At 35.0% G+C, this 72,089-nt stretch overlaps 1 protein-coding gene across 1 annotated transcript; it reads right to left on the bottom strand.

The window, feature by feature from the left end:
- Positions 1-8,117: 8,117 nt before the first annotated feature.
- LOC131155554 (WAT1-related protein At2g39510-like) lies at positions 8,118-12,868 on the bottom strand. Its single transcript, XM_058108775.1, has 7 exons — positions 12,638-12,868; positions 11,010-11,072; positions 10,626-10,742; positions 10,087-10,315; positions 9,820-9,978; positions 9,130-9,281; positions 8,118-8,456 (listed from the first exon to the last, which is right to left on the bottom strand). The coding sequence occupies exons 1-7, from the start codon at positions 12,844-12,846 to the stop codon at positions 8,285-8,287; spliced, it is 1,101 nt and encodes a 366-aa protein (XP_057964758.1). The 5' UTR covers positions 12,847-12,868; the 3' UTR covers positions 8,118-8,284.
- Positions 12,869-72,089: the final 59,221 nt, after the last annotated feature.

Consider the following 72,089-nt stretch of genomic DNA (forward strand, 5'->3'; position numbering starts at 1 on the left):
GGAATTTTCCAATAAGTATTCAGGAAAGAGTGCTTTTAGTCGATCTTGTGGTCGTGGATATGCAGGGATTTGATGTGATACTGGGTATGGATTGGTTAACTATTTATCACGCTAGTATTGATTGCTATAAGAAAGAAGTAATTTTCAGACCCTCGGGTGAGCCAGAATTTAGATTTACGGGTTCACACATGCGTGCCTCGCCATAGCTGGTGTCGGCTATTCAGGTGAGGAGACTGCTATAGGATGGTTGTCAGGGGTATGTCGCATACATAAGAGAATTGTCAAAAGAAGCATTGGGACAAATTGACATACCAGTAGTGAGGGAATTCTCAGATGTATTTCCAGAAGAATTACCTAGTTTGCCACTAGATCATGAGATTGAGTTCACTATAGACTTGTTGCCGGGATTTGTACCAGTATCTAAAGTACCATATCGTATGGCTCCAGTTGAGTTGAAAGAACTGAAAGATCAGCTATAGGAGTTACTAGATAAGAGTTTTATTAGACCCTGTGTGTCGCCCTAGGGAGTGCCAGTGTTGTTCGTGAAACAGAAAGATGAAACCATCAGGTTGAGCATCGATTATAGGAAGATAAATAAATTGATAGTCAAGAATAAATATCTTCTCCCTATGATCGATGATTTATTTAATCAGCTCTGGGGGACCCAAGTTTACTCTAAAATTGATCTACGGTCAGGCTACCATCAGGTGAAAGTTAAAGCAGAAGATATTTCGAAGACTGCATTTTGTACCAGGTATGGGCATTACGAGTTCTTAGTGATGCCATTCGGGTTGACTAATGCACCAACAGTATTTATGGATCTGATGAATCGGGTGTTCCATCAGTATTTGAACTAGTTTGTGGTTGTGTTCATTGATGATATACTGGTATACTCGAGGAATTTTAAGGAGCACGAGCATCATTTGAGGTTGGTGTTGCAGATATTGAGAGAAAGGAAATTATATGTGAAATTTAAGAAGTGTGAGTTTTGGTTAAAACATGTCACATTTCTCGGCCATGTGATCTCACAAGCAGGTGTATCCGTTGATCCAAGTAAAATAGAGGTAGTGGTGAGTTGGGGAAGGCCAGGAAATGTTCAGGAAGTCAGGAGTTTTCTGAGATTAGCAGGCTATTTCTGACGCTTCGTAGAGGGATTTTCCAATTTATCGGGTTCGTTGACACCACTTACGAGGAAAAATGTAAGGTTTAAATAGATTGATGGCTGTGAGCGGAGCTTCTAGGAGTTGAACCAAAGGTTGGTTACAGCCCCAGTGTTGACTATTCTGTTAAGAGAGGATGGGTTTGTAATATATAGTGATGCATCCCTGAAAGGGCTTGGATGCGTATTGATGCAGCACGACAGGGTTATTGCATATGTGTCTAAGCAGCTTAAAGAATATGAGAAGAATTGTCCTGTCCATGACTTATAGCTTGCTACAGTGGTCTATGCTCTTAAGATTTGGAGGCATTACTTATATGGTGGGAAGTATGAGATTTTCACGAATAATAAAAGCCTGAAATATTTCTTTACCCAGAAAGAGCTAAATATGGGACAAAGAATATGGCTAGAACTCATTAAAGACTATGATTGTAAAATTAGTTTTCATCTAGGAAAAGCAAATGTAGTGGTAGATGCTTTGAGCAGGAAATCAGGGAGACCTGTACTAGCAGCTATGGAGATTCAACACTCAATTCTAATGAATTTGGAGAGGCTCATTATAAAATTGGTAGAGAAGAGTCCTCAGGCAGTTATTGCTAGTCTAGTGGTTCAGCCTACACTATACAAGAGGATTAAAGCAGCTTAGGGCGATGACGCAGAGTTGGCAGAGGTGATGGCTAGAGTGTAGGATGGTCGGGGAGAGGAGTTCAGCATATCAGATGACGGAGCTATGCGATTCCGTACTAGGCTATATATTCCTTCAGATACTGAGATGATGAGGACTATACTGGAGGAGGCTCACAGATCCCTATAGACGGTCCATCCTGGCAGTACTAAAATGTACAAGGACCTGCGAGAGTATTTTTGGTGGAGTGGAATAAAGAAGGAGATAGCCGAATATGTTCAGCAATGCTTGACATGTCAGTAGGTTAAAGCTAAGCACCAGAGACCAGAAGGATATTTGCAGCCACTGTTCATTCCAGAATGGAAATGGGACCACGTTTCGATGGACTTCGTTATGGGGTTACCACTAGTACGACAGGGATTGAATGCGATTTGGGTAGTTGTTGATCGTCTGACAAAAACCGCTCATTTCATCCCTATTAAAATTGATTATTCCATGGACAAATTGGCAGAAATATATGTTCAGGAGATAGTTCGTGTTCATGGAGTACCAGTATCCATAGTCTCAGACCGAGATCCTCGATTTACTTCACAATTCTGGAAAAGTTTTCAGGAGGCTATGGGTACGCAGTTAGCTTTTAGCACTACTTTTCATCCTTAGACAAATGGTCAGGCTGAGAGAACAATTCAGACACTAGAGGATATGCTTCGCACTTGTGTGCTTGATTTTGGAGGTAGTTGGATTCAGTTCATGCCGTTAGTTGAGTTTGCTTGCAACAATAGCTATCAGGCTAGCATCGACATCGCACCTTACGAGGCATTATATGGCAAGAGATGTCATTCTCCTATTTTCTAGGATGAAGTGGGTGAAAGGTGAGTTTTGGGTCCCGAGATAATACAACAGACATCCAACAAAGTCCGATTAATTAGAGAAAGAATCAGTACGACACAGAGTCGGCAGAAAAGCTATGCAAACACTCGCCGCTGAGAGTTAGAATTTGATGTGGGAGATCGAGTATTTTTGAAGATAGCTCCTCTAAAAGGAGTCATGAGATTTGGAAAAAAGGGCAAGTTGAGCCCTAGGTATATTGGCCCTTTTGAGATACTTGAGAGAATAGGGTCAGTTGCCTATAGGCTAGCGTTGCCACCATCTTTGACTAGAATTCATGACGTGTTTCATGTTGCTATGTTAAGGAAATACATCCTGGACCCGTCCCACATAATCAGTTATGCAGTGATAGAGCTGAAGGATTCATTAGTTTATGAAGAAACACTAGTACAGATTTTAGATCGAAAGACACAAGTACTACGCACCAAAGAAATTCAATTAGTAAAAGTTTTATGGAAGAATCACGCTATAGAGGAAGCTTCTTGGGAACTCAATGAGCAGATCAGACAGAGATACCAGCAGTTGTTCCAAGAGGTACAAAGGTAATTAGGTAAAGTATAGTGTCTAGATAGTGTTTCTTTTGCAGGTACATGTAGTAAATAGATAAAAGTAGTTATTAGTTTTATATATGTAATCTCCCAGAACATAGTATGTAACCACGGTATTCCTCCACCATAAGTGAGGGCAAGTAATAAGATAAGTAGACCTTTTTTCCTTCACAGAATGATGGAGTGTATAGATGGAAATACAGATAGTAAATTTCGAGGATGAAATTTTATAAGGAGGGGAGAATGTAATGACCCGAAAAATAATGATATTTAAATATTAAAGAGAGAGAGAAATGGAAACAGGAATGGAAGGAGGCAGTAGGCTCGCGTTCGTCAACGACACTGCATTTTGGATGGAATAACTCCGAAATTTTTCACAAGGCCGCATTGACGAGAAGATACCGAGAGAGGTTTTTGGATAGTTTGAAATTCGTCGACGAGGGAGGAAGTTCTTTAATGAAATTATTAAAGGACTCGTCGATGAGGTGACGTGTCTCGTCGACGAATCCAACCCTATAAATAGCTGAAACCTGGATTTTTATGAAATTTCAGCATAGGAAATCCCTTCCTCTCTCTCTCTCTCTCTCTCTCTCTCTCTCTCTCTACATCCCTCTCTCCTTCTCTTTTTGATTCCAGGCCCATTTCTCACTGGATCGAAGATCTGAGGCTACCACGACGCTCCTGGCGAAGTTCTCTACAAGTCTGCTGGAGCTGATCGTTGGAGAAGTTGGTTTGGATTTCGTCCCAATCTCAGGGTAAGACATTTTATTCAGTATTTGTCTTTTCCTCAGTTATAAGAAATACAATACACCAAGAAATACTGATGTTTTGTTCTGAGGGATGTGGTTTTCAGGATGTTGAGTGGAGAGCCCTGCGGGTATCGAGCTAGAGTACAGTAGGGGCTTTTCAAAGATAAGGTAAGGGAAATATGCTATGCTAAGAAATTTACTCATGTTACCAGAATTTTATATATGTATGCATATATACTAGATATTATATAGGATATGAATTTTTAAAGCATGTGTGGCCTGAGTATATGATATTAATATGGAATTTTTATGTAGTTTTTTAGTATTTCAAGTTATACAGACATAGTGAGATAATTGCAAATTTTATATAGACATAATTTCCATATATGTACAGTTCATTTCAGATGATTATATAGACAGTTATATATATATATATATATATATATATCAGTATACAGATCTTTATTTAAAACAGTATATACAATGTATATAGAAAGTTATGTTTTCCTAAATGCCATAACACTTAGATTATACAGAAAGGAAGTACAGACATATTATGCAGAAAGAAAGTATAGACAGATTACACAGTTATAGCATCAAGATGTTACAAATATTACAGTATTTACAGTACGACAATATAGTGTTATGGTTATTTTTGAAATATAATGAAAACATTATAAAGAGCATAGTATGTATATATATAGTATCAGATCCCTGTGGAAAGATTACAGACAGATACAGTACATATATAGAATACAGAGCACGGTACTATTGCTAGATATAGATAGAGTGCAACCACATATCTCCGATAGTATGTGGGTACCGTCAGCCGTGCTCGGAGAGTATGCAGCTCCCCAGTTCACTGGGTTGAGGGGGGCCGGTTTGACGAGGTAGCAGTCAATTCCATGCCTAGGAGAGTATGTAGTTTGGCCGGGATGAGGTAGCCAGTCCTGTGGATAGGAGAGTATGCAATTTGGCCGGGCTGAGGTAGTGTAGAGTATAGTGACTTACCTGAAGGGCCAACCAGATTAAGTCTCGCCTACGGGCTGCACAACCCTTTCATGAGGGGTCAAATCATGACATACAGAGTCCCAGGGAAAGAACACAATTATGTATATGTATACAGTTTTATAGTTTTTATTGTATGTAATACGTTATAGTAGTATGGATGATAGAAAGCTCAGATGATACAAATTTTTTAAGCTTTTATACATGTGTTTTATAGATATGCCAGATCATGCAGTTTTAAATACTATTATTATAATTTTATATAGCATATTTCCACTTTAATAGCATATTTCCACTTACTGAGCGTGGACTCACCCCATTAGTTTACCATTTTTCAAGTAAGACAGCTGGGCGAGCAGATCAGGCTCGCAAATAGAGAGTATATTGATTACCCTGGTTTAGAGGTTAAGTTTTGTGTAGGGTTTTGTATTTTTTTTGGGTAGTTGACACTGGAGAGAGAGATGTATTATGTAGCTATGGTTGGAAATATTGAATTCTAGTATTGTATATACATGCATATGTGGTTATGTGATTTATGTTTTTTCGTTGCATAAGGATGCCCATTACATGTAGGTATTGGAGTAATTTATTATTATAAAAAAAATGGCGAATCTTGAGGATTTTACAACCATTATGACTAATTTCATTACATGGACCCCATATAGCACAATTTATCAGTTCAAAACATTTCTTGGATTGATGTTGGCTAGTATGGAATGGTAGCTTGTGTTGTTTAGCTAAAGGACAAATGAGACAGGGGTGACCATCAGAGGGTTTTAATATATTGACTTTGGTATCTGTTTAAAATTGAGAGTAAGAAGAGTGGCCTAATCTATGATGCCAGAGGTCAAAAGATTCACTATTGTTGCTAACAGATGCTGAAAGGCTGGTTTTGAGGTTGTATTTGGATAAAACATCAGATAAAGCTGAAGGTAAACTTCCTTTTGTAGCATATGATAGAGTCCTTGCTTCACTTCACCCATGCCACTCATTGTCCAAGTCAAAAGGTCCTGAATATATCAGCAATCAAAAAAGAAAACAAGGCAACAATTTAGTTCTTGAGTCATTTTCTTTGCTAAAATTAGATTAAAAGAAAAATTCAGAACACAAAGGACATTGTGTAGTATGAGATTCTTGGTGACTTTTGCTATTCCTACATGAGTAACATGCACTATCTCAGCACTTGGTAAGGCTATAGAAGAGGAAATAGTATTTTGGATGGAATGAAATAAGGACTTGGAGCAGATCATATGGTCTATTCCTCCAGTGTCCAGAATCCAAGGTGCTGCTAAAATATTACTAGTTTCGGGAGTAGAGACAGAGAGACACAGTGATATACTCGAAATTTTGTGACTATTTGCATATGAGGGAGAAGGTGTAACCATGGTATGAACATGATTGGTCGAGGGAATGAAAGCTTGGTTGCTAGAGGTAGGTTTTAGGACAGCCAGAAGCTGAGTATACTGCTCCTGAGTTAGTGATGCTTGATGTTTGTCTTTCACAACCTCCTGGTTAGAACTTACTACTGAATTTGCATTCGCCAGATTCATAACAGATTTGTTCTTCCCTTCTCCCTTGTATCCTGCTGGGTATCCATGTAGTTTGAAGCATTTTTCAGCTGTGTGGCTTGACATTTGGCAATGAGTACATATGAGCTTATTTGGATTTGCTTTAAATCGTCTCTCCAGAGAGTGTCCTAGTATTTTATAGAAGGTACAATAGTACTTATCCCTTCTTTGTTGTCCAGTAGATGGCTTGCTAAAAACTCCTTTGCTCACCATAGCCATGAAAATCATTGCCCAAACTGTTAGAAGAAATTTCTCTCCTATTTTCTTCTTGTTGAATAATGGAATAAACCTCATTCAAACTGGGAAAAGGTTTGATTAGCAGTATCTGTGCCTTAACATCTTTATAAGTATCCTTGAGCCCCATTAAGAATTTCATCACACAATCCCTCTACTCGTTCTAAACTATAACCTTTGAACCTCCACAAGTACAGTTAGAAATTGATTCATAATTGAGTAATTCATCAAGCAAAGTTTTAATTTTAGAGAAATAAATGAATCTTGGTTTTGCTTTAGGTATGTAATACCTTGCTTCACCTCGAAAATTCTTAGAGCATTTTGTTGAGCTAAACGTTGTTTCAACTCCAACCAAAGCTGATATGTAGTCTCTGCATACGTAGTGTAGACTTGATATCAACTGCCATTGTACAATGTCATTGCACCTCAGCTAGTGTTCCATTAAGGGATTATTGGGTTCAAAGGGTTCACAGATGGTGCCATCAATGAACCCAAGCTTGTTCTTAATTCGCAAGGCCCTCTTCATGGATCTAGCCCAAGAATAGTAGTTTTTGGAGTCCAAGGTGTGAGTGACAAGCATGGCACCTAAACCATCACTGCTACTAATATAATAGGGACTGGTGGGCTGCTTTGGATCGTGAGGAACAAATTCTGACCAATTGGTATTGGTGTTTGATTGCATAGGAATGGTGTTTGGTGGTGGGTTTGGAGGAGTGGTTTAACTGGTATTGATGGATTCTTCCATCATGGCTCTGATACCATATAAGATTTTGCTTTTGCTTCACTATGAATGTAAAAGAAAAACAAAAACCTAAACTGAGAGAGATGGAATGCAGGGAAGAGATGGAGAGAATTTCTGTATTGCTTACTTTCCATGAATTCTGTATATGCAAAAAAACTATATAGGAATGGTATATATAGAATAATAATTAAAAAAAAAAAGAATCAAAGTATCAAACAATTTCTAACAACAGGAATAATATACAGTTATTCATAACCATCTTTTGCGACAGAGAATAAAAACTGAGCTGACGTGGGCTGCTGCTTGCAACCATTTTTATTCCCTTCAATTTTTAACACGAGGAGAGTTTATTACTCTCTTCCCTATTTAAATGTATGACTTGATAGACGATCATACTAAATTACGATGAGGACAAGACCTCTCCTTGTTGCTTAAATACTATCACAAGGAAACCTTATCCATCACATACTCTTTGTGTAAATAAGGTCAACACATATTAAAATTCCATGAATTGGTGCTTCAGGCCCATAACCATAATAATATGGTGATTACTTACCATAAGACTCATTAATTCCATGCTCCCAAAATGTTCAACATTCATTTAACCCAAATTTTATTAAAAAAGGTTATTTAAGTCCACAAAATTCTAACAATGGATTATATTAAACTTCAACGTAAAGTTAAGTAGTGCTCATTTGATCCATTTGATGTAATAATAGGTTGACGCATGCCAGAACTCCATTCATATATATAGTCCAAGTCTCTAGCGTTCTTCCGGCCTTTCTGTTGAAGTAAATATTTGCATATTGTGTTCTTGCGGCACAACGTTACACGAGCATAATTGCATTTTAGAATCGATATGGGCTTCTTGATTGTCTTCTTTCCCCCACAACAGCAAGTATAGGCCAATGATGACAATGACTCCTCCTAGAATGCTGTACCAAGCCAATTAAAATTTCAATACTTTTTATAAATGTACACACATAAAAGACCATATATTGCATTTGAGTGTAATGTTTCAATAATTAACCACGCTTGGTAGGAAAATAATGTGGATTCTTCTATCCTTTCCGTGGTAGAGTAGAAAAATGAGAGAAGAAGAAACTAAGAAGTAAAATAGAACCCTTTCTACATTACACTCCCTTGATTACAATGGATTTTTAAAACTAAGAGGAAAGCACAACTATTGAAAAAAATTAAGTCCTATATTTCTAGATTACGAATTTGTCATACCCATGCATGCCACATGGCAATGTGATGCCATGGGATAGGTAAAATTATGAGAAAATAGGTAAAATTGCATGCATCACCCTCGCTTCTTTAATTTTATCTTCTCAAACCCACCCAAGATGCAATGATTTAGGAATTATGTCATATTTGGTTTACAAAAAATTAAATGGGTTGGAAGTGGAAAGAAATAAAATAGAGAAATAGACTCACATATATATATATATATATATATATATATATATATATATATATGAGGCCATTCTATCTTTTCAATTTCATTCCATTCCTTGTGTCTATACCAAACGTGTAGTTAAATATATATTTTTTCACTTCCTTTCCTATCTTTCCTACTAGCCATGTAAGGAAAATAGATATTACCTGCCCACGTATAGTTTTTCGCCTAATACCATGTACGCTGCAATTGCTACCAATATTGTTGTAAGGGGATTAAACATGGTCACAAAAACTGGCCCTCTTTGTTCAATGCACCAGAGTTGAGCAAAGATTAGGAAACCACAACAAAACGCACCCTGCCATACATCGATCACCCATGTTATAAAATCAAAGAATAATTATAACCCTATGTCTCTAGCTTGATTTTTTGATCTTAAATTCGAGCAAAAGTAATATTAAATTACAAGGCAAAAGATACCCACCTCCTCTTAGATTTGACAAAAAGTAAGGAATCTCTTTTGAGATATCAAAAATTTCATTGACTTTCTTTGAGATTTAAAAAATGTGACGGACTCCTCTGAAGTTTGTTAAAAATACTTAACTATCTCAAAAAAGATCTTATGTTTTTGTAAAATATAGGAAAATGTTTCTATCTTTTTGACAAATCTCAAAGGAGGTCTTTGGAATTCTTAAAATCTTAAAGAAGATCTTAGAATTTTTTAAATCATAGGAGAGGTCAGTGTATTTTTACCAAACCTCAATGGAGTTAAGTATGTTTTACCCTAAATTATATTGTGCTGCGTCCAAATCAAAATAAGAAATTCATGTTCCAATGACCTAAACATGCTTTGAGAAAAATCTCAAACAACTCATCTCAGATTTCTAGCTACTTACTGCATACATTATAGACCAAAACTTGAGGGTGGATGTCATGGCCCATGCTTCTGGCTTACGTTGTACGAATACAGTGAAGACAGCAGATTGTGCTCCCCCGACAAGGTTCATCCATGCGGTGAGAGAGAGCTGTGCAGGATATCTCTTCAACGTCATTGCCTGCATGCATGGTCAAATTAAAGAAAAAGAAGTTTCATACACATAGCATCATACACACGCTACAAGATCTAGAAAGGCAGGCATTTTGTTGATTGAGGAGTAATTTACCTGCATAATGAACCAGATAGCCCATGAAACACAGCCTGCCACAGAAAGAATAGATCCCTTTATCCAATTTTCGTGTACAGTATTTTTCCCTATGTGCATTGGAGCTCTCCATAGGCTTTTTAATTCAGGTCCTTGATACAATGTTATAGTCATAACCCCAGCCAAGGATGCTATGGTTCCCAGGACTTTTGCTATCCCACGGGGATTTCTAATATCAACAATCTCCATCCTACATGGAATCAACAGGGGAAATCGATTTATGTTATCTTTTTCCTCTACTAATGCTTAAATCTTTTTTTTTTTTTTTTCAAGAAACAGAGTACACAGAGAAATTAATGGCATGTTTGTTTGTGAAAATAATTTTCTTTACTATTTTTTTTTTTTCAGTTTTTCATAATTACAAAAATATTTCTTAATTTTTAAATTTTTTCAACATTGGTATAAAAGAGTTGGAGAACAATAAATAAAAATTCAGATTGTATTTGGAAGCATGAATTTAATTTCCCATGTTTTCGTGGTGTTAAAGAAGTAGTCCTCACCTGAGTATGATTGCAATTACAAAAGTCAGGGATGCTATGGTGTTGAGCATTGATGTAACAAATGCTGGAGAGGTGTATGTCATGCCTATGAAGAACATGTTTACATTTAAGCTTACCCTGTTTTCATCACACAAATAGTCGTTAGTATTTTCTCTCTGCGCAGTATAAAAAAAAAAAAAATTCAGATTGTATTTGGAAGCATGAATTTCATGTGTTAGGATTTGATTTCTTGTTAATTTGAGCATAACTCAATACAATTTTATGTTTCATTTTTTTTTTTTTTCCAAATTTACTCAAATCCAAACCCGTGACCAAAATCCAAGCTCATGTAAACATAAGTTCAATCTATTGAATATAACAGTGAGCAATGATCAACAATCCTACCCAAAGGCAGAGAGAGCAAATATCTCCATAAATAAGTATAACGTAAGCTTTGGCCTCACTTTTCTGCAAACAAAACACGAGAATATCATAATTATAGTAAAACTGGGTTGGTTCGACAAAACCTAGCATTTATTTTAATTGAAGTGGTAAAATTGTGTTCTTGTTGCATGAGAGTATAGCTTCCAATAATTGTATGATACATGGCAAAGATTCACCTTTGAAAATTGTGTTCTTGTTGGATCACTATATGCATGAATCTTCTTCTATCATTTTGCATGATCTAGGACACCTTTGAAAATCTATAGTGCGTGACATCAAATTCTTCCTCATTTTTTGATTCAAGTCATTCTAGTTCTATGCACTCCTTATCCAATCTCTATGACAACAACCTACTTAATAAGGTGTTTTTTGGTTCGCAATGGAAGTGTCAAAACCATCCTCGTCATACTTTCTTAGTTCTCTTATCTTTTCAAGTTATTACAACTAATAACTAGGTAGGGAAATGCTCATCTCTTATTTTAATTTTTTAGGGATATGCCACACAATAATTGTAGCATACTCATTTTATGTTACCTTTACTTTTTAATGTGTAATTTCTTAGTTGCTCAGTGTTTTCATTTATATAGCATAACTAGTTTTATAGTTGTTTCATTGAACATATCTCTTAATTTCATACTTCTAACTGTAGTCTTTACCCAATTCTTATTTTTTCAATGTTTTTTTTTTTGACGATTCACATGTTTCATTGCATCATAGTTATTATAGTTTTAAATATTTCCTTTATTTTTTTTTTTCGCATTTGCTCCATTGGTTGGTTGTGATTTTCTTATTCTCGCGACAACTTTATTCTAAATAAACTAGCTAGTTAGCTATGTTGTTTTTATATCTTCTAAAATTTTCATGTTCTATGGACTTGTTTGGTTGCAGTAGATTTGTTTCCTTAGGAATATCACAGTAACTAATGTTTATGGTTTTCATATTTGAGGGAGAAAGATTTAGAAGGGACAATTCCTCCACGTAGGATTCAAAATCCATCAATCACAAATGTTATATTATTGTTTGGATCAATTAAAATGGTGTGAGACCCATGTCACTTGGAATCTACATTAGGTTACATTTCTCGCTTGCGTAGGCCAAGCATTGACATGAAATCTTGCAATTGGTGGGTTCCAATGCTACGTATAGGGACATTTTTTAAGTCTTCATTTGTTGGGCATCTTAGGTTTAAAAGGGATATGGAATAAAAAATCGATCACATTATTGAGACCCACATCAAGGTTTACATACTCTCCACTTGCGCAGGTCAGATGCTAACTTAACACCTTACAACTCCTGGGGTTTAATCCTACATGAAAATATATATATAAATTTTAATGTCGTATTTTATTGGAATTCTTAGGTTAAATAATAGAAAATGCGAGAAAAGGGTATGTAATGGAAAATGGACGGTCTCCCATTTTATATTCCAGAGCTAAACAAGTGATAATGTACCAAAAACAATTTTGCTATCGTAAAATTGGAATGCGTTTCTAAAGGCTATCTTACACACCATAACCTCACTTCCTAAAACCCACCCACACGCACGTCTATGTTCAATCACGCATGCATGTACAGGATATAGCATATACCTTTCTAGAACATAGGCAAATGGAAAGACAGCCAAACCGCCAACAGTATGTCGATACGTTACATAGACATGAGGATCCATTCCCTGATTGAAGCAAGCTTCTGTCACGAAATACTGAATTGAATAACCTATCTGTGCCACAAACATGATCAGGTGTGGCTTGAACTTGGAGCAGAATTCTCCAAATGATGAACATGCCCCAGCTGCCATCTCTATTGGTTTTCTGCGGATCATGGATGGCCTTTCTTCCCTCCCCACGCCCATATATGCACATTTAAGCACAGAATTCACCAGCTAGCTAGATACCCCTCCCCCCCCGGTGGATGTATTACTTCCAAAGCTGATTGTTCTTGCATATTGCGGGTATCATGTTCCTGTGAATCAAACTTTAAATAATGGCGAAGTGACAGTTCGCCGAGTATGCATGTGGGATTAATAGATATGCACATAACAAATGAAGGCAGATGGAAAAGCTAAATGGACTGGTATTCTCCGTGGTTTAAAATATACCACTCGCAGGCTTGCACTTTTAGGGACACGAAACCATGTCCACAGACAGACAGCTACTTGGGTGAAATTCTTATCAGTGGAGGGAACCACATCGCATATATCGGCTTATTGGCAAGCATTCGTTCATTCATTCATTCGATGGAGGCCTGGCGAGAACACCCTAGCATGTACATTTGGTGTGGTGCTCCCAAATAAGCAAAGCATGTGCACTTGGGTATGTCCAGGCCAGTGATCACGATCTGTCATATTTATTTGTGCGCATTCTCCCAAAATTAATTCACTCTTTCCAGACACCCTATTTTGTCCGGAGTCTAATGATAATTTAAAAAAAAAAAAAAAAAATTTCATACAAATGCAGCATAGAATATAAAAGAAAATACAAAAGAATACATTGAATACAACAAAAAATGCAAAAGAAAGACCAAAATACAACAAAAAATATAAAAATATGGGGAAATACAATGCTACAAAAAGAAAAAAATACACAGAGAATATGCAGGAATATTCAGTTGTCCCTGCTAGAACCTGCATACGCAAAAAGAAGAGGTTAGGAAAATATCAGCATTAAAAGAGAGGAGATTTCTTTCTTATAATCAATTGATCTGCAATAAAATGGGAAGATTTGTTTCTCGAAATTGAATGATTTACAATCCAAAAGGATGATTTGTTATCTAATTCGATTGATCTACTTGAAACCCTAATGGAAGGAAATCGACAAGAGAAATTCGGTTTCAATGAGCCTAAGCCTAGGATGGAAATTTTTTGTGAAAAGGCAAGCATATGCATGGCAAGGCAAGCAATAGAGAAATAGGCAATGGGAAAAGATTGATCTATTGCCTAAATGGTTTGCTTTTTCTTTTCTTTTTTTAATGCTACCCAAGACCCTAACCCTATAAATAAAGGCTTCCACATGAGGAAAAAGTAGAGAACGATTGAGAGGACATACACATAGACATTTGGTGCCTTTTAAGAGATACATATTGAAGAGAGTATAGTGAGGAATGTTGGGGAATTATGATCGAGAGAGGGGCAGACTGAGTCCTTCCTGAGCAAACCATGGGTTCGGATTGCTAAAGAATTGAAGAACAGAGGACCTACAATATAGAAGAAGAGACTAAGACCAAAGAGGAGCAAATTGAGGGCTGACTCTAGATAAGAAGATTGGTGTAGTTGAAGGCTAGAGGTTAGAATCAATTTCATATCCATGTGTTATCTTGTTTTTGTAGCATGTTGTCATTAATGTAAACAAATATTTGTTCTACAGTCGACTCAGCAAGCCTACTCGTTAACTCAAGGATCGGAGCCCATTCGTGACCCACGGACCTAGGTCTAATTTGGACATAGGTAAACTAACCATTGAGTTTAAAGCCTTGGTATAGAACTTGTTTTGAAAACCAAGCCCAAACCCATTTTTTAAAAGCCTCGGCCCATAACCTATTTTAAAAACCAAAGCCCAAACCCATTTTTTTTTAAAGCCTCGACCCAAGCCCTCTTTTAAAGACCAAGCCCAAAACCCACTTTTAAAAGCCTGGAACCTAGAGTCATTTTAAAAGCCCTAGCCCAAAGCCCATTTTCAAAAGCCCTATTTTAAAGGAGCCCAAAGTCATTTTAAAAAGCCCATTTTTAAAAGTCCAATACCCAAAAACTCATTTTCTAAAACCCTAGCCCACGTCTTGTTCCAAAAAGCCCAAAACCATTTTAAAAATGAGCCTTTGGGCCTGGCTTAGTTAATCGCCCAATTCCTAGAAACCAACTGGCCTTCGACCCCATCATGGGTCAAACCCACCCACTTGGGCTTAACCTCATCTAACCCAGTCCCAACTAGCCCCACCACAAGCTCATTTGGGCTTAACCTAACCTACTAGCCCAAGTCCCAGCCAGACCCAAACCTGACCCTAACCATGAACCTAAACCTACCTTGGTTTGAACCAACCCAGGTCAAGCCCGGGAAGCCTGTTTGGCTCCTAAGAAAATCACAATAAAACACCAAAAATATCTGGAGAAACAAAAGAAATAAAAATTAGTAAAAAAAACTCAAAGGAACCTAGGAGCATAATATGTGAAGATAACTAAAAAAGGCAACAAAATAGAACACTTGTCTCTTTGAAAGATCCTGGTCTGAGTTCTTTTGCACACCTTTCCTCGGATTAAACCTAAAAAAGCAAAAAAAACAAAAAAACAAAAAAACAAAAACAAAAAACAAAAAAACAAAAATTAAGAGCATAGATAACAGGGAATGGAGAGAATAACTGAGAGAAAAGAGAGAGTGCAGAGAGTAACCTAGAGAAAATAGAAGAGAGAGAGAGAGAGAGGAGAGAGAGAGAGAGAGAGAGAGAGAGAGAGAGAGAGAGAGAGAGAGAGAGAGAGAGTTCTGAGATCATAGATTGCAGAAAGAGAGAAAGAGAGAATGAAGAGAATAACCGAGAGAAAAAAAAAAAAAGAGAAGAGAGAAGAGAGAGAGAGTGATGTTGTAACACCCTAAATATTATTCCATATTATTTTTTTTATTTTGTTTATATAATTATAAATAACTCCAATATCTGTATGTAATGGGCACCCCTATGCAGCGAAAAAACATAAATCACATAACCCTTTATACATATATACAATACCAGAATTCAGTATTTTCCCATATTACATTTATACATATCAGTACCATTTTCCCAAAAACTCAACTACCCTATACCAAACTTACCCTATAAACAGGGCAACAAGAGTCTTTCTCTATCTGCGAGCATGATCTGCTTGCCTAATTGGCTCATCTGAAAATGTTAGAATAATGGGGTGAGTCGACGCTCAGTAAGTGAAAATATGTTATTACTAGTGTGTGACGACCAAGTTGCATAACTTTAATAATAACATTCAAAACTATATAAACTAAGAAATCAGTAAAAATATATTTTATGTATATCATTGCTTTAAATATAAATGTATCATCTGAGCTTTCTATCTTTTATACTGCTAATATCATACTATATTCATCAAATACTGTAAAACGGTATACATATACATAACTGTGGTTTTCCCTGGAACTCTGTATGTCATGATTTAACCCCTCATGATAGGGTTGTGCAGCTCGTAAGCGGGACTTAACTCTGGTTGGCCCACCAAGTAAGTCACTATACTCTACACTACCTCAGCCCGGCCAAACTGCATCCTCTCCTAGGCACGGGACTTGACTACTGCCTCATCAAACCGGCCCCCTCCACCCAGCGAACTGGGGAGTTGCATCCACTCCGAGCATGGTTTGACAGTACCCACACACTATCTGAGATATATGGTTGCATTCTATTTTGTATATAGCAACAAGTGCATGCTCTATAATCTGTATCTGTCTATAATCTTTTCACAGGGATCTGATATCATATATATAATACTATAATCTTTCTACTATTTTTATCATGTTCCCAAATAACCATAACACTGTAATTTCTATATTGTAAATACTGTAATATATGAATCATATAACTGTAGCATCTTGATGTTATAACTGTATAATTTGTCTGTGTAAACTGTCTGTATAATCTGCCTGTATAAACTGTCTGCATAAACTGAGTGTTACGACATTAGGAAAACATGATATTCTGCAAATACTACAATAAACTAAGCTGAATAAAAATCTGTTTATATCTATCTTATAAATATCTGTGAATATCTGTCCATGTACTATATAGTATGATATGTTGAAAACTGTATAAATTCTATATCAGATAAATATCTACTCAGGCCACACATTCATTAAAAATATTCATTCTATAAAAATTGAACAATAAACTAGCATACATAGATATGCATAAAATTTCTGATAATACAATTCAAAACTCCTAGCATAGCATATTTTCCTTACCTAAATTCTAAAAAACCCCTACTGTACTCTGGCTCTATACCCGCAGGGTTCCCCGATCAACATCTTGAAATCAACATCCCCCAGGACAAAATATCATTATTTCCTCGTGTATTACATTTCTTATAATTTTAGGGAAAGCAAATTCTGAATAAAATACCTTACCCTAAGATTGGGATGAAATTCAAACCACTCCCACCAACGATCCGCTCCAGTAGACTTATGGAGAACTTTCTCAAGAGCGTCGTGGTGGTCTTAGATTGTCGATCTGGCGAGAAACGGGGCCGGAATCAAAGAGAGAAGGAGAGGGAGACGTTTAGAGAGAGAAATGAGGTTTTCTGCGTCAACTTCGGCCAAAAATCTGGGTTTTAGCTATTTATAGCCCCAGATTCGTCGATGAGACACGTCATCTCGTCAACGAATCCTTGAAGAATTTCGTCGACAAACCTTCATTCCTCGTCGACGAATTTTAGACTGTTTTAAAACCTCTTTCGGTATCTTCTCGTCGACGAGATGTGACTTCGTTGACGAGATCATCATGTTCCTTCGTTGATGAAACCCCTGTTTTTGTCGACAAGGCCCTGATTAATTTGTTAGGTTAATACAGTCTCCCCTCCTTATAAAATTTAGTCATCGAAATTTACTATTCATGTTGAACATCATTCATATAATCTTTCATCCCAAGAGGTAAATGGTCTACTTATTTTATTACTTACCCTCACTTATGGCGGAGGAATACCGTGGTTACATTCTAAATTTTAGGAAATTACACTCATAAAACTAAAAACTACCTACTAACTAAATCAATACATGTACCTGTAAAAGAAACATTATCTAACTTGAAATTAGGATAGCTTCCCAAGAGGAGGGGGGGTGAATTGGTTTTTAAAAATTTATTTTATTTTTAATGTTTCTATGTTATAACAATAAACACACTTCAAACACAATCACAAAATTAAATCAAATCAACCACAACCAAAAAAAAAAAAATCTATATCTTGAATCGTGTATCAATAGCCCTATAGCAAAGTGTAAAGTTCGCTAGATTTATATAAACCTTGTGTTAATTCACAAGCACACAACTTCCTAGTATTCAGTTTTTAAATAAACTTTTAGTTTAATAAGTTTAGGATGATCCACCAACGTAGTCCCTTTCGGTTTCCGCAATCAATGCTGATCAAGTCAAAACAAATTATCTTCTAGTCTACTTAACAACCATACACTCAGAATTTATCAATTTTAAAGCATCCACACAAATGGTAAATTTTGCTGAAAAATAAAGAGTAAGGGCGAAAGAGAGAGAAACAAGGTTTTACGAGGTTCGAATTATACCCAGCCTACGTCCTCGCCTCTGGAACACCACCAAAGGATTCACTAGTTCAGTTCCGTTGACAGGTAGAACAATACCGTTTACAACCACTCCTTTGTTTAGGCTAGAGCCCACCTCTGCAAACGATATACCCTCGTTCGGTCCAACGATTCTACAGCCTTGAATCATCTATAAACAAGAAACAAAATAGAGAAGGATTTGTGTACAAGAGACACTCTCACAACAGAGTTGATTAGTACAATATTCAGCACAAATATACTTCAAAGTAAATCAATATAAAAATATTGAAGTTCAATTGAATTTAGATCACCAAATATATCTTCCACGTATTGAATCTTTCAATACTTTGAAGGCTCTACTTCGAAATTTGTATAAGCACCAATTCAGTAGTGGAAGTAGGATGAACACAAGAGAGATTGAGAGCTTTTAAAGAACTTTGATTGTTGGAAAATTTCTTAGGTATAAAAATATTTGAAGTTTGGGGCTATTTATAGATGTTTAAAAGATAATTCCTTGCCTCCCAAGTTTACTTGGAGTAATCCTCAAGTTTTCCAAAAGAGTAGTGCCCAAGAAATCTATTTAAAAAAATCTTCCCATTAAGTGTTTTAAAATCTGTTTCGAGTGGCAGTCGCCTGCCATAGAGAAAATTGAACAACCCAGAAGGTTGGTAGTCACCTGTTATAACACAAGCAGTTGCCTGGCTTGACCACCCAAGCGCCCGTCAGTGCTCAGGAAGTCGCTTGGCATCCTAGTGCCTCCCACGTTTATTTCTTTTAAAATTTGGCAGTCTACTGCCTATATAGGCAGTTGCATGGCTCTCAGTTTTCTCTTATTTTCATTTGAAAAACTTTTCTTCCTTTGAGACCTTTTTTTTTTTACTTTGATTTTAAAACATATTTTAAAGTTTTTCTAAAAATGTATTTCTTCATTTCTTTTGATTTATAAGAGCTTCAATTCAGTTTATATTGAAGTTTACATGAAGTACTTACATAGAGACATCCTTAATAATCTATTCTTTTGATCTTCAAGTAAGTCCTTGTTCTTCCATAATCATATATCATCTTTGAGATTTTGATCATATTTTTTTCTTGAACCATTTGTATAGTATATTCATCATGAGCTTTATCATCTTTTTGAACTTGGAATTTCTTTAAGCTTTGCCTTCTTCCTAAAAGAATTTCACTTGAAACAAACCATATCAAACTTATTGTGATTTGTTATCATCAAAATAAGAATTATAAGTCTTGTTAGGCCAGCAATCTCCCCCTTTTTGATGATAACAAATCTATAGCAAAATATAAGAAAATACTCCTTAAAGTACTCCACTGTTAATAAAAATTACGGCTCTTGGCTCCCTCTTTCAATAAGCATGAGGTTTTCAAACATATGCATCAAGTATGTGTCAAGTATCATCAAGTAGGCATCAAGTTATTATCAAGTACCAAGCATATCAAGTACAATGCATCAAGTTATTATCAAGTACCAAGCATATTAAGTACATTCATATTTTTTTTTTACTCTCTCAAACTCCCTCCCCCTTTGGACATCAATCAAAAAGGAAAAGAGGGTGATACAACAAAAAACATATTGAAGAACTGAAATACAAAGTACTTAAGTTCTTACAAACACAAAAGGAATGATGTTCGGTGAATTACATAGAAATACTAACACATAAGCAAAGATATTAAAACATCACAAGGATTAAGCATATCAATTTGAGTCTTCCTTAGATCCACTCTCATCTCTTTGTTCTTCTTGTTCATCAAAATTTTCAGCAGATTCATCATCACTAGATGGAACAGAGCTAATATCCATCGGAGTCGTGCCTTTGGAAGAACTAGCCAAGTGTTTCTCAATCTTATCAACACGTTGAACAAGGTTTGAACAATGAGTTTCCATAGTGGAAACCTTCTCCCGAAGAGTACTAAGATCAGATTGCATCCCATCGCTGAAGTTCATATTGTGATTGTAAAATGGTAGGAACCAAGAGGGAGTTTCTGGGTCTAGCTGTATAGAAGTGGCTGGCATGGAAGGTTGAGGAGGTGGTTCAGATGTGGTGTGACGATGACCCTTGCAAAACCATCCTTGACCAGTTTTCTTATATCCCATGTGCTTAAGAATTGTGTTAGAAAAGATGTCGTAATGGATTTTGCTAATGAAGTTAAACGATGGTGTGAGAACGTTACAATTTACAAATACCATATTCAATATCCCATCATATGGTAGAATGATACGAGGGGCATCATATTTATCCATTGATAAGTAAACTAGGAAGATCTAGTTTTTTCCCTTTAAGAATACACCACATAATAAAACAATCTAAAAAGGAAACATGGTCATGGGAACCGGATCAAGGTAGGATATTATACGTAATAAGTTTATGCAAGATTATAGCTTGGAGATTGAGCTGTTTGTAAATGGGTGGATGCCCAAAAGAGGTGGGTGTATCAGTTATGACAAGAGGTAAGAATTCCTCTGGAGTGAATCCTTGGGCCATTATCCATTTTTTTTCAACAATTTGTACTTCGAAATCTCCCGACTTAACACGAAGAATTTTTCCCAAAGATGTAGGAGTAAGATGGATACTCTGCCACCATTTTTCCTGGCTTAACAGAGGTCTTTGTTTGCCCTTTTTATGATAAAATCTATACACACACACACACACACACACACACACACACACACACACACACACATGCTTTGGGCATATTGAAAGATGAGGCAAAGCTTTTAATGCCTTTGGCATTCCACTTTTCTCTAGGCACCTTCCAACTCCACAGTCACGTAGCCCTCTGCACACACAACATAGGGGTCCCCCACGCCTTCAGCCTCTCTAACCTGCCCCTATGAAGCTTGATGAAGCCCAATTGAGGTGGGTTTCCCATTGGTTCTATTGGGCCAACTTGATTTCGACCCACTCATGCTTCATGGTCCAGGCCCAAATTCTCACTACCACTCCAAGAAATAACTTATAAAAATAATTAGTTCTTTAATAATGATTTAAGCTTTAAAAAATTAACCATTTATACAAGTCATTTTAAATGATTTTATAAAAACTATCTGAGATATGTGGTTGCACTCTATTTTGTATATAGCAACGGTACCGTGCTCTGTAATCTGTATTTGTCTATAATCATTTCACAGGGATCTAATATCATATATATATATATAATACTATAATCTTTCTACTATTTTCATCATGTTCCCAAGATAACCATAACATTATAACTTTTGTATTGTAAATACTGTAATATTTGAATCATATAATTGTAGCATCTTGATGCTATAATTGTATAATCTGTTTGTATAAACTGTTTGTATAATTTGCCTGTATAAACTGGGTGTTATGGCATTAGGAAAACATAATATTTACAAATACTGTAATAAACTAAACTGAATCAAAATATGTTTATATATGTCTGGTAAATATCTGTGAATATCTGTTCATGTACTGTATAGTATAATATGCTGAAAATTGTATAAATTCTATATCAGATAAATATCTACTCAGGCCACGCATTCATTAAAAATGTTCATTTTGTAAAAACTAAACAATAAACTAGAATACATAGATATACATAAAATTTCTGATAATACAATTCAAAACTCCTAGCATAGCATATTTCCCTTACCTAAATTCTGAAAAACCCCTACTGTACTCTAACTCTATACCCGCTGGGTTCTCTGCTCAACATCCTGAAATCAACATCCCCCAGAACAAATTATCATTTTTTCTTCGTTTATTATGTTTCTAATAACTACAGGGAAAGCAAATTTTGAATAAAATACCTTACCCCAAGATTGGGATAAAATTCAAACCACTCCCACCAACGATCCGCTCTGGCAGACATGTGGAGAACTTTCCTAGGAGAGTTGTGGTGGTCTCAGATCATTGATCCGGTGAGAAACGGGGCCAAAATCGAAGAGAGAATGAGAGGGATACATTTAGAGAGAGAAATGAGGTTCTGCACCAAATTTCTACCAAAAATTTGGGTTTTAACTATTTATAGCCTCTAATTCGTCGACCAGACACGTCATCTCGTCAACGAGTCCCTGAAGAATTTCATCAACGAACCTTCATTCCTCATCAACGAATTTCAAATTGCCTTAAAACCCCTCTCGGTATCTTCTCGTCGACGAGACGTGACTTCGTCGAAGAGATCCTCATGTTCCCTCGTCGACGAAACCCATGTGTTCATTGACGAGGCCCTAATAAATTTATTGGGTTATTACAGATGTGTTCCTAAAATGTTCTATTTTAGGCCCCCATTTATCTTTGTTTCGGTTTCATTTATCTTGTAAATACCTTTTCTTATCATAATTCGGAGTTATGTAAGGTTTGTTCATGTTTTAGGAAAAACAGGTTAAAACTAAGGAGTTAAGCAATATGAGAAACCAAGGGAGTATTTAGGAAGCACAAAGCTCAAATTATATGCTTAACCAAACCCCTATTGCCTCAAGCAATCAAAGGAAAAAAGACATGGTTTGACCATGTGGTGCGATCAGCAACATATGGGGGCTAGCAGGTCACAAGCTGTAGAGTCCAAGGTTTAGACTAAAAGAAGAATGATGCAGGTTCGACCAAGTGATCGACCAAGTAACCCTGTGGGATGACTAGGTCAAGAACCTAAAGCTTACTAAGTTAGAGATACTGAGAGTCTCGACCAAGTGTTCGACCAAGAGACCTTGCAAGGCGACCAGATCGAGATCTTGAAGCTGAACTAAAGCTGAGATCTTGCAAGTCTCGATCAGCAGCTCGACGAGCCCATTGGCACAACCAAGTCAAGAATGCTGAAGTTTGAATTCCTGATTTTGCACAAGCCTCGACCAGGGCATGACCAGGGGAAGAAAGGGGTGCAACCTGGTCGACAGTTATGATCTTTTATGCAATATTTTCTGCAAAACTTTCTTGTTTTGAATTTTAAACCTTGTAAGCCCTTTTGGGTATAAAAGATAGCTTCATCTATGTGTCTAGTGTTCCTCTTTAGCCACTCTTAGGTTAGTGACAGACCTAAAGAGCCATTGAGAGCCACTTAAAGTAGATTTATTGCTTTTGATTTCAAATCCTGTACAGGTTTGTGCATGGAATCATTGAAGGCCTATGACAACCTTCGTGTTCTTTGTGCTGTCGCTTAGAGTGGATATTTCTTGGTTGTATTCCCAATCGTTAGTGACTTTCTTTACTACATTCATTTAAATACATGCACTTTCAATACCTGTACTTTACTTTCTATGCAATTTTACACCTTTGACTGTGTTGAAACCCTAGGGTAAAGGATAGCCTAGCTAAGGATTCATTTACTTATACAGACTAGGCTATGATTCATGTACGAGTTGATCTTGTGATCATTGTGATAGCATATACCCTAGTTCCTCGATAGTGCTTTGGACAATTTGTGCACCTTCACTACTCTATGCCATCAAATGGTTCACTTTATCATTAGCATATGACAGATAGTTGATTGGACATACTTAGCACACATGATAGTCTAGGCTTGATTCATAATTCGAGTTTTGCTTTGTAGGAGTAGTGTTAACGTAAATTTACATGCTTTAAGCAGTTGTTAGAAAAACCTTTCAAAATCTCATTTTTTTACCTTTTACACAACATGTAGTAAATTAGGCTAGAAGTGGTAAAGAACTGTATACCAGTCCCTGCGGATCAACACTCGACTTACTCATTGTTATACTAAAATTGGGTTAGTTAGGTTTATAAATTTTATCTTTGGTAGTTAAGGACCCATGTCTTGATAAGCCTACCAAATTTTGGTGCCATTGTCGGGGACTGTGTACGGTAGTAAGCCAATTTCTAGTTTAGAATACTATACTTTGTTTTTCTTTGTTTCTTTTGTTTTTATTTTTGTTTGATACTCTGAAGTCTTAATTGTGTGCTACATTTGTATATGCTGGGTTTGCGTTCTTTGGATCTTAAGTTAGTGCCTATAGACCCTGAGATTGAGAAATCCCATAGGTCCATTAGGAAATAAACCTCTAGTCCCGAGTTAGCCAAGTCGTCTGAACCTAAATTCATGGCTAAACGAATATAGGGGATTCGTCGATGAAGTCTAAAGCCTCCTTCTGTTTCCGGTTTCCATTTCCCTTTCCTTATTATTTAAATTTCATTTTAAATTTGGGTCGTTACAATGAAGATGAAGTGCACTGGGATTTAAACAAGGTATCTCGTTGGATAAAACACATTGAGTACTATTTGGATAAAACAAAATATAGCATGTTAGAACATACTTTGTAGTTTGGCTTGCTATATAGAACTTATTGAGTACTATGGATAAAGTAGTAGCTTGGGGTGGACGTACTTATGTAGGTTGCAGATTATGTAGGAATTTTATAGTGTCGTGAACCACTTATTCTTTGACTGTTCTATTTTGTGCCAGGCTTATCGAAAGTCAATTCTAAGTTAAGGATGTAAGGAGCATTGATGAAATGAGAAGATAACTTGGAAAGGCTATCTACTTTGAGTAATTCTAAAAAAAGAAAATGAAATTTTCTATAAGTTGATATTGGCTACTACAGTCTGTTATTCCTAGAAAGCTAGGTGTTGCGGGATAAAAATGGTGATGACTTGTGGCGTTACTCTCTGACTCTCGATGGCTTGAAAAGGGTGAAAACAAAGCAGATTTGAAGGACTCGGGGTCTACTCTGGGGAATCACTATGATACCTAAGTAAGGGAACGCTTTAAAGAGGTTGAATGCAATAGAAAAATTAGGTTAAAAGTGAGTTACCTTGGTCTCTCGCCCGAGTCCCTGTTTATAGTGACAAAAGTTGACCTGAGGGTGTATGACTATTTATTGGCGAGTTATGGCGCGAACGTGAATTACTCTAGCTTTTAAGGAGCCATTAACAGCTGTCTATGGTGCGGGCATGGATCACTCTAGCCTGCATGGTTGACCCCTGCCTTGATTGTTGTTGCGCCTTAATACTCCTTTATGACAGATGGATTGTTTTGACCCTGATATATATATTTAGGGTATATCACTAGCAACTCCTCCATTTTTGATGACATTTCATCCAAACCAGATTGTTGGTCAAGTGGTGGATGAGGATGCAAGGATTTCATTTTTTGGGCATCCAGGCTTTGACTGCTTGATAGGAGAAGACTAATGTTCTTTAGTGTGCTGTTGTTTTCATCAAGGGAAATATGCTTTGAGCTTACTACGTGAGTTTTCAGTGAGGTTGCGTTACTGTATACTTAGATATGCTATTATATGGTTGTTTTGCCATTTTCCTGCATGCTCAAATCTCAATGTATGAGCTTAATTCTTCCATAAAAAAACACTTAGGTAGTCTTGGTTGTTTATTATTATCATTATTATTATTCTTATTATTCGTTATATTAAATGTGTAAAAACGAGAAAAAATGGAGCAAAAGAAAAATCATGAGTTAGGTTAAAATAAAAGCTCGTGGTTACAAAACCCAAAAGAAATACCAAATAAAATAAATTGCTTTTCGAATCTTTACTTTTTGGTAGTTTTTTACTTGAATTGTGAAAAATAAATAAATCATAAAATCAAGAGAAAATTTCCAAAAAAAATGGGAAATTCATAAAATTATAAAAATTCAAAAATTCAAATAAAATTGAAAAAATGTTTTGAAATTTGCATAGGTCTTAAAAGTTCGTACAAAATTCTTAAAATATCCTGAAATGATTTTTAAGATTCCAAAAATGTTAGGTAAGCTATTTAGTCTTATTTTTTGTACGCTTGTGTGAATTACATTCTACATTAATTTGCATGGACTACTAAATGTTTCATCATAATATAATGTATAGTGTGTGGGTGAGTATTTTAGGTCTCATGTAGTGTTTGATGCAAAGGCCACATTGTCTAGCAAATTAAATTCTCTCATCTAGGACCCTTTTGGTGATTCCCTTATGCAGGTAATTTGGGGACCTCCACTTTGCAATGGAATAAGGATGCTAACATTAGAACACCTTACGTGAATATGTACCATTCTTAGAAATGAAACCGTTAATCACGAACTAAACATGCAAATACCTAGATATCAAAAAGAATTTTCTGGAAAAGTTGGTTAATCCGCAAACCAAACACATTATAACCAGTAGAGATGATAATAATGATAATATTTTTTTTAACAAACCCCCAATTTTATTGATAGCCCTTACTTATGACGAAAGAATACTGCGACTACAAGCAGGATACATGAGATTTTCAAATAAACTATAAAAACCATCCCAAGCATCAAAACCAATAATACAAAAATCAATACCACAATCCAAACTAAAACAATCTAAACATGTCTATATGGAATCAAAAATAAGCATACATAAAAAAAAATTACCTGCAAAATGATGTCAATTATCTACAAACATAAATCAGAGGAAAACCAAATGATGTCAATTAAAGACGAAAGCTTGGAATACTCGTCTTATCCATATGAATGAGATCTTTTCATTTTACTTGACAACACATCACCTGCAAAATATCTCCTTGTGTTGCCTCCCTTGCCTTGACGAGTCAAGAAATTTGCCACCTGATTACCTTCTCTAAATTGGTGCTTTATAGGGAACCGAAGACCTTGTAACTCCTCTTCCAATTATTTCCAAAAGTCCCACAAACACCAAGAGGAACAAATTCCATATGTGAATCATTTCACCACCAATTCCAAGTCGCTTTTAATACAAATATTCTAATATCTCAACTCTTTATAGAGTCGAACACCACTAGTAAAAGCCCGCAACTCCGCTCCATTGTTTGTACCTGGTTCAAGATAATAATGATAATATTAATAGTAAATACATAATACTATTGTAACAATGTAAAAATATATACATAGAAAGTTATAATAATATAAATAATAAACAAATAATAATATTTTTATAATATATATATATATATATATATATATATATATATATAGAGAGAGAGAGAGAGAGAGAGAGAGAGAGAGGAGAGAGAGAGAGAGAGAGAGTTATGTGATTGATTATGATATTTTCATAAGAATATATTTTAGTGTGGCGAATTTTGTTTGCAGGGGTGTGGGATGACATTGACAATCTATCTAATGTCTAGGAAATATGTTTCACGTTTCCTCCCTTTATTCTCTTTTATTCTCGTGCCTGAACATATATGTTAACATCCAATCCTCAGTGGCTCGGTCCTCTATTCTTACTAGTGGACAATGGCACATTACTTCTTGTGCAATTTTCCTTTTGTGATATTTCCATGGAATTATTTATTTAACACTGATTGAAAAAAAAATTGTACATACGCATTTATGTATACAACATAAAAAATGAAATAAAAATAACATGCAAAATTTAGTTTTATGCAATAGTTAAAATGAACTTCTAAAATTCAAATTTTTGTGACTGCCAAAGATAAAATATTTTATTAAAAATTTTGAAGTCCCGATTTTACATGTCTTATTATGATTTATTGTGACGGCATTAAAGTGCATTTTCTAACTATTCGTTATTCTCCCCTCAACTATTCCTTTTTTTATCTATTAGCTTTGTCCTCTAGTTTGATTTTTGTTCACCTCTTTTCTCTCTCCGACCACTACAATTCTAACACAATCTGTATCATTAAAGAAAACTAATTGTTTTTTAAGAAATAATTATCAAGAAATGGGAGAAAAAAATTAACCAAACAAAGAACAAAAATTTATTATTTTTAATAATATTAGAACAAATTTTAATCTTTAATAATATTTCATATAGAGAAAAAATTTAATGGAAAGTGAATTTCCATTTTATTATCCTTTCCGTTCATTCCCCAAATAAAATCTTTGATCCAAATAAAGCCTTAGGTTATGCTTAGGAGTACAATTATAAACCTTTAATTTAAATTTATATAAAATAAAATAAAATTTTATTTTATATTTTATCAAAATATACATAGACATCAATTCAAAATGTGATCTCCAACTGCATTATAAGAGTATATTTTGTGAAGAGACCATTATACGCTGATCCATAGGTTTGGTGCCGCACTAGGGGATCCAAAGGGCTTGTTGGTGGCTGAAGTTCCTATATAGTCAAAAAAATAAAAATAAAAATAAAAAAATAAATAAAAAATAAAGTTTTATCTTTTATTTATGGTTTTTCAAAAGTTACAAAAATGTCTCATTATTTTTCAGTTTTTCAATATTTGCACAAGGAAAAAAATAATTTTTTATTGTTTTCAACATTCTATAAAAATACTAGAAAACTAAAAATAAAATGAATTTTTAAAGCTAAAATTGAAAAATAAAAATTATTTTTCATAATTAAAGTGGCCTTAAGTTGATTACTTTAGGGTAATAATTCTTTGATACTTTCTACGAAAATATGGTCATTGGCTAGTGATCATTTTTCTTGTTAGTAATATATATGGTCATTATTTGGTACTTTTTTCTTTCTTTTTATTTGGAATTACCAATAATTATTGGGATTTTTTGGCATCCCAATTTTGCAAAAGTTCATTGTTATAGACCATCCATTAAAAAATAATAATAACTAAAGACATCTCATTTTATCTAGGGCTTATATAACATGATTGTTAATTCAATAAAATGGGGAAATACAAGAAAAAAATGAAATTTTTACCTTGAAAATAAAAAATATATATATAGAAAAGGAAAAAATGAAATAAAATATTAGAGAAATGTGCCACTAATCCTAACACTACCCTGATGGAAGTGTGTCTGACCACAAGTGAGAAGATTTCATCATAATCAACTTCTTTCTTTTGCGAGCATTCTTTTGCTACTAACTATGCCTTAAACTTCTTTCATACTTTTTTTGAAATTGCTTTCTTCTTCCTATACACTCACTTGCAACCTATCGCCCTCTTCCAATATGCAAGCTCCACTAAATCTCATGTCTGGTTCTTATGCAACAACTCCGTTTCCTCCACAATGGTACTCATCCATCTACTTTTCTCCTGGCCATGCACTACCTTTTGAAAAGTAGTTGGATCCTTGCAACTGGTAGTGAGAGCATAAGACACTAGATCATCAAAACCATACATGGGTGGCGGTCAGATAGTGCTTCTGGATCCGCGTATAGGAACACTGTCAACTTGTTTGCTTTCCCAAGCTAAAACTTCCTGTATTTTGGGGACCATCATCATTGTCTTGAGTCTCTAAATCCACCTGCACGACATGCTCATCTCTGCTCTAGTTTTCTGACTTGTATTTCTCTTCATCATCTTCTTAAGTACGCTTCACCATGACTTGCTCATTGAAAACCACATTTCTACTGATCACCACCTTGTTTATCATTGGATCCCACAACTTGAACCCCATTACACCTTTCTGATATCCTAGAAAAATGTAGTGTCTATACTTTACGTCAAGTTTTGATCTCTCCTCACTAGAAATGCGCATATACGATGGACAACTCAAAACTCTCAAACCGGAGTAGTCTACCGCATTATCTGTCCAAACCTCCTATGCAACTTTCCCTTCTAGTGATGCCCTTGGTGGTCGATTAACTAAGAAACGCCATACACACTTCCTAGACCTAGAAGTTCTTCACTAACCCTGCATTTAATTTAAGACACCAAACTCTCTCAGCCAGAGTTCAGTTCATCCTTTCTACCACACCATTTTATTGTGGTGTCCGGTAAATTGTAAAATGTCTCCTTATGCCATGCTGCTCACAGAACTCCATGAACCTCAAATCAGCATACTCGGTCTCATTATCTTACCTGAGACATTTAATTCTCCTCTTGGTCTAGTTTTCCACATTAGCTTTCCACTATTTAAACATGACAAATGTATCTAACTTGTAACGCATGAAGTACACCCAGACCTTTTGTGAGTAATCATCAGTGAAACCCAAAAAATACATATGTACGTTCACCCCGTGATGCTACTTTAATCGGCCCCCAAACATCCGAATGAATATAGTCAAGAATACTTTCCGTTTTGTGTGTCGGTTGTTTTGAATTGCACCCTGTTCTACTTCCTAAGAACACAAAAGTTGCGAAAATTCAGCTTGCATGTTTTCATACCCTTCAAAATATTCCTCATATGAAGCACCTTAATCCCATGCTCACCTATATGCCCTAACCACATATGCCACAAAACGGTGTTATCAAACTTAGAATCTACGGTTGCATCTCCACCTACAACTATAGTGCCTAGCAGTGCATAGATGTTTCTCGCTAACGTTTACCCTTTCATCACCATTAGAATGCCTTTGCACACCTTCATAACCCCACTTTCAGACTTGTAACTAAATCTATTATAATCCAAAGTGCCCAATGAAATTAAACTCCTGTAGGTCCAGTATGTGTCTTACATCACATAGTGTTCTCACAACACCATCAAACATCTTAATTTTCATGCTTCATATTCCAATTATTTTGCATGAAACATCACTACCCATTAGAACAAAATCAGAATTAACCAACCTATAGGTGTTGTATGCTGAATCTAGGATCCAAAAGTTCGTGAGGCGATCTGACCCCAATGAAACTCCTACCATCATCTCACAAGTATGAACACTTAGTTATGACTCTAACATGGGGTAAAGAAACCTTAAATTTGGAAGAGGTAACAAGCGCATTTGTGGGCTTTTGTTGACTTTTTGAGTCCGATCTCTATTTTGATGCTAACAAAGCACTTGAAACTAATGTGTGTGCTTAGTAATTGAACATGTTAATATTTCAGAACACACACATGAAAAAGGATTGATGGAAGCTTGAGGAGCATAAAGATCGTACAGCCTGGCGTACTCTATGATCAAAGGAGCAAAAGAAGAAGAAGAAGACATTTATTTCTCTTTGTAATTGCATTTAGTCTTTCTATTTGGTGTGTAATAGTGCATGGCATGCATGGTATGAATGAAAGCTCTGTAATGACCGTAGAAGGACCATAGGAAAATCAAAAGACCTTAGATAAGACTTTGGTCGACCGCCTGATTTTTGGGCTCAATTAAGAAGCCTAGGCCATAAATTGACTTTAGGTCCCTAAACACCAGATGAAAAATCCCCTTTAAACTCACAAGTTATATCTATGCAAATAAGGGTGAATTTTAATAAAAAAATAGGACCTATGTTTAATTTTGAAAGGGCTTCGGCCGACCAAACTTAGGGCATTAAAAATGTATCAATCGACCGAATAGGTAAAAAGTCAATAAGTTGACTTGGCTTAGACGACCTGTAAGGACCCGTCCCGAGAAATGTGGATTAAACAAATAAGAAAAGGGGAAGGAATTTAAAAAGGTGAAAACAACAGGGTTCGTCGACGAGGCTCCTTCTATCGTCGATGAAGTCTCTTCTATGGCTCGTCGACGAGGTTCAAAGGATCGTCGACGAGTGGATGCCGAGAGCTTTCTGGAATTTTGGGAATCTCAGGCTTGTCAATGAGGCCAACTCTGTTGTCGACAAATGCCCTTCTTCTGCTAGTCGACGAGCGCACCACTTCGTCGACGAGTCTGGCCAAGTCAACTAAATTATAAATATCTATTCATTGCTTCATAGTTAAGAAAACTCAAAACTCTCTCTCTCTCTCTCTCTCTCTCTCTCTCTCTCTCTCTCTCTATCTCTCTCTCACTCTCTCTCTCTTCGATCCTTCACTGTTTGTCACCCAAATCTACGGTCCGACATTACTACGTGGATCAGGGGGAAAACCTTTACGGTTATAGTGGATCAGATCTTTGTTTTGAGGATTTTCGAGTTTCATCTTGAAATCGAGGTAAGGGTCTACATTCATTTTTGGTTTGATAGATCTGTAGTAAATAGGATTGTGTTGAAGTACTGTTGTTTGGCTTATAGGTTCTGAGAACTCGGTTCGCTGTTTTGGGAGCCATATATTTCATGTTTCGGAGTTCAAGAAAAGGTAAGGGGATTTATTTACATCAGTTATTTTAGAAAACTAATGTAAGAACCTGACCCAAGATAAGTGTATTAAATAAATGAGGAAAAGAGAAGGAAAGTTTTAAAGCCAAAAATCTATAGGACTCGTCGACGAGGCTTCTTTTCTCGTCGATGAAGCCTCTTGTTTGGCTCTGTGACGAGATTCAGTAGCTCATCAAAGGGAAGATGCCAAGAGATTTTGGGAAATCTTGAAATATCAAGCTCGTCGACGAGGCCACCTTGGCGTCGACGAACTTCCTTCCGCGGCCCATCGACAAGGACACTGTCTCGTCGATGAGTCGGGCTGGGTCAACTTGTTTATAAAATTATGCATATTGATTAATTGACATTGAGCTCAACGTGTCGAAGCTGATGGTGCCCAAAAATTCTATGCCAGTTGAAAATTATGCCCTTAAAGGCGAACATGGTAAACTTAGTTTAATTTAACCACCCAAGTGTCCAATTCGGGCATACGAGATCCAAACTGAGTTGGGTTAGTCTCAACACATTCGTCATATTGAACTAGATGTGCCGAATCTAATGGTTCCCAAAAACTCCTCCCTAGGAGCTTTTTTCCCCACTTAGAAGCAAAGTTAAAATACAAACAAACTTAGTAAACTTAGTTCATTTTAAACACCCAGGTATCAAATTCAGGCATACAAGGTCCAAACTGAATTACGTCAGTCCCGACACGTCCGTAACATTGAAATGGATGTGCCGGATTTGATGGTGCCAAAAATCTTTTTCCCGAGAGCTTTTTCCTCACCTAGAAGCAAAGTTAGAATGCAAACAAACGTAGTAAACTTTGTTCATTTTAAGAGCTCAGGTATACAAGGTCCAAACCAAGTGTGGTCAATCCCGACATGTTTGTGACATTAAGCTCGATGTGCCGCAAGTAATGGTGCTAAAAAATTCCATGCCAATTGAAAATTATGCACTTAATGAAAAACTTGGTAAACTTAGTTAAATTTAACCATCCAAGTGTCCAATTCGGGTTTACGAGGTCCAAACCGAGTTGAGTCAGTCCTGACATGTCTGTCACATCAACTGGATGTGCCGAATCTGATGGTGCCCAAAAACTACTCCTCGGGAGCTTTTTCCCTACTTAGAAGCAAAATTAGAATACACACAAACTTAGTAAACTTAGTTCATTTTAAGCACTCAAGTGTCCAAGTCAAACATAAGAGGTCCAAACTGAGTGCGGTCAGTATTGACACGTCCATCACATTAATCTCAACGTGTCGAAGCTAATGGTGCCCAAGAACTCCTCCTCGGGAGCTTATTCCCCTCTTAAAAGCGAAGTTAGAATACAAACATAGTAATTAAAGTTAGTTTATTTTAAGCACCCACGTGTCCATTTTAGGCATACAAGGTCCAAACTAAATTGTGCCAGTCCCGACATGTCTGTCACATCGAATTGGACGTTTCAAATCTAACAATGCCAAAAAATTCCTCCCCGAGACCTTTTTCCTCACTTAGAAGCAAAGTTAGAATGCAAACAAACATAGTAAACTTAGTTCATTTTAAGAACTCAGGTGTCCAAGTCGGGTATGCAAGGTCCAAACTGAGTGTGGTTAGTCCCAACACTTTTGTGACATTGAGCTTGACGCGTTGGAGGTGATGGTGCTAAAGAATTCCATGCCAATTAAAAATTATGCACTTAGAGGAGAACTTAGTAAACTTAGTTAAATTTAACCATCCAAGTGTCCAATTCAAGCATACGAGGTCCAAACTGAGTTGGGTCAGTCCCAACATGTCTGTCACATTGAACTGGATCTGCCAGATCTAATGGTTCCCAAAAACTACTCCCCGAGAGATTTTCCCCCACTTAAAAGCAAAATTAGAATACAAACAAACTTAGTAAACTTAGTTCATTTTAAGCACTCAGGTGTCCAAGTCAGACATACGAGGTCCAAAACGAGTGCAGTCAGTCCTAACACATCCATCACATTAATTTGGACGTGCCAGCAAAAACTCCTCCCTGAGAGCTTTTTCTCCGCTTAGAAGCAAAGTTAGAATACAAACATAGTAATTAAACTTAGTTCATTTTAAGCACCTAAGTTTTCAATTCAGCCATACAAGATCCAAACTAAATTGCATTACTTCCGACACATCCATCACATTGAACTGGACGTGCCGGATCTGACGGTGCTGAAAAATTGCTCCTCGGGAGCTTTTTCCCCACTTAGAAGCAAAGTTAGAATGCATGCAAACTTTGTAAACTTAGTTCATCCTCAGGTCTCCAAGTCAACCATACAAGGTCCAAATCGAGTGTGGCTAGTCTCAACACGTCTATGACATTAAGCTTGACGTGTTGGAGCTAACGGTATTCAAAAATTCCATGCCAATTGAATATTATGCACTTGGAGGCAAACTTAGTAAACTTAGTTGAATTTAACCATCCAAGTGTCCAATTCGGGCATACGAGGACCAAACTGAGTTGGGTCAGTCCCAACATGTCTGTCACATTGAATTGGACGTACCGGATCTAATGGTGCCAAAAAACTCCTCCCCGGGAGCTTTTTTCCCACTTAGAAGGAAAATTAGAATACAAACAAGCTTAGTAAACTTAGTTCATTTTGAGCACTTAGGTGTCTAAGTTAGGCATACGTGGTCCAAACTAAGTACGGTTAGTCCCAACACATCCATCACATTGACTTGGATGTGCTGGAGCTAATGGTGCCCAAAAACTCCTTCCCAAGAGCTTTTTCCCCACTTAGAAGTAAAGTTAGAATACAAACATAGTAATTAAACTTAGTTCATTTTAAGCACCCAAGTGTCCAATTTGGACATACGAGATCCAAACTGAACTGCGTCAGTCTCAAAACATCCGTCACATCGAACTGGACGTGTCGGATTTGACAGTACCCAAAAATTCCTCCTCGAGAGCTTTTTCGCCATTTAGAAGTAAAGTTCGAATACATACATAGTAAACTTAGTTCATTTTAAGCACTCAGGTATCTAAGTCCGGCATATGAAGTCCAAACCGAGTGGGGTTAATCCCAACACGTTCGTGACATTGATCTGGATGTGCTAGAGCTGACAGTCTCGAAAACTCCTCCTCGAGAGCTTTTGGTGCACTTAAAAGTAAAGTAAGAATACAAACAAACTTAGCAAACTTATTTAGTCGATTACAGCACTCACGTGTCCAAGTTAGACATACGAGGTTGAAACCGAGCGTGGTGAATTCCAACTGATTAAACTTAGCTATTTAAAATTGTATCATTTTTTTTAATTATGTCTGAATATTGTCCGATCTTTTTGCTATCAAATAATTTATACTTATAGTACGTATACATATATGTTCAAAAATCATATACTAATTTTTTTTTACAATTATTAATTTTTAAAGTTTGCGTCTGTCACAATATCAGGACAATGCTAGGCACTATAATCGAATGTAGGTTTTGACTTTTCTGCATTTTTTGTTATTTGAATAGAATGAATTTTTGTATTTTAATTTTAATTTGTATAATGTACTTGTATTTGTATTTGTATTTGAATTTTGAATAATTTATTATTTTTTTTAGTAATTCTAGTTTAATATTATGTATGGTAAAATGTAATTATAGGTTTTTACAGGAACTAACGAATGAAATAAAAAAAATTTATTAATTTTAAATTATTAGTGACAGTTTTAAAACCATCACTAATAGTCAATTATTAGTGACAGTTCTGAAACCATCACTAATAGTCAATATTTTAAAGTATTAGCGACGATTTTATTTCGTCACTAAAATCCTAAGACCGTCACTATAAATTCTACATTTTCTTGGTTCAAAATTGTCACTAATAGTTTATTATAAGTGGTGGTTAAAAAACTGTCACTAATAGCTGCTCTAGTGAGCATTAGTGACGATTTTAAAACTGTCACTAATAATGGACTATTAGTGACGATTTTGAGTCAGGAAAATGTAGAATTTTTAGTGACGGTCTTAGGATTTTAGTGATAGGATAAACCGTCACTAATACTCCATTATTAGTGACGGTTTTAAAATTCGTCACTAATAAGTAGTAGTAACCGCAGATATAGTGACAAATTTAAAACCGTCACTAATACTGATATAACCGTGACTAATACTATTAGTGACGTTTTTTTTATTATTAGTGACGGTTTTAAACCATCACTAATAACCCTATTTTTTTGTAGTGATTATGGTTTAAGTTTCAAGTTTGTTTCGACTGTATGTGATAGTACTATATGTTTATCCAAGAACCCTACTAATTATTCATGCACCAAAAATTTGGAAATTAGGCAACATTTCTTACTTGAACATGTGCTAATGGACTCACATGATGGTTGGGCACCTATGTGGACTAGCTTAGGAATTGAAAAATTGGTATAAAATATATTTTACTATATTTTTATATTATAATAACAATATAATGTGAATTAAGTGATATATTATATTATCTTAAGTTACATTATATTATATATACATTTTATGTTACAATGGTACGATAGTAGAGTGGTATATCATATTATGTATTATATTGTATTACATTATATTATTGTTATGCTATGTAAAACTGTTACACTCAAGTATCCCATGTTCAAAGTCACAAATAACTTCTTTAATTGAAAAAATAACACTTCATATGCATGCTTGCTATATCGTCCTCAAACTTGATATGACCTAAAAACCTTATGCACCGAATATTTATTGCATTTTTTATGTTGCAAATTACATTACATAATAAACTATATAGCATAATATAATTAATATAGATAAGGTAATGCAATATATAAATATCAATCTATATAATATTATATGAACAATATTATACATTATTTAAGATTTTACGGTCCTACATAACTTTATTAGTCAAACAAACATGGTCTTATAACCAATTGACTGCACTTAGGTAAAAGGGATGAAAAAGCAAAAAAATGAGAATAAAAATAAAGGCAACATTTCTTTGTTTAATAGAGATAGTGGACTCCATGAAAATAACATGTCCCAACTTAAATGGTTTATTTTTTGACAAGTGGACTCAATTGAATTTATTAATAACTTGTTGACTCAAATAGTTTTTGATGCTAATAATTAATTAATTGGTGGGTGGACTTGGTTATGTTATGACGGAATAAAATAACTGTTGTTGGCTCATCTTTTTCAATGATTATATTCAAAACTAATCTAATTTTTTGGCGCCAACACCTTTGAATAAGCTAACCATAACACTTATACATTTTATACGTAAGATTTTGACAAATAAAATTAAAAAAATATCATTTAAAATATTTCGATCTCATTCAATTTATAATACTTGAGCGATATTATATGTAAAAATTTTTAATCACATAAAATAGAAGCGTTGTGTATGAGTCTCTATGGTAATAATATATTTTCTTAACTAGAAGCTCAAAAAAATAAAAAATAAAAAAAATCAAGTGCAAGTTGCAATCACACTAAAAAGTTATTTATTTTTACCTTTTATTTTGTCTTGGGTTTCACCCTAAAAGCATATAGAGGCAAAGCAAATCTTAATTTTATTTGCTGACGCATCAATGTTGCTTTCTTTTTCTTAAATTGTTAATTACTACGTAACGATGTCGCAGGTGAAAGTTTAATTTAATCAAACCAATCATGAGTTCTGCATAAAAATGAATGTACTAACTTCTACTATTGTGTTTAGTGTTATGAGTTGTTTATCCGTGAAGTGCTCCTTCCATCATTGGATTCCCAACATTGTCGATCTTTTGCATCATCAACGAGTTATCACTTGCTGTCCATCGAGTTTGGTTGAGACAACTAGACTTCCAAAAAATGAAGTGCGGATCGAGTTGGATAATCATTAAAAATTAGGAGAATTATCGGGTGAGAAAATTATAATATATATTCAGCTCAATTAAGTAGTGGATTTATAATTGTTTAGATCGGATAATCTGTGGTGGATGATGAATAATCCATAATTCCCATTCCTATTATAATCTTGTTAACCATCCAAGGAACAATTTATTTCACATAAAAACAAGTTATTTTTAAAAATATAATTTAGTAAAATATTAAATTTTAATAACCAATCACAAAATTATAAATTACGAATTTAGGGCATTTGTTTAATCATTAGTGTAGTAACCCGAAAAAAAAATTATTATTATTATTAATAAACAAATTAATTAAACATTACTAAATTAAATAAATAAATAAAAGGAATAGTATGAAAAAAACTAATTGAAATAAATAATACTTTTAACTTATTTATATTATAATAACCTTATATATATATATATATATATATACATATATATATAACTTATATTATACTAATGTTATGTATATATATATATATATGTGTGTGTGTGTGTGTGTGTGTGTGTGCGCGCGCGCGCGCGCTTTTGGAAGAAGCTTTTCATTTCCATTTGAATTGGCAGATGACCTGCGTCTCTCTGTCTCTCTCACTTCTCGTCCCTCTCCTCATGTCATCTTCTCTCGCTCCTCATTTTCTCAGTAAATATTCGGTCGATCAGAAAATAGAAGATATCGCTGGGTTCCGATCTCCACCACCAACATTCCTACCAGAGTGGATTTGTCGTAGAAGTGACCTAGGCACCACTCTTGAGGTAAGGTACTGTTAGCTTTGGTGTATTCCCAAGAGGAGGGGGTGAATGGGAAATTTAAAAATTTATCTCCTAGGTTAAACTTTCCAACAATAGTATATACCCAACCTAAGGTCTGTCTATGTAATTTCCAAATGCGCAGATAAATATAATGTGAAAATTAAATCATACACATCATTCACACTATAACATACACGTGCAAGAATATAAATTATAGAAACATAAACAGTGCACACACGATATGTTATCAAGGTTCGGTCAATACTGCCTATGTCCCCGCCTTGGCTCACCAGCACAAGGATTCCACTAATGCTCACTTAACGGGTGGAGTGGCACCGGTTACAACCAGGTCAATTCACGGGACTGACCTTAACCTAGACCTTACTAGAATGGTGCACCTAACTTTCCTAACCGGGTCTAAGCCAATCCAGGACTATTCAACAGGGCTAGTCTCCCTCTTCAAGCCCACGCCCGGAATACAAACAATATAAAATTTACATACAAACAAATGCTTCTTACACAATATAATTAATGCTCCTCAATGATGTAAAAACTGTAAGCTCGGTGCTCTATGTGTGCAAACAACACTCATGGTTATGTCTATAAACAATCAAGCATAAGAGTGTATCAATAAGCTAATCTTTGAAACTTTGTATAAAATACTTCTCAATAACAAACTAGAGTTTCAAAGATTTTAGCAAGTATAATCAAACAATCTCAACCAATATTTTCTCAAGATGCTAGCACAAGAGATGTTTGAAAATAAGCTTGTGAAAATATTTTTACACACAAAAATATAAGCTCAATGAGTCTTACAATAACAATGTAAAGACTCACTTAACTATAAGATTTTCCCACACCCAGATTTATTAAATGAAATGGGGGGAAAAATCTTTACTTTACTCTCACTTTGAAATTCAAACAACAATGAATATGCTGAGAGTATCTAGCAATAACAAACAATAAATGAACACTCACAAAGTAAGATTTCTCAAAGGATTGAAAGTATTTGAGTGTTATGGGGTTGGAATGAACAAATAAGGTTTAGAAAATTTGAAAGAATTTTTTGCTAATCCTATTTGCTAATCACCACTAATTTTTACAAATGAGCCCCTATATATAGAGAATGGGTAAATTATGACCATTGGGGACACATAGGATATTATTAGATTTGTTTTAAAACCAATTAAGAGAATTAACCCAGTTTACTTAATTTTAACCCTTAAAAAAAAATAAGCAACCCGAAAGGTTTCGGGTGGCTGAACCTTAGTTTGGTCGCACGAATAGACTCAACTCAAAAATTTATTTTTAAATGTTCGGTAGCTCGAGTCTAGGTTCGGTTGGCTGAACCAAGGTGATTTACTCACTGTCCACACTTCGATCTCCCGATCTAAGATTTGGTTAACTGAACTTCAGTGTTCGGTTGCCCGAGGCCACTTAGAACGCAAAGGTTCGGTCGCCCAAGTTAGTGAAAATTACCCTGACACAGGTTCGGTCGCCCGAGGGCGATACATTCATTACAGGTTCGGTCTCCCGGAACCTGGTCAACCGACTGACTTCTCAGTGGTTCGAGCGCCCGGGGTGTTTTGAACACCAAGGGTTTGGTCGCCTAACTTCTCACTTATTTTTTTATTCTAAGTCCAATTTTGCCTTAGTTATTTCCCCTGATATGATAACTAATATTGGGGACTTTGTGCACTAAGTGTTGGTACCTAGGGTCTTTTCTAAAGTCTTTTTACCCTACCGAAAAAATTCAGCATCAGTCAAACGATCCCTAAGGTCTCTCTAAGGTCTTGAGCTTATAGTCCTACATGCGTGATATGCATTATTACAGACCTTTTCTTAATTAAAAATTATAGACCCAAATAGAAATTACAACAAATACATATGTCGGAGTCTTCCTTTTCTTCAAGATACTGCATGCCATCAATATGATCTTACTAATATGGTCCTGCACACAAACTTGACAAACGTTAAATACCAAGAGTCTTTGTCATTATCAAAATCGGGTATGACCCATAGGGTCAACAATCTCCCCCTTTTTGATGATGACAAATATTTTCCTACTTCTCCCCCTTTTGGCAATAGAAAAAGGGGTCTAAATAAATCATTTATGTATATATAGGAAAATAAAAGGAATGTGTCATTCATATACGAGATATGGTTTGGGAAAATTTTAAGAAAATTCGGCAGCATGCCGTTTGAAAGGAGAGCATTTCCTAAAAATCTTTGTATACAAGTGACCTGATTGAGTAATATATTGACAATATATCCACAACTACTTACTCAAATAGTCCAGTATTCTCAAAAAACATAAATATAATTATCAATATGCAAAAGATATGATAGCTGTGCATTTCATAGCACTAACAAATTCATAACATATATAGCAATGATAGGTTTAGCAATTAAGCACACAAACTATATATAGCTGGTTATTTAAAGATTTAAATGACATGAAAATAGAATTAGACCATAAATATGCACAAACCATTGCAATTGAAACATATCATAAGACCTGTGGAAGATATGAGTTTAAAACACACGACATATGATAGCATATAGTTGGTTTGAACACAAACACAGTCTAACTAGTTTGCATGCATTTTCATATGAAGTTACCAAACCAGTTATGCAATTTTAAAAAATATATATGTATATAATAATAATAAGGCAAGAGGAAAAGAATTTAGTTTTGAGATTAGTTCTTGCCAAAAAGTATATGTAAATATATATATATATATATATTTATATATATATCCCCCTTTGAAATGTTAAAAAAAAAAAAAAAACTGGGGGTCGCTTGCTGAAGAAGAAAATTTAATTTGAAGCACATGTAAGCAGAATTTTTCTAGTGAAAATTTAAGCATAAAACATCTAATGACCAGAAAAATACAACCATAATGATCCTAAAGATTTAACAATCACATACAAGATCATATGGTCAATCAGATGACTATAGAAAATTAACATATCTCAACTTAAGATTTTCAAAAAAGCATTTCATCCAAACACATGCTACACTTGATTCAATAACAGATCTAAACTGAATATATGGGTGAGCAAAACAGGGTAGTAATTTAATTCTAGATGCTCCCCCTATCAATTTGAATTATTGCTTATATGAGATAAACTGCTTATACCAGTTAAAGACTAATTTCATTTAATCATGTCATGCAGCAAAAGCCTTCATATTTAAGTCTTTTAAAATGAGTATACTGGATTAAGATTTATTCATTTTACTATGCGACCAATATAATCATCCCTATGGATTACACATGCATCAGAAAAGATATATTAAGGCATGATTTTGTGTTCACAACCAAGAACAATCCATATCAAAATATATAATTTTAAGAGCTCGATATGATGTTCATGTTTCTTAGAAAAGCCTCAATATTTGAGAAGCAAATTGATGTATATGAGTTCTTTGAGTCTTTTCTATAGGGATGGAGCTGAGCTCCTCTAAATGTCCGATGATTATGTCAGGATGAAGTTTAATTTTCATTGAGTTTTCACTCATCCTTTCAAAAAGATTTTAACATTTTTATCATCATAATCATCTTTGTACATGGATTTGTTTTGGGAAAATTCCACCGAAATTTCGGCAGCATGCCGACTGTAAATTGAACATTTCCCAAATTTTTATGCACCAAAACCTGATAAATTCAAGCAATCAATTCAAAATAATTCAATTTGAGCACGCGAGAACCTATTTCTACTACCAGCATGCAATACACAATATACTGCATTAGCCATGCAATTGGCGTTTCAAACAAGCATGCAAGTAAATAGGTTTCTGCAACAGCCTTGTAGATGGCGTTCCATGTAATCCACTATTATCAATCAGTATATTCAATGACAATTCACAATACTAGATAATAAAAAATCACTATCCACCAAGATATAATATAAACAATAAACAATAATGGATAGTTATGAGTTTAGTGCTGTGTTGTTTTTCATAAAGGCATATGGAAATATAATAATGAGAGCATTCAAAAGAGTCATGAAATTTTTAAAAGAAATGCTCCCCTAAGTTATGCACTTATTCATTTTATGCTTTTTTTCATCTTCAAATATTTTAGCCAAGGTTCCTAAGATTTTCAATGGATTTAGACTTGGCATGAATGCTTTAGGCTTATTGGACCAAAAAGTCACAATGAATATTCAATAAAATGATAAGCCAATGTCTGCCTCTTTTCTTATAAATCTCAATGCATGTGTGGGGCACATGAATAAATTCTCTCAAGGATTACAATTTCTGTTAAGTTCGAAGAGTATTCATTATGAGTGGACATGATTTACGAAATTCGCTTAGAATTGAATATGTCAAAGAGTTTAGGCAAAGAGCATTTATGAGTATATGAATTTTCTTAAACAATGCTCTTTAGAGAATGAAAAATATCCTATAGATATGATCATGATTTGCAGCAAGGACACAAACTGATGGATAGGTATAATCTCTACCAGATGTGATCGTGGTTTGGTAAAGAGTCCTATGGATGGAATGGTGAACCAAAATAGAAGATTTTTGTATTTTGAACTCAAAGGGAATATTTTGATTTAATCAATAAAACTTGAATGTCTTAGTGGTTGCCTTTAATATTGATTATAGCAAGATGATTTATGAAAAACACACTTAATATATATTAATCATTTATGATCAATAGTGCTTTAAGCCTAGAGTGATGACTTGATTTTGATTTAGACTTTTCATATTCAAAAGTGAGTTTAGGTTATAGTGATACATGATATAAGATGGCTCTCTAACACTCAATCTTGTGCAATGGCCAATAGTGGCTTAACTCAAAGATTTATATTTAAGCATGGGCTAAGCATTTGAAATTAATTACCTATTAAGAATGCCTTGTCCATTTGGAAGAGGATGTGTATACTGAGCTTCTACATTTTGAACCTAAACCACCTCCCAAGCCTTTTGGTCATCACTATCCCTAAAACCTAGGAACTAAGGATGGATTAAATGATTATATAATATCTATTGAAATCCAATCTTCCTTAGACCTACAGGGTTGGCCTTCATGATTAGCCATATCATTTTCTTTTCCAAGCCACAGGCATCTCCAGATGAACAATTATGTTTAGTGTGCCCCTTTCTTTTGCAGTGTAAGCAAGTTATGTATGTGCATGACAAAGTATGTTTTTTGATTTTATGTTTGCACGAAGAAGCATGATTGTGGGATTTATAATATGAACCCTTTTTGAAAAATTTCTTTCTTTTGAATCTTAAGGGTTTAGTATGATTATTCTTTCCATATTTTACTTTGGGAGAAGCTCTAGAATAATCACTTACTTCTTTCCTTAACTAGATAATTTTCAATATCTTTTTAATTTTTCTCTTATCAAGAATATCATGATAATCTTTTAATTCTCTCAATTGTATAGCAATCCTTTTGTTTTGATTTTTCAGAAAAGTTTTATAATATAACATTCTAACTAGAGACTTATGAATTTTAAATGAATCATTTTCTAGTTGTCAATTCAATGATATGTTTTCATCATAAAACTCACTGCATGATTCAATACAAGATTTATCTCTATAATTATCATATGAATCCATGCACACAGTATCATTATCAGAAAAAATTGATGATTCATCATAAGATATATCATAGTTATTACATGAACCATTGCATGCTATGTCAATAGTAATATCATAACATTCAACAAATGATTCATCAAGTAATGTATTGCAAGAATCAACAAATGAATCATCACATGCAGTATTAATTAAACCAGAAGGAGAAGCATATACCTCCTCGTTGGTTATTGCAGTATGCTCATGATCTACCACTACCTGATTAATAAGACTTGGAGCATTTGGAGTGACAATCTCCTTTTCCTAGGATTCTCTATATTCCTTTTCAAGTTCATCCTAGATTTCCTTTGCACTAGAACATGCCATAATCTCATGAAAAATATTAGTCTCTAAAGCACGATATAATAACTCCATGGCATATGAATTCGCATGCAATAAATTTATATCATTTTCATTACATGGCATACAAATTCCATTCACAATCACCTGTCAGGCCCTCCAGTTTATAGATTTTTATGAAAACACTCATTTTAATTTTCCATTGGGTGAAATTTTCACCACAAAATATAGGAGGACAAATAGGTGATTGTCCCTCACCAAATGGGGATACATTGATGTGAGCCATCTCGATCTTTTAGCAAAAACGTTTAAGTCAATGCCACAAGACTCTGATACCAATTATTAGCTTTGGTGTACTCCCAATAGGGGGTGAATTGAAAATTTAAAATTTTATCTCCTAGGTTAAACTTTCTAGCAACAGTATATACACAACCTAGGGTTTGTCTATGCAATTTCCAAATGTGCAAATAAATATAATGTGGAATTTAAATCATATGCATCATTCACACTATAACATACACGTGCAAGAATATAAATTGTAGAAATATTAACAGTGCACACACGATATGTTATCGGGGTTCAGCCAATACTGCCTACGTCCCCACCTTGGCTCACCAGCACAAAGATTCCACTAATGCTCACTTAACGGGTGGAGTGGCACCGGTTACAACCAGGCCAATTCATAGGGCTGACCTCAACCTACACCTTACCAGGATGGTGCACCTAGCTTTCCTAACTAGGTCTAAGCCAATCCGGAGCTATTCACTAGGGCTAATCTCCCTCTTCAAGCCCATGCCTAGAATGCAAACAATATAAAATTTACGTACAAACAAATGCTTCTTACATAAGCTGATATGTACCACTACGCACAATATAATTAATGCACCTCAATGATGTAAGAACTATAAGTTTGGTGCTCTATGTGTGCAAACAACACTCACGGTTATGTTTATAAGCAATCAAGCACAAGAGTGTATCAATAAGCTAATCTTTGAAACTTTGTATAAAAATATTTCTTAATAACAAACTAGAGTTTCAAAGATTTTTAGCAAGTATAATCGAACAATCTCAACCAATATTTTTTCAAGATGTTACCACAAGAGATGTTTGAAAATAAGCTTGTGAAAATATTTTTACACACAAAAATATAAGCTCAATGAGTCTTACAATAACAATGTAAAGACTCACTTAGCTATAAGATTTTTCCCACACCCAGATTTATTAAATGAAATCGGGGGAAAAATTTTTGCTTTACTCTCACTTTGAAAATCAAATAACAATGAATATGCTGAGAGTATCAAGCAATAACAAACAATAAATGAACACTCACAAAGTAAGATTTCTCAAAGGAATGAAAGTATTTGAGTGTTATGGGGTTGGAATGAACAAATAGGGTTTAGGAAATTTGAGAGAATTTTTTGCTAATCCTATTTGCTAATCACCACTAATTTTTGCAATTGAGCCCCTATATATAGAGAATGAGTAAATTATGACCGTTGGGGACACATAGGGTATTATTTGATTTATTTTAAAATCTATTAAGAAAATTAACCCAGTTTACTTAATTTTAACCCCGATAAAAAATAAGCAACCCGAGAGGTTTCGGGTGGCTGAACCTTAGTTCGGTCACCTGAATAGACTCAACTCAAAATTCTATTTTCAAATGTTCGGTAGCTAGAGTCTACGTTCGGCTGGTTGAACCAAGGCGATTTACTCACTGTCCACACTTCGGTCACCCGATATAAGATTCGGTTAACCGAACATCGGTGTTTGGTTGCCTGAGGCCATTTAAAACACAAAGGTTTGGTTGCACGGGTTGGTGAAAAGAACCCCGACACAGGTTCGATCGCTCGAGGGTGATACATTCATTACAGGTTCGGTCACCCAAATCCTGGTCAACCCGCTAACTTCTCAGCAGTATGGGTGCCCGAGGTGTTTTGAACACCTAGGGTTTGGTCGCCCGACTTCTCACTTGTTTTTCATTTTAAGTCCAATTTTTCCTTATTTAATTCCCTTCATATGATAAGTGATATTGGGGACTATGTGCACTAAGTGTTGGGACCTAAGGTCTTTTTACCCTACCGAAAAAATCTGGCTTTGGTCGACCGATCCCTAAGGTCTCTCTAAGGCCTACATGCATGATATGCATTATTATAGACCTTTTCTTAATTAAAAATTACATACCCAAATAGAAATTACAACAAATACATAAGTCGGAGTCTTCCTTTTCTTCAAGATACCACATGCCATCAATATGATTTTGCTAATATGGTCCTACACACAAACTTGGCAAACATTAAATAGGAAGAGTATTTGTCATTATCAAAACTGGGTATGACCCATAGGCTCAACAGGTATACTCCCTCTCTTTCCTCAATTTCTTCTTAAATCTTTAGTTAAATTGACAATCGGGCACCATCACTGGGTCTTAGTCTCGATCGTCATCATTTTGGTTGGAGCAAAATTTCAATTTGGGGGTTTTAGGCACCACTTCAAAGCGAGCGTTAGATTTAAGGAATTAAGAAAATTGGTTATTTTTTGGAGTTTAATTGTTTATTTTGAATTTATGGGTCTAGGAAATTTTAAATAGTATTTTATTTAGGATTGATTTGATTGAATTAGAGTTCGGGTGAGCGCCGCAGTCATCGTTTCGGGGTCCCTGCGGGCATAATTCAGAAAATTAGGTAAGGGGAATAGATTAAGCCAATAGTTTTTAGCTAAATTTCTTCGTAAATCTTCAACTAAATTGACAACCGGGCACCATCACGGGGTCCTAGTCTCAATCATCATCATTTTGGCTGGAGCAAAATTTCAATTTGGGGGTTTTAGGCACCACTTCAAAGCCAGGGTGAGATTTAAGGAATTAAGAAAATTGATTATTTTTGGGAGTTTAATTGTTTATTTGAAATTTATGGGTCTATAAAATTTTAAATAGTATTTTATTTATGATTGATTTGATTGAATTAGGGTTCGGGTGAGCTCCGCAGGCATCGTTTTGGGGTCCCTGCGGGCGTAATTCAGAAAATCAGGTAAGGGGAATAGATTAAGCTAGTAGTTTTTATGAATTTACTGGTTTAAATGGAAAGCATATGTGTTTATAAATGTATATGATTGTCAGGTGAGTTTTAAAGTAAAACCAACCGTTTAAACTATGGTTTTGAGCCTAGGGCTATAGTTATTATTTGTGAAAATGGAATGATTAAAGTAATGTGTTTTCTGGAAATTGTGGGGATAATTTGATGTGTATCTTCAATAAAATGGATGATGAGCATGGGTTGGCTTTTGTTGTTTCAAATGATATAATTATGCCTATTACTTAAATGGTGTCGCATGAGTAAAATAAAAATATTGAGTTGAGTTGTGATATATATATATATATATATATATATATATATATATATATATATATATATATATATATATATGACATGTTGGGAAATACTGAAATGTATTGGGATTATATTGCATGTGTATTGTTAATCATAACAAGATATGAATGTTTAATTGTAATGTATGATTTTAGAACTCTGGTGGACCTAGTGAGGCACAGTATTGTTGCGCATGATTTTTGGTAGAGATTAGTGCACCCACACGTCTCGTGGAGAGTGTGGAGACGGGATAGTCGATTGTGCTTCGTAGGGTTAAGATTCCTCCTGGAGTCAAGACTAGTGTGGGAAAGCCAATCTAACTGACAAATTGAAGAGGTTGTTTTCTTATTTAACTCTAGTGGGCCAACCAGGGTTAAGTCCAGCCTTCGAACTAAACAACCTGTCATGGGAGGAAGTATGACAATGATTATCCATCTGGTAGTGAGTTCTACATGCATAATTGTTTAATTTAACCAGTGAATAATATGAGAATAGAATATGTGAATGCAAAGATGAATACAGAGTAGCATGAAATCAGAGTAATGCAAAATGTGAATGTGAAATGTGGATGATGTGAAATGTGGAAGTGAGATTCACGTGCATGAAATGAGAATAATGTGAAATGTGAAAGTGAATTATGTGATGTGAAATATTAAGAACATGAAAAGATGAGTAATATAGAGATAACAGATACAGAGTAAAGTAAATATGTATTATATATTGTAGTATTATATTTATTTGGGGCGAAATATACACTCCGCCCGACGGCTTGCTGAGAAAGGCGAGTGCCCTGATTAATATCAGATGTAGTCATATTGGGCTGCATATTGTATTAGGGCAAAGGGAAGCTACTTGTATGGGCGGGTAATCTTTCCTATTCTCAAGAACTTTTTCCAGTAAACATTTGTGTGAATGTATGTGTGTTCAAGATAAACGAATCACATGAGAGCTTACTGAGTAAGGTAGGAGCCCTGATATGCTTCAGTTGTAGCTATAGGTTGCATAAGGTATCAGAGCAGAGGGGTGCTATTTGTATGGGCAGGTAATCACCTCAATCCTTGGGAACTCTCATTGGTAAAATATTCTACATGTGTGTGAGTAGGGACAGAGAATGGTTTCATAACTATGATACTTTTATAAATGATGATTATATATTTGTACACAAACCTCATGTTAGCCGCACACTGGTGTTAATCTATTCTGACTTACTAAGATGTGTCTCACCTGATATGGAATTTTATCTTTTTCAAGAGGACCACGTGATCGAGCTTAGTGAGCTCAGGGCTTGGTGTAGCATTTTTGAGAGGGAGAGAGAGAGAGAGAGAGAGAGAGAGAGAGAGAGAGATGGTATAAACTTTGGTTACATTTTTGAGTTGTATATTTTGGGGTTGTATTATATTTAAGTTTTTTGAGATGTATATATATATGTTTGTGAATACTGGATGTTGGAGAATACCTTTTGAGATTATAGATATGTAGAAACTCTGGTATATTATTGAGGAGTTACTATTATTTCTGCTGCGTAATTGATGTGAGAATATCAGATACAGGTAATGGAACACATGGCACCTGAGCTCCACTTGGCGGGTTCGAGGCATCACAAGGTGGTATCGGAAATATATTTTAAATAACACTTCAGACCCTGGTTTCGGGTTCAAGGTAATACAATTAGAATCGAGTATTTAGGCTTAAATTTGAATGTGGGCATAGGAGAAACCCAAAGACTCATATGGTAGTAAAAGAGTTGGGAGTGTGCTACTAAGCCTTGACTAATTAGGCTTATTCTGGTTGGACTAATGCCTAGTAAGCATAGGTATATAAAATTATCTATAAATTTGTATATTAGTTGTTAATGGATAGACAGATTTTCTTTGGATAAATTTTGAAATCCACCAACCGACTCATTTAGAGGCAAATAAAAAAAATTTAAATCATATTTGACTCATTTAATATGTGGATCAGTTATGTGTTGGTTTAAGTGGGTCGAATTCAGTTCAAATTAACGGATTTTTATCCATTTTGTTAAGTTTACAACCAATGGTCAATCCACACCCACTGTGTGAGAATCCAACTTGAAATCAAAAGTTGCAAGGTTTACAATATCAAACATACTCATAAAATGGCATTTTAGAGAATATCGATGTAACGAGTTTTATTGAAATATTTTTATTTAATTTATGTTGTAAGATTAACAAGAATGTACACACGCAAAGACCTATGTATATGTTTGGTCTAACTTGAGAATTTTGACTAAGTGCTTTTCATATATATATAATCAATATAAAAAGAATAATTATAATTTCAACATAAAAATCTACTAGGATTATGTACTAAATTAAATTCGGGTATAAATTCAAATTTTAGCAATTAAATAATTAATTAATCAAAATAATCAATGGCGATATGATGTCTAGATATTAACCTTTATATTATATTATTATAAAAAAAATATAAATATTATTACTTATTTATTAATAATTTATTATTTTAAATATAATACTAGAGTGAGATAATACAATGTTATAGTGACATCATTGTCAAATTTGCTAAAACAACAAAGACAATTTGATCCAAAAAGTAAGATTTCTATTATTAGGATTCTCATAATACTTACAATGGAGGAGGTGGGAGTAAGATTCTTATGTTTAGTGGAAATCTTTATATGTAATGCAAAATATTAGTTTCACATTAAAATTAAGACTTTTAAGAATGTATGCCCCTTCCTGAGAGTTTCTTGAGCATGTACAAGGCTTCAATAGGTCTCACGAATGGGATGTGAGACTCATCTAGGTCTTATGTGTGCATGGGATAATCAAGATAGATTTTTGGGACATAAGAGTGCCCAATCTAGATCCAGTGTGTGCCTAAAATACTTTCATGAGAGAGATTTTCAAAAAAGCACATATTTCTATTACTTTCACTCTTTTTATTTTAGTTGAGTTTTTAAAAGTTTGTTTCAAAAGAAAAAAAAAAGAGCGAAACATATCATCATATGACAAGAGTTTGAACATGAGATAAGTGAGTTGAATGTGGTAGATTAATGGTCTGATTGAGTCAAGAATTTTACTTAGAAAAAGAAAGGAAAGAAAACTAAGGAGTAAATTTCTTTTTCATTATATTTTTCTTCTATAATTAACATCATTAAAAGTTGAAATATGTTGTAAAACATGTATATTTATGTGGATGACTATCTAGATAATAGGTTACAATCTTTGGTATGCCTGCATAATGATTCATTATGTGGTTAACCTTTGGGATGCCAATGTATTTGCCTATATAGGGACATACTTTACAACAAAATGAGATATGTAAGATGATTAGCAACATCTAGTTTCTGAAGAACTAGACAATTGAATTTCTATAACTCCAAACTTTTTTGTATTCCTCTTTATTTCATTTACAACACATTATCAGCATGATCAAGTCTCTAATGGTATAACAAGTTTCATTGGTAATATTCTACGATAAGAATCTTGTTTCCTTTAACATTTGTTATCTATATGACTTTAGTTTTTCATCAAACTATATTTATATGTTAACTATATCTCTTATCTTGAGTATGTGTCCTTAAATATTTTTATGTTGGGATATATGTGAGAATAACATTTCCATTTAATATTTACCTAACTTTGATTTTTATTTGTTTTCAAAGTGACTTTATGATGTCAAACCTCACAAAGCTTGAATTCGTTGCTCTTGATATTTCTGAAGAAATTATCTACCATAGGTACTTGATGCTGAGATTCACCTTAATGCTATGAATCTTGGAAGTACAATTGAAGAAGGAAATCAAGCATCCTTGCAGGATTGCACAAAGGCAATGATTTTCCTTCGACATCATTTACACGAAGAATTGAAAATTGAGTACCTTACTATTAATGATTCATTAGTCCTTTGGAAGAACTTAAAAGAGAGATATGAACACCAAAAAATGGAAATTCTTCCAAAAGCTCGATATGATTGGATACACTTACGACTGCAAGATTTTAAAACTGTAAGTGAATATAATTCGGCCTTGTTCAAAATTAGATCTCAATTGAAGTTATGTGGAGAAAAAATTACCGATGATGATATGTTCGAAAAAACATATTCGATTTTTCATGCCTTGAATGTGCTCTTGTAGCAGCAATATCGAGAGCGTAGATTTACCAAATATTTTGAGCTAATTTCTTGTTTATTTGTGGTTGAACAAAATAATGAGCTTTTGTTGAAAAATCATTAATGTCATCCAACAAGCTTAACACCATTTCCTGAAGTGAATGTGGCTTTTTCTCAAGGTCGTGGATGAGGTTGTGGTGGTAAAAGGGGTCATGGTAGGAAAAATTATTGGACCCGTGATGATCATCCTTCAAAGTTTGAAAGCAAAGGTGCTGAAAAGACTCAAAGGAAATGGGTAAAGAATAAAGAAAGTTCTAAACAAAATAATAAGTGCAAAATAATGACAATATTTGCTATAAGTGTGAAACAAAAGGTCATTGGTCTCGAATATGTCGCACTCCTAAACACCTAGTTGATCTTTACAAGGCATCGTTAAAAGGAAAAAGGAAGAATACTAAAGTGAATTTGTTTGAATCCATTGATGCTAAGTATGAGTCTGATTTTTTTGAGGATCTTAGGGGTAAAATTGATCATTTGATTGAGGATCGAAATGTCTACTATTAAATTATCTTCATGTTTATGCTATTTTGAAAAATTAACTTGTGTAATTTTTTTATTAAAAGTTTTACATATAATATGCTTGGTAATATTTTGTTATCTTTCCTAATTCTTAAATTTTACTTTTCATTTACTACATCATAAAAAATAAACTTTATAAAATGGAGGATAACATGTGTTTGGTGGATAGTGGCATGACTCACACAATTCTTCATGTTAAAAAATATTTGTTGCAATTAACATTAGATGAAATTAATGTTAATACAATATTTGACTCTGCAAATGTAATAGAGAGCTCTGGAAGAGTTCACATTATGTTTCCAAATGGGACAAAATTGTATATTGATGATGTGTTGTATTATAGTAGATCTCGAAGAAACTACTAAATTTTAAAGATATACGTCACAATGGATATCATGTTGAAAACAAAAATGAGAGAGATATGGAATATCTTTTTATTAAAAACAATTTCAAACCAGAAGATCATATTAGAAAAATTTCCAAGTTTTTCATTTGATTTATATTTCACAAAAATAAGGATGGTTGAATCAAATTTTATGCATTGGAAGTGCGCCGAGCCTAGAAGTTTTATTCTTTGACATGATCGTCTTGGCCATCCTAGTTCAACTATGATGTGACGAATCATTGAAAATACACATAAACATCCATTAAAGGATCAAAAAGTTCTTTTACTTGGTGATTATTTTTGTACTTCATGTGTTCAAGGAAAACTACTTGTTAGACCTTCTCCATCTAAATTATCTTTAGAGTCTCCATCTTTTCGGCAAAGAATACAAGGAGATAATTGTGGTCCAATCCATCCATCTTGCGGACCATTTTGATATTTCATGATTTTAATCGATGCTTCCACTTGATGGTCACATGTTTGTCTACTTTCAACTCGTAATGTTGCTTTTGCTAAATTTATTGCTCAAATAATAAAGTTAATGTAAAGACTCGGAGAATTATAGAATTTAAATAATAAGAGAAATGAGAGAAAAAGGAATTTTTAAGGGGGACTCAACAGGGTCTCGTCGACGAACACTAACAGGCTTATTGGGATCATCGGCGTGGACACATGTCTCATCGATGAGAAATTACCGAGAGGGCTAATTTCAGGGCCTGAAATTCGTCGATGAAGGGTAAGTGCTCGTCGATGAATCACCTTCTTGGATTCATCGACGAGGTGATGTGGCTCGTCGACGAGGCGGCACTTTATAAATAAGCTCAATTTGGGTTTCATTGAGGAAATTTTCATGCAAGGCTTGCTCTCTCTCTCTCTCTCTCTCTAGATTTCGTTCGTCTCCCTCATCTTCTCTCTTCATTTTCGGCTTTGATTCTCGCCGATTTGACAATCATAAGTCGCCACATTACTTTTAGGAAGATTCTCTTTAAGTCTGCTGGAATAAATTGTTGGTTAGGCCAACTTGGGCACCATCCCAAATCTGGGTAAGTTGGTTATTTTAAACTTTATAAGGTATTTGGTGTTTCTGGACTGAGGAAAATGCTTAATATGGAATAATACTGAAGTTTTGTTGGAAAAAATGTAATTTCAGGGTGTTGATTTGGGAACACCACAAAAGTAGGTTTGGTTAATTTTGTGGGCTTCTCAGTAAGTCAGGTAAGAGGATAAATTAAGTCAGCATTTTCATGAAATTATTTATTATTATACAACATTTATTTTCAAAAAAATACGTATGATATAATAGAGTGTTTGGGAATACTGCTGTTGAACAGGGAAATGGATTTTATACATTTTAGCAGAAAACATGGTTTCGGTTCAGATTTTATATTTAGAATATATTCACATTTTTGTGGCATGAGTATGATTTTTTATCAAAATTATGTTATACCAAAATATTATGATTTCTAAGAATAAATATGTTATAATAGTTTTCAGAAAAACCATAAAAACAGTATAGGAACTATGGTGTTTAAATAATACGTTAATAGTGCAGAAATATAATGATTCAGTATGTTATGTTTTATGCCGGTGCAGATGTCGTGATTTTTATCGGTGTAGATGCTGTAAATATGCATGTTATGTCAAGATTCAAGAAAATCTGATCATTTCAAATATGTCTATGAAATATGAAACATTTATGTATCAGTATTATGAAATGTATTATATGTTATCAAAACTCGGATGGTTTAGTTTAGTTTCACGAAGCATGGTACCGTAGCTATATGTTCAAGATTATAATTATGTTAGTGTTACCACGCATCGCAGATAGAGTGTGGGAGATGGAAGTCGATGTGGCTTTATGGTAGTGCAGGTGTCCCTCTGGCAGTCCGGATCAGGAGGGCCAAGTCCATCATACTTACAGACTTATGTTGACTTAGCGTGGTCGGCCAGACATTGCTAGGTCCTGCCTGCGGGCCGCACAACCTAGTCGTGTTAGGGTAAGACATGCCATCAGCTAACTATCCATCCTGGGTATTATTTTTGTATTGTACAGTTATATAAGATGATTTACATGTACAAAAATTTAGTATGTTATATTATGTTATGTCAAATCATGTTTTATTCAAAAACTATACAGATAGTTTTACATGTTATACAAGTAAGTACAGTTCATGTTTATGTCACAATAATACTCATGTTGCCGCACACTGATGTTAGTTTATCTCCCTTATTGAGAGGTGTCTCACCCCAACATTACAAACATTTTAGGAAATCCAGGTAGGAGGGCGGATAGAGCTCTGCAACAGTAAAGGTTGATCGAGCTACCCTGTCAGAAGGGTAAGTAGTTAAGTTAGGGTCAGATGAGTTTTTGGATTGAGACCTTAGGATACTTTTTGGACTTTTTGTGGATGATTGTATATGTATGACAGACTCAGTAGAACTCTAGTATTGTGTTTGATGTGGTGTGAGATATATGTAATTTATGTTTTCCGCTGCTTAGGTATTAAAGATGTATGATAGGTATATCCTTAGTACTCATGGGTCCAGGTTGATCATGACTATGAAAGTTTTGCAGGATGTTAGAATTATTATAAATATTATTATGTGGAAAAAAAATAAATAGCGAAAATAAATAGGTCGTTACAGTTTGGTATCAGAGCCTAGGTTGTTAGGTTCTGTAAACTCTAGAGTGCAGCGGAAACAATGCCAAAGTATAAGAAAAGGATTTGAGGTTTTGTTCTGCAGTATGGAGGCAAGACTTCCATGGTGGTTTTTGTGTCTTTCCTAGGGTGATGATTTCAGGAAAGCCATAGTAAACTATTGCCAGGTTGTGTTTCTAAAGTGTAGGACTAAATCTTGAATTAAGATAAGAATGTCAGGATAGAGAAAAAATATGAGATTTTGGTTAGTATGTAAATTATAAGGATAGGGTCCCTAAGCCATGTTTATTATCTTTTTTAGGATGGACCTTGGGGGTGGCAGTGCTCATGTGAGCAGTAGTGATGGTGCAGGGTCCTTGGATGCAGGCGGAGGTGATTCAGATACATTATTATGCAGTGTAGTTCAGTAGGTCATGGCTGAGATTGCACGAAGCTTCAGAGAGCATAGAGGCCCGTTTGCAGGCCACGTGTGTATGATAGAGAAATTCGCTAAGATGAATACTTCTGCATTTTCAAGAGGAGCTAATCCTATAGTCGCTGAAAACTGGATGCAGGAAATTAAGAAAGTTTTGGCAGTGCTGCAGTGCACAGAAGAGTAGAGGGTCTTACTTGCCACCTATAAACTGACAAGAGAGGCCGAATGATGGTGAACTGCGGTAAAACTATTGGAGGAGTAGAGGGTGGTGCCTATAGTTATGACCTGGTGCCATTTTAAAGATTTATTCTTTGACAGATACTTTTCGGCCACTATCAGGGAGGCCAAAGTGGAGGAATTCCTGAATCTAAAGTAAGGATAGTAAACAGTCTAGCAGTACGCGGCAAGGTTTATAGAGTTGTCTCGCTTCGCCCTGTACATCATACCCGATGAGGCAAAGAAGGCGAAGCAGTTTGAAAGAGATTTGAAGCGAGAAATATACAAATAAGTAGTGGCACTGAAAATGTAAGACTTTGCTAAATTGGTAGACAAAGCAATTGTGGCTGAGGCTGGTGAGCGGATGGGTGTAGAGGAGTAGGGACAGAAGAAGAGGTCCACGCCTTCAGGCTTTTAGAGGGGATCTAGTCGAGGCCAATGAAGGAGGGGAAATTATGGCAGAGGACAGAGGCAGAAGACTAGGGGCCGTGAGGTTCAGGGAGTACAGACCTTCCCTTTATGTTAGACATGTGGGAAGAGACACTTGGGAGTGTATCGAGTGGGGAAAGGCGTCCACTATCACTACAATAGATCGGGACATTTGGTGCGATATTGCCCTACACCATCTGGTGCCGCTCGTGGTCCCAAACCTTACTAGGGAGGTTATCAGGTGCCTTGTGGAGGCCAGTTAAGGAATGTAGCTCCAACGAGGGTATATGCTTTGACGCCAGGAGACGCGGAGGTCACAGGCAATGTCGTGACACGTACCCTTATTGCTTTATCATATCAAACTATTGTTTTATTTGATTCAGGTGCCACCCATTCTTCTTCTTTTTTTCTGCGGGATACATTAAATTGTCTAGTGTTAATACACAACTATTAGATGTTGAATTGTCAGTAGCAACACTGACAGGGTCAGTGGTGAGGTGTCGTAGGGTGCTCAAGGGCTATCCAGTAGATATTCAGGGAAGAGTGTTACCAACTGACCTAATTGTGCTAGATATGCATGGATTCGATGTAATATTGGGTATTGACTTACTGGTAGCCAACTATGCTAATATTGACTGTCATATGAAAGAGGTGTAGACACCCTATTTTTGCCATAGCCAAATAGAACAATGGGTCCCCTCTTATTTTCATTATTATTATTATTACTATTATTATTATTTTTCATCAGTATTATTATTATTACTTATTTTTACTTCTATTTCATTATTATTATTTATTTTTTTTTATTTTTTTATTTTTTATTTTTTATTTTTTTTTTCTCTTTTTTCTTTTCAATTTTTATTATCATTATTATTAGTATTTTTTATTACTATTATTACTATTATTTTATTTATTATTATTATTATTATTATTATTATTATTTTTCATTAGTATTATCATTATTACTTTTATTTTTATTTCTATTTATATTGTTTATTATTATTATTATTATTATTTATTATTATTATTGACATTATTTTAGTATTTTTACCTTTATTATTATTTTATTTATTTATTTATCTTTGTTATTACTATTATTATTATTATTTTATTATTATCATTATTTTACCTTATTATTATTATTATTATATTATTATTAGTAGTATTTTTATTGTTTCATTTATCCTTATTATTATTATTGTTATTATTATTAATTAGTCTTATTCTTATTATTTTATTATTAGTATTATTATTATTATTATTATTATTATTATTTTGTTATTATTATTTTCCTATATTATTAGTACTTTACTTGTATTTTTATTATCATTATTATTATTATTATTATTCATTTTTATTTATTATTACTAGTACGTTTATTTTTACTTTACTATAATTACCTTTATTTTTCATATATTATTTATTTATTACTATTATTATTGTTATTATTTATTATTATTACTACTATTGTTTTTATTACTTTTGGTAATGTTATCATTATTATTATTATAATAGTATTTTATTTTTATTAATATTATTGTTATTATTATTTTACTATAATTATTTATTATTTACTAGTAGTATTATTATTATTATTATTTATTACTATTACCTTATTGATGCTATTACTATAATTATTATTACTATTATTATTATTTCTATATTTATTATTACCATAAGAATAAGAATAAAAAAATAGAAAAAGAAAAATAAAATCCCAAAAAGGAAATATGTTTAGGGTTTTTCAAAATTTTTTTTTATAAGAAGGGGGCAGCGCACAAGCCATAGAAAAAGGAGCCGGGGGGAGACAAAAAGGAAAAAAAAAAAAAAAACCTAAACTTCTCTCTCGCTGCCACAGCCTCACGGCCGCCCCACCGTCATCCTCACCATTCCCTTGATCTCCATAGCCTCTCCCCCACCACCATCTCCTTTGCTCTTCCCTCACAGCAACCCGAGTACACAGTAGCCCGCAGAGCCTCGACCATCTGCTCCCCCAACTTCATCAGCAACCACTCCGATTGCCTCTCCGTTCCACAGCCCGACAGCCCCACTCCGTACCTCCTCTGCCCCGAACCTCCAACGCCTCCAACCGCTGCGGTCCTGCATCACAGTCCAGCCACTGGCGACGCCTCATGCACAGCTCCGGCCACGCGGAGCACTCCCTCACGCTGCCCCTCCTGAACCTCGACCACCGGTAAAACCACCACTCTTGCCATCCTCCAATCTTAACCTGCAGCAGACCCACAGTCCCCAGCAGATATCTCAGCCACCAAAAAAAAAAAACCTGAACACACACACAGAAACGCACACACACAGCACACACACACAGCAACACACACACACAGCACCCACACACTGCACACACACACAGCATACACACACAGAAACGCACACACACAGCACACACACACAGCAACACACACACACAGCACACACACACTGCACACACACACAGCACACACACACAGCAACACACACACACTGCACACACAGTAAAACACACATCTTCATCTGTATTTTTATTTATTTATTTATTTTTCTTTTTTCTTTCCAGTTTGGTTTATTTCTTGGTTTTGACATATTCTAATATTTGGGTTTCATTGTAAATGCAGTGGCATGCTCAGGTTGTATATATATTAAATGAGTACCATTCATTTTATAGGTTTTTATTTATTTATTTAAGGTTCATGGTAATTTTTTTTTTTCCCTTGTTTTTTTGTTGTATTTGTTCTATAGGTTAATTGTTTTATTATTATTGTTGTGAAGTTTTTTTTTTTTTATAGTTGGATTTTGTCTTAATATTTAAAGTTTAACCTTTTGTATTTTTTTGAATTATTATTAGTGTAGGATCCTTAATGTTATAATACGTGGTCATATGTTTTATTCATGTTGTAGGTTTTTATTATTGTTATAGTTATTTGAAATATTCGGTTTTCATGTTTGGGGGTTATTTTTGTTTACTGTTGTGTGTTCAATGTTTGTGCATTTAGGGTAGTTTTTATTTAATTTCTTTGTTGTACTTATTTATTTGACATTCATGTTTGATAATTGATATTCATGTTTCTATGTTTTGTAGTATTTATGATTATATTTGTAGAATTTTCTTGTTAAACTTTTACTGTAATAGGATTTTTAATATTTGTTAGTTAGTATCCATGTTTGTATTTTGGCTATACGTATTATTTAATAATCATTGTTGTTATCACAGAATTGTTATGGTTAAAATATGTTTTAAAATTTAAGTTTATATTTTTGTTGTATTTAGTGTCCGTATTAGGTTTCATACTAATTTTTTAGGGTTTCCTCATTTTGATTCATAGTGTTCCCATCTCATCATACATTGATTTCCATAATTCGATGTGTTAATTATTTCCTTAGTTTTGGTAATATTGTTTCCGTATGTATTAAGTGTATCACTGATTGCATGTTCATATTAAGGTAAATGTCTTTTAGTTAAAATATGCGTATTACTTTTATTATTATTTTAATATTATTATTATTATTGTACTACTTACTATTACTGTTAATATTACTATTATAATTATTATTACTATTAGTATTTGTTATTATTTTTATTATTATCATTTTTAGTATTGTTATCATTATGGTATTAACTATTATTGTTATTAACATTAGTATTGTTATCACTATTATTATTAATATTATCATTATTATCAGCATTAGTATTATTACTATTACTAATATTTTTATTTTTTATTTGTTTATTTATTCATTTATTTTTTGTTATTTGGTCTTATATGTACTAGAATATTTATTTTTATTAAAATATTTTTGATTTTTATCCCTATGATTTTATTGCGGGGGTATTAGCCTTTGGGCATCACGTACCCTAAGCTCTGAGGGAATATATGTGTATATTTATTTATTTTCCTATGTATTTATAAATTCATAAAAAGGAGTAATGTAAAGATTTATTAGATTAACTTAGGGATAATTTTAAATTAATTAGGTACCGTTCTTAAGAACGGGCGCGTAGGGGGTGCTCGTACCTTCCCCTCGCGTAACCGAACTCCCGACCCCAACTCTGGTAATGTAGACCGATTCTACCCCTAACGGGGTAGTAATCATGTGTTCTAACCGCACTAAAGGTTAGTGGCGACTCCTACACCATATTTTTCCTGAAAATATTAAAATGATTTTTAATTTCGCCGTTCGGGGCACACGCGCTCCCGGGACGCCGCGACAGCTTGGCGACTCCGCTGGGGACCCCACTTAGAGAGTCGAGCCATTAATTAATTGAAAGTTATCCCAAGTTTAAATTTAATAAATCTTTTAATTACTCCTTATTTTGTAAATATAGTAATTCATAAATAACCTTGATTAATTGTAAATATTTTGCTTCCATAATTTATAAATAACCTTACTTAATTAAAAATATTTTGTTTCCTAATTGTGTGAGTATTAATTGTAGATATTTTGGTTTCTAAATATTCTGAATAAAGCATATTAATTGTAAGATATTTTGAATAAGTAGATATTTTGTATATTAATCGTAAATATTTTGTTTCATTATTTTTTTTGTTTCCAGAATTTTTTGAATAAACATATTAATTGCATATATTGTGTTTCCATATCTTGTGAATAAATACATTAATTATAGATGTCTTGTTTCCTTATTTTTAATAGCATGTGAATAAATGTGGGGATAGCGGGATTAGGTTAAATTTAAATGCACACACTTTCACGCCCTATACCCGAGCTTTCCTTACTAGGACTAGATAGGGGTGTAATAGCGTTTGTCCCTTCGTAGCTTAAGCTTGATGGGACCCGCGAACCACCCCGCTCAATGCGAGTTTTGTCCGGACCCCTATGGGGGAGGATGAAATTTCAAATTGGGGACCTTTTGTCAATAGGGATTAGAGCCTACCCACACGTACTTGTCTATAGTCTTCCCTAACTAGGATAGAGCCATGAAAAACCCCATATACGTACCAACCCTAGGTTGGGACAGGAGCCACATCCTTCTCCATATATAATGTGTTGTATATATGTTATGAGATACCTTGTATTATACCATGCATGTTGCATCCATTTTTGACTTACATACTACTTAGCCAGTATTCTAAAAAAGCCCAATAATGAGACCATGGCCCATCCTTTCAAAAATGAAGCACTTGGCCCAAGCATTTTAAAATATGGGTCAGCCCAACCCCTTCTTAAATAACTCGGGCCCAATTCTTCAAAAGCAAACTTGGGCCCGACCTTTTTCTAAGCAAAAATTTGGCCCATGCCTTATTTTCAAAAAGGGTCAAACCCAGATTTCAAAAGAGGACTTCAACCCCATTGCCTAAAAATTTGGGCCAACATTTTTTCAAGTAATCCAAGCCCGATTCCTTTTCAACTAGGGCCTCAGCCCATCATGAAATATGGGTCGACCCAATCCTTTTCAAATAAATCGGGTCCAATTCTTTAAAAACAAACCTAGGTCCGACATTTTCCTAAGTGAAAACTTGGCCCAGACATGATTTCCAAAGAGGGTCAAACCCAGATTTCCAAAAATGGGCTTCAGCCCTATCACCTAAAAATTCGGGCCAACATTTTTTCGAGTAATCCAAGCCCAATTCCTTTTCAACTAGGGCCTTAACCCATCACGAAACAACTCGAAGCCCATATTTTAAAATACTTGAGGCCCAAGTGCACACTAAAGTCCACAAGTCCACATTGAATGAATCCAATGGGTTGACTAGCCTGGGTCAACCCTAACCTCAGAAGATAATTTGACCTTTTATAGGATCTGAGGTACATGGACCATCATCAAGGAAATGAATGGGTAAGGATTGAATTGAAATCGTGGCCCATCAATGGTCATGTTAATCTTGACCCGTTTCATTAGTGGGATTTTTCTAGAATTCTAGCTAAGTAGTAATTTAGGACATCATATTCATGCATTTCATTTCATACATAGTCATGCACAATAGGCTGCATGCAGGTTTATATCTTTATTTGTATATATAAGTGCACTAGTTGCATCCATGCATAAACACCCATTGCATACCCTAATTATGCATCAAAACACTTTCACTCATGCAGTACATAATTGTGCATTCATGGTTCTAAAAAAGGGAAATTCTTTGGTTTTCAGTTCCTAATTGAAGAGGTGGTTTGAGTAATATAAAGCAATAATTGAGACCACCACGCATCAGTACAATACCAGGCGAAGAGCGAGAAAAATGAGTGAACAATTGGAAAATAGAGTCCTGGGTCTAAAACAAGGGCAAGAAGAGATAAATGACAAGATAAGTAAGGTTCTGGAGTTACTTATGAACAAGGGAAAGGCAGTGCATGTTGATCCCGAAGTAGATGTGGACCCCGCTCATCCCCCAGGGTTCACCCCAGATCATGGACAAACATCAATTCCACCGCCTGGTGTCATGGGGGGTCCACCACCAAATATGCCTCCTTTCATCCCTGCTATGCCAGCACAGGGGTTCCCAGTGGTAGGAACTCCTCCGTTAGTACCGTCTGATATGGGAATAAGCAAATCTGAGGCTGAGCGTCGCTGTGACGTGTTAGAAGATCGCTTAAAAGCAATGGAAGGGTCTAATAATTTCGATTCAGTTAATCCAAATGACCTCTGCTTGGTGCCTAAAGTCACCCTGCCGCCAAAGTTCAAAATGCCAGACTTTGAAAAGTTTGACGGGACCCGGTGCCCTCGAACACATTTAGTGATGTACTGCCAAGCAATGGCCGCTTACTCGGACGACGAAAAACTAATGATGCATTGCTTTCAAAGCAGTTTGACCGGGTCCGCCATCCGTTGGTACATTCAGCAAGATAAGGCTCGGGTCCGCACTTGGAAGGATTTAGCCAACGCCTTTGTTACTCACTACCGCCATGTGGCGGAAATGGCGCCTGATCGGATGACTCTACAAGAGATGGAGAAGAAATCCACCGAAACATTTAGAGAATATGCTTATAGGTGGAGGGATATGTCGATCCAAGTGGACCCCCCGGTGAGTGACCGAGAGGCTATCTCCTTGTTCGTGAGCACATTAAAGGACCCCTACCGTACGTACCTTCGGGGAGCAACTCCCCATGATTTTATGGATATTGTGGCTGCGGGAGGAAGAATTGAAGGTGATATCAAGGCAGGCCTAGTCAAGGATAGTGGCATAGAAACTGGCTTAGGCAAAAGGTGGACTAATAGGAAGAAAGAGGAAGAGGCGCAAATGATACAGGGGCGGTTTAATTGGAATAATCAGTACACCAGAGGTGGGAACCAATGGCCCAAGAGAAACTTTGGTTTTGAGCCTATGGTAAATCAAACGGCGCATACAGGCACTAGGCCTCAGATTGTTCACTCTGATCCACCGAATCAACAAGCACAAGATAGGAATGTGACTAGAAACTTCCGAAGGGTGGACCCCATTCCCATGACATATGCCGAATTATTTCCTCAGCTGCGGGAAAAGGGGATGGTATCTGCAATCCCTGGGACGCCCGTCGCGAACCCTCCTCCACAGTGGTATGATCCTGGGGTTCGTTGTGAGTACCATGCTAACTCTCCCGGCCATACTATTGACAGATGTTGGGCCTTCAAGCATAAGGTGCAGTCATTAAGAGATGCTGGATGGTTAGCATTCGATGACAAGCAACCGGGAGTCCAGGGGAATCCTTTGCCCAAACACGAGGAAGGAAGTGGTTAACATATCCAGGAGGTTCCCAAATCAATGGTTTCAGTCATTATCCACCAAGGCTAAAGTGATGGAGTACCGAACTTTTGACTATCTAATCCTTTTCAATTAATGTTCTTTTGTTTCCCGTTGTTATTTGCTTTTTGTAATCCGTGGACGCTTGTGTCTCGGAATAGTTTCTATATTCAATAAAATGAGTTATGCATTTCATTATCTCACTTGCATCATGAGTCCAATTGCCAAATTCTGTTTGCTTATGTTTCATGCCGGAATAGGGAAAGAAATATTGCCAGTGTTCATGAGCTAGAAAGAGATGTTAAAGGATGAAACAATCATTGAATTCAGACGTTATAAAAAAAAAAAGTTTTTTTCCAAGGAATTCAACGAGGTGGCTACATTGTTTTGATAAATTAATCACTCATGTTTTGATCAAATGACGGATGGCCCTCTTTGGCCGACCAGTTATCCCTAAAAAGAACCCAAACAATGATTTACCATTTGTTAACCAAATTGAGCCTGAATGTTAAACCAGTTTTTTTCTTAAAAGTCAGATCACCAGAAAGCTAACCTGGGTTTGGGTCCCTTAGCGTTTGGCAAATCATTTGAGACAATAGTCATTACCAAAAGGATGGCAGGCCATTGTTCTGCTACCCAAAAGAAAGTCAAAAAAGAAATCCCTTGCAAACCCTTTTCGAGCCTGAAAGATTCATTTTTTGGTTAACCCGTCAAAGGATCACACCCCACACTGGGGGTAGTTTTAAAAAAAAAAGATCAGTCCCAATTAAAGTTCAAATGAGAATGAAGTTTAAATTCCTTCATAAAAGGAAAAGTGAAAGTTGCAGTAAAAAAGGAAAAAGAAGATAAAGAATGAAAGAAGGAAAGAGAAAGAAGAAGAGGAAGAAAATAAGAGACTTACTACATATGTGATCTTTGACCAAATTACCCTTGATGAAATTGATGATTTTGAGCCTTATGTAACTCCTTTATTCTTTAACCCATATCCTTAGCCTACATTACAATCCAAATGAAAGTCCTGACCAGATTGGTATACATTGTTGTCTTAAATGATTTGTCAAACTCAATATTGAGTCTGAACTACGTAATGACCTAATCCTGAAAAGGTACGTAGGTAGCTTGTTAAATAACAAGTTCGGTCAACATCTTGCAAAGTGCCTCGACTCGAACTAGGGGCATAAAACATCATTTGGGGTGGTATATTTGAGCCTTAGTTTCCCTTTTGTTCTGAAATCCTACATCCCTAAGCCTATGTTTCGTCCCGAGTCTTAAAGACCATCTTGAGATCAAAGCATAAGTTGATGAAACAGGGGCAGTTGAAGAGAATGACAGTCATCTAATTTGGGAAATCAACGTTCCATGACTTTTGAATAGTGGTATGAACTTTTCCTATGAAAGCATTGAAACATGGTAAAACATTTATTTTGTGCAGATGGCCTTTTGATTTAGCAAGTTGTCATAGTTGCATAATCATTTCTCGTTCCTTTAAAAAAAAAAAAAAAAAAAAAAAAAAAAAAAAAAAAAAAAGGAACCCTTCTTATTCTTTAGAGCATTAAAAGAGGATGGATAGTCAAAGAGTTTCAGAATCACCAGCAATTTCTATAAAGAAGATCCTTGTGGAGAAAGAGCAGTCAAACTGGGTCAACTGTTATGTCAAGGAATCCAACAATAGAGTCAAGATCGGTGGCAGATGAATTTAACTGGGGCAAATTCCGAGTTAAGTCTCAGTAGGTCTCATTCAAGCACTTTCTTATCGGATTGGAATAGGAAATCAGAGTCAAAATCAACTGTAGGTCCATTCAACTGGGGCAGATTTTGTGATTTTTGAGCTGAGTCAATCACTTTCATGACTGGATGAATAAAGAAGATTAAGCCAAGATCAGTTATAGATCCATTCAAATATGACGAGTTTCATGTGGAGACCAAAGATGAGGTCATTGATCACGAGTGCATTGGGAGAAAAGATTCATGCATTGTCATGCCTTACCCCAAATTTCATGCATTGTCATACATTTCATGCATTACCTAGATTTCATATATGGCCATGCATTCCATGCACTATCATTCATCTCATGTATTGTCATGCATTTTATGCATTATCTACATTTCATGCATTATCATCCATTGCATACAGTACCTATATTTCATGTATTACCATACATTTCATGCATTGTCATGCATTTCACGCATTACCATACATCTTATGCATCGTCATGCATTGCATGCATTACCTACATTTCATGTATTACCATACGTCTTATGCATTGCCATGCATTTCCTGTATTACCATACATCTTATGCATTTTCATGCATTTCACACATTGCCATACATCTTATGCATTACCATACATCTTATGCATCGCCTTGCATGTCATGCATTACCCTATATTTCACACATTACCACACATCTCATGCATGGCCATGCATTTCATGTATTACTATGCATCTCATGCATTGTCATGCATTTCACGCATTACCATACATCTTATGCATTTCATATTTTAGCAGCACAAAAATAAAAAATAAAAATGCATACATATAATCACAAGTTAGCAACATGCATACATATAGCAGCATATCATTGCATTCTAGCATCACAAGCAGCAATAGAGCACCCCTCACACTTGTCTTGAGCTTTCGAATGATTATTTGACATCCTTGATGGAGAGATTCCTGTTGTGTTTAATTATAAGTTGGGATAACTGACCCCAAGTGCACATTGATTTACTTGAAAAACTGGGGCAAGTTAACCCCAGACACACATTAATTTATTTTGAACTAGGGCAATAGATCCCAAAGACAAGGGGATTCATTCATTGACATTCGGACTTTACCCTAAGTGCATTCTCCAAATAGAGTAACAACTTTCAAAACTTCGCTTGCACACCTTGTTACTTATTGAGATGGCTGGATCATCATATCCCCACGGCTCGGATTCTTACATTCGAAGCAAGCCATCAGTGTGTCCCATGGCTAGATCATCGTGTCCCTACAGCTCGGATTCTTACATTCGAAGCAAGCCATCTTTGTGTCCCATGGCTGGATCATCGTGTCCCTACGGCTCGGATTCTTACATTCGAAGCAAGCCATCATTGTGTCCCATGGCTGGATCATCGTGTCCCGACGGCTCGGATTCTTACATTCGAAGCAAGCCATCATTGTGTCCCATGGCTGGATCATCGTGTCCCCACGGCTCGGATTCTTACATTCGAAGCAAGCCATCTTTGTGTCCCATGGCTGGATCATCGTGTCCCTACGGCTCGGATTCTTACATTCGAAGCAAGCCATATTGTGTCCCATGGCTGGATCATCGTGTCCCTACGGCTCGGATTCTTACATTCGAAGCAAGCCATCATTGTGTCCCATGGCTGGATCATCGTGTCCCTACGGCTCGGATTCTTACATTCGAAGCAGCCATCATTGTTCCCTGGGCCTGGTCATCCGTGGCCACGGCTCGGATCTTACATTAGAGAGCAAGCCATCATTGTGTTCCCATGGCTGGACATCGTGTCCCTACGGCTCGGATTCTTACATTCGAAGGCAAGCACCATTGTGTCCCATGGTCCCTGCTGATCATCGTGTCCCTACGTGCTCGTATTCTTCTTACATTCGAACAAGCCATCATGGTCCCATGCTGGATCATCGTGTCCCTACGGCTCGATTCTTACATTGGCAAGCAAGCCATCCCTGTATACCTCACATGATGCTACCTTCCAGAAGAAAGTGCTATGTCTTCTGGTTTGGCAGAAATAAACAACTCTTGATTAACCTGAAGAGCCATAGAGAGTGAATGGCTTTGCAAAATAGGTGTCTTTTTATCTTGGCAGGCTTGTTGCTACAAAAACCGTAGAGAGTTCCTACCGTACATTGAAGCAACAAGCCTACAAAGAGGGCATCTTGTAGACACCTAATTTTTGCCATAGCCAAAGAGAACAATGGGTCCCTCTTTTTTCATTATATTGATTATTCTATTATTATTTATTTTCACAGTATATTTATTATTACTTATTTTTACTTCTATTTCATTATATTATTTTTTTTTTTTTACTTTTTTTATTTTTTATTTTTTTATTTTTTTTTCTCTTTTTTTTTCAATTTTTATTATCATTATTATTAGTATTTTTTATTACTATTATTACTATTATTTTATTTATTATTATTATTATTATTATTATTATTCATTATTATTATTATTATTATTACTTTTATTTTTATTTCTATTTATATTGTTTATTATTATTATTATTATTATTTATTATTATTATTGACATTATTTAGTATTTTTACCTTTATTATTATTTTATTTATTTATTTATCTTTGTTATTACTATTATTATTATTATTATTATTATCATTATTTTACCTTATTATTATTATTATTATATTATTATTAGTAGTATTTTTATTGTTTCATTTATCCTTATTATTATTATTGTTATTATTATTAATTAGTCTTATTCTTATTATTTTATTATTAGTATTATTATTATTATTATTATTATTATTATTATTATTTTGTTATTATTATTTTCCTATATTATTAGTACTTTACTTGTATTTTTATTATCATTATTATTATTATTATTATTCATTTTTATTTATTATTACTAGTACGTTTATTTTTACTTTACTATAATTACCTTTATTTTTCATATATTATTTATTTATTACTATTATTATTGTTATTATTTATTATTATTACTACTATTGTTTTTATTACTTTTGGTAATGTTATCATTATTATTATTATAATAGTATTTTATTTTTATTAATATTATTGTTATTATTATTTTACTATAATTATTTATTATTTACTAGTAGTATTATTATTATTATTATTTATTACTATTACCTTATTGATGCTATTACTATAATTATTATTACTATTATTATTATTTCTATATTTATTATTACCATAAGAATAAGAATAAAAAAATAGAAAAAGAAAAATAAAATCCCAAAAAGGAAATATGTTTAGGGTTTTTCAAAATTTTTTTTTATAAGAAGGGGGCAGCGCACAAGCCATGGAAAAAGGAGCCAGGGGGAGACAAAAAGGAAAAAAAAAAAAAAACCTAAACTTCTCTCTCGCTGCCACAGCCTCACGGCCGCCCCACCGTCATCCTCACCATTCCCTTGATCTCCATAGCCTCTCCCCCACCACCATCTCCTTTGCTCTTCCCTCACAGCAACCCGAGTACACAGTAGCCCGCAGAGCCTCGACCATCTGCTCCCCCAACTTCATCAGCAACCACTCCGACTGCCTCTCCGTTCCACAGCCCGACAGCCCCACTCCGTACCTCCTCTGCCCCGAACCTCCAACGCCTCCAACCGCTGCGGTCCTGCATCACAGTCCAGCCACTGGCGACGCCTCATGCACAGCTCCGGCCACGCGGAGCACTCCCTCACGCTGCCCCTCCTGAACCTCGACCACCGGTAAAACCACCACTCTTGCCATCCTCCAATCTTAACCTGCAGCAGACCCACAGTCCCCAGCAGATATCTCAGCCACCAAAAAAAAAAACCTGAACACACACACAGAAACGCACACACACAGCACACACACACAGCAACACACACACACAGCACCCACACACTGCACACACACACAGCATACACACACAGAAACGCACACACACAGCACACACACACAGCAACACACACACACAGCACACACACACTGCACACACACACAGCACACACACACAGCAACACACACACACTGCACACACAGTAAAACACACACCTTCATCTGTATTTTTATTTATTTATTTATTTTTCTTTTTTCTTTCCAGTTTGGTTTATTTCTTGGTTTTGACATATTCTAATATTTGGGTTTCATTGTAAATGCAGTGGCATGCTCAGGTTGTATATATATTAAATGAGTACCATTCGTTTTATAGGTTTTTATTTATTTATTTAAGGTTCATGGTAATTTTTTTTTTTTTCCCTTGTTTTTTTGTTGTATTTGTTCTATAGGTTAATTGTTTTATTATTATTGTTGTGAAGTTTTTTTTTTTTTTATAGTTGGATTTTGTCTTAATATTTAAAGTTTAACCTTTTGTATTTTTTTGAATTATTATTAGTGTAGGATCCTTAATGTTATAATACGTGGTCATATGTTTTATTCATGTTGTAGGTTTTTATTATTGTTATAGTTATTTGAAATATTCGGTTTTCATGTTTGGGGGTTATTTTTGTTTACTGTTGTGTGTTCAATGTTTGTGCATTTAGGGTAGTTTTTATTTAATTTCTTTGTTGTACTTATTTATTTGACATTCATGTTTGATAATTGATATTCATGTTTCTATGTTTTGTAGTATTTATGATTATATTTGTAGAATTTTCTTGTTAAACTTTTACTGTAATAGGATTTTTAATATTTGTTAGTTAGTATCCATGTTTGTATTTTGGCTATACGTATTATTTAATAATCATTGTTGTTATCACAGAATTGTTATGGTTAAAATATGTTTTAAAATTTAAGTTTATATTTTTGTTGTATTTAGTGTCCGTATTAGGTTTCATACTAATTTTTTAGGGTTTCCTCATTTTGATTCATAGTGTTCCCATCTCATCATACATTGATTTCCATAATTCGATGTGTTAATTATTTCCTTAGTTTTGGTAATATTGTTTCCGTATGTATTAAGTGTATCACTGATTGCATGTTCATATTAAGGTAAATGTCTTTTAGTTAAAATATGCGTATTACTTTTATTATTATTTTAATATTATTATTATTATTGTACTACTTACTATTACTGTTAATATTACTATTATAATTATTATTACTATTAGTATTTGTTATTATTTTTATTATTATCATTTTTAGTATTGTTATCATTATGGTATTAACTATTATTGTTATTAACATTAGTATTGTTATCACTATTATTATTAATATTATCATTATTATCAGCATTAGTATTATTACTATTACTAATATTTTTATTTTTTATTTGTTTATTTATTCATTTATTTTTTGTTATTTGGTCTTATATGTACTAGAATATTTATTTTATTAAAATATTTTTGATTTTTATCCCTATGATTTTATTGCGGGGGTATTAGCCTTTGGGCATCACGTACCCTAAGCTCTGAGGGAATATATGTGTATATTTATTTATTTTCCTATGTATTTATAAATTCATAAAAAGGAGTAATGTAAAGATTTATTAGATTAACTTAGGGATAATTTTAAATTAATTAGGTACCGTTCTTAAGAACGGGCGCGTAGGGGGTGCTCGTACCTTCCCCTCGCGTAACCGAACTCCCGACCCCAACTCTGGTAATGTAGACCGATTCTACCCCTAACGGGGTAGTAATCATGTGTTCTAACCGCACTAAAGGTTAGTGGCGACTCCTACACCATATTTTTCCTGAAAATATTAAAATGATTTTTAATTTCGCCGTTCGGGGCACACGCGCTCCCGGGACGCCGCGACAAGAGGTAATATTCAAACCACCAGGAAAGCAAGAATTCAAATTTGTGGTGTCACAGGTGCATTCCCCACCTCATTTAGTGTCAGCCATACAGGTGAGGAGATTACTCTTGAATGGATGTCAAAGGTTTATGGCCTATGTAAAGGAGGCAACAGAAAATGAATTGAAGCTTATCGATACACCAGTGATAAAGGAGTTTCCAGATGTTCTCCCAGAG

This window comes from Malania oleifera, chromosome 5 (assembly GCF_029873635.1).
Source record: "Malania oleifera isolate guangnan ecotype guangnan chromosome 5, ASM2987363v1, whole genome shotgun sequence".
Lineage (NCBI taxonomy): Eukaryota > Viridiplantae > Streptophyta > Magnoliopsida > Santalales > Ximeniaceae > Malania > Malania oleifera.

Bases quoted from the DNA above. Each gene is read 5' to 3' on its own strand.
- LOC131155554 (XM_058108775.1), bottom strand. From the start codon at position 12,846: ATGGCAGCTGGGGCATGTTCATCATTTGGAGAATTCTGCTCCAAGTTC. The intron at 9,979-10,086 runs GTAAATTACTCC...CCATGCATGCAG, and splicing joins CTATCTGGTTCATTATGCAG to GCAATGACGTTGAAGAGATA. The intron at 8,457-9,129 runs GTAATATCTATT...GGCTTGGTACAG, and splicing joins GAAAAACTATACGTGGGCAG to CATTCTAGGAGGAGTCATTG.